Below are 72,089 nucleotides of genomic sequence, written 5' to 3' on the forward strand. Positions count from 1 at the left end.
CCAGATTTGAATTCAGGAAGAGGAGACAAAAGAGATATAGCAAGGACCTCACAACTTAGATGGGGTCTACATAAAACAACAGAAGAGAATTTTACTGAAGAGCATATGAGCATATAAAAATGAATGCTCAATACTACAGCAATACAATGAACAAATATTAGACCCCTGGGATAAAATTAATATATGAATGAGTATGGTGATGTTAATAGGCGACATTTGCATAGTGCTTTAAGGTTTGCAAAGGGAATTATCTCAATTGGATCTTCAGGCAGATGTTTTCATTAGTTCCATTTTGGAGGTAAGAGAAGTGAAGATTCAGTAGGACCCAAGGTCTTATGTCTTTTAAGTGTCTGAGGCAGAATTCAGATTCCGGTGTTCATGACTTTAAGCCCAATTCAGTATCCCTTACTGCCTCTAGAGATATTATAAAATATGAGCTATTTTGTGAATGCTAAAGGAGAGAAGCATACATAGAACACCCTAAGCACTGGAAGGGGAGGCATCACCTCTGTCCATAAGAAAGCCTCTAATTTTTTTATTTAAAATTTTTTATTTAATTAATTGATTTAGAATATTTTTCCATGGTTAACAAGATTCATATTCTTTCCCTCCCCTCCTCCCACCCCTACCATAGCCTTTGGACAATTCCACTGGGTTTTACATGTGTCATTGATCAAGATCTATTTCCATATTATTGATATTTGCACCAGGGTGATCATTTAGAGTCTACGTCCCCAATCATATCCCCATCAACTCATGTGATCAAGCAGTTGTTTTTCTTCTGTATTTCTGCTCCCACAATTCTTTCTCTGAATGTGGATAGTGTTCTTTCTCATTAGTCCCTCAGAATTGTCCTGGATCATTGAATTGCTGCTAGTAGAGAAGTCCATTACATTCTATTGTGCCACAGTGTTTCAGTCTCTGTGTATAATGTTCTCCTGGTTCTGCTTCTCTCACTCTGCATCATTCTCTAGAGGTCAAGGAAAGCCTCTAATGATCTCCTGATTTCCTGCAGACTTTTAAGTCAAAAATCTTTGTTTTAAGTTTGGTCTTTTCTTCAGGAATGCTTGGAAATCTATTTTATTAAATAACCATACATTTCCATGCAAGAATATAGTCAATTTTGCTGGATAATTGATTCTTGGTCATAGACCTAGTTCCTTTGTTTTCTGGAATTTTATATTCCATGCCTTCTGGTCCTTTAGTGTGGATACAGTCAGGTCCTGTGTAATCCTGACTGTGCTTCCATGATATCTGAATTGTTTCTTTTTAACAGTTTGTAATATCTTTTCCTTGGTCTGGAAGTTCTTGAACTTGGCTATAATATTTCTGGGTATTGTCAATTGGGGATTTAATGTAGGAGATGATCTGTGGATTCTTTTAATCTCTACTTTACCCTCTTGTTCAAGAATATCAGGGCAGTTTTCATGGATAATTTTCTATAGAAGAATATTCAGGCTTTTTCTTTGGTCATGATTTTCAGGAGTTCAATAATTCTTAAATTGTATCTCCTAGATCTATTTTCCAGGTCTGTTGTTTTTATCAATGAGGTGTTTCACATTTTCCTCAAAATTTTCATTCTTTTGATTTTGTTTTATAGATTCTTGCTTCCTTGTGAAGTCATTTTCTTCTAATTATTTCATTCTAATTTTAAAAAAACTGAATTTCATACCTAACTTTTTGATCCTCCTTTTTCTTTTGATCTATTTTTCTTTGTAGGCCATTGTTTTTATCTTTTACTTTCTTTGTCTCATTTTTGACCTGGTCAATTCTGACTTTTAGAAAACTATTTTCTTGTTTTAGTTCATATGCTTCTGTTTCCAGATGACCTATTTTTCTTTTTAAGTTCTTTTCCCAATTTTCTTCAATCACTCTTAATTGTTTTTTTTTTTTAATTTTTTTTTAGTTCTTCCAGAATCTAAGTCTAATTTGTTGGAGTTCCTGAGTTTTTGCTTGGTGTACCTCAGTCCTCCTCTGTTTTATTCTTTGTTCATTACCTGAATAGAAGCTGTTGATTGTAATTTCTTTTTTCTTTTTCTGTTGTTTACTCATACACCCTCCCCCCTCCCCATTGGCTGTATTCTTGCTCCTCTATTTGCTGGATCTGTGAATTTGGGCTTTCCTGCCCTGTAAGGTCTTCTTCTCTGCTCAGCTGATTAACTGGATTAGGTTAATGGAGCTGACCAGTTGTATTAATGTGCCCTGATCTTCTCCAGTTGCCAGCAAAGGCTGAAGGTAGTTACCCTCTGTCCTCCTTTCTACTCCTCTCTGCCAGCCACCTTGGCAGAACCCTGAGCTTCCCATGGTGGTACCAAATTACTCCATTGCAGATGCAGTCTTCTTCCTTGGGTCCTAAGTCAGCCATATTCCTATTGCTGGTCTCAGCACAGTAGGTGGGGGAGGGGTATTGAATCTTTCCCTTATACCTGAGAAAGGGACTTTATCTGTGCCCCTTTCAGGTTGGATCCAGCAGGAGAGACCCATGGCTCTGTCCCACTGCTAAGCCTGGCTCTCTGTCCACTTTGCACCCTTGCTCCTCTGGTTTTCTGTTAGCTCTGGGAAATTGAGCCCCTCCACCTTCTAGAGGCTTCTTCTCTGCACTATTGATAAACTGGATTAAACCAGTTGAGCTGATCTGCAGAGCTGGATGTGCCCTGAGGCCAAAATTCCAGAGGCAGAGGTCCAAGATGGAGGTGTGGTGACTGAAGGCTGCCACAAGCCTGCCCTCTTCTCCTCTTTTCTCCTCCATCTGCCTCCTTGCCATCTGTGGTCAGAGACCCAGGCTTCAGGTATTTGTAGTAGCAAGGTACTCTGGAGTTGGAGTGCTAGCCCTGAGATCCCACTTCCAGAGCCTCAGCACAGTGTGTATGTGTGTGTGTGGGGGGCATGGGACCTTCTTTCTTTTCCTTAAACCAGAGAATTCAACCTTCTCTGCATACCTTTTCAGATGAATCAAGCAGGAGGGTCCCGCAGCTCTTGTTTTCTTGAAGGATTTGGTTTTCTGTCCCCCTTGAAGCACTTTGTTTTTGATTGGTGTGGAAGGGTTTTCACAGAGGATTCAACTTTTGCTGCTTCTAAGCCACCATCTTGACTTAGCCTCCAAATAGAACATTAATTCAAGTGAAAAATCTTTGAATAGCAGCTTTGGTCATGCTTGGGAATCCTTCAGTTTTTCACCACATGTGTCTTCTCTGGGGATGTCATTGGACCAAGGATATTAAGGATCAGATAAGTAATTCTAGTTCCCATCTATGACATGCATCGTTATCACTCATGCCTCCCTTTGGTTGTATTCTCTCTGCTTCCTAGAGCACCACAGGGCCTAACTATGGACCCAGCTGAAGACACCTAGAAAATAGAACCACTCCACCTGAGTTCTTGGCTGCTCATCCTGGGCAGTTGGTTGTCAAAGCAAGAGCAGAGGAGAGATGATGGCATACCAAACTGCTCTTAGGAAGGGTCTGGTGCCCCTATTCCTCCCTGGAGCCTGACCTAGCCATCTCCTCTTACATTGCCACCCACTGAAGAATGACTGGTTTGTCATCCCTATGCCACTATGATTCCAACTAAATACTACCTTTTCTCTAATTGAGGTATAGACAGATAAGTCAGAATTAATCTTTAATGAGTGACCTCCAGCTAAATTCCTTCCCCTCAACTTATTACCAGCAACTCTTAGTCAAAAACTGATCTCAAGATAAAATAATTATGATTCTGTCCCAATGGTTTTAGCATCAGGTATATTTAACACAGTTATCCAAGGACTAATTATTCAAGAAACATCAACAACAACAATATTTTATGTAGCATCTGCAATGTGCCAAGTACCATGTTAAGTATGGGCAGCTTGGTGGCACAGTGGATAGAGTTCCAGGTCTAGAGTCAAGAAAACTTGAGTTAAAATCCAGCCTCAGACTCGTACAATGTGTGACCCTGGGCAAGTCACTTCACCAGTTTGCCTCAGTTTCCTCATCTAAAAAATGAGCTAGAGAAGGAAATGGCAAACTATTCCAGTATCTTGGCCAAGAAGACCCCAAAAGGAGTCATGAAAAGTTAATAACGACTCAAACTAAACAATGGAAACACTGTGCTAAGTGCTTTACAAAGTTTTATCTCATTTGATTCTCACAACAATTCTGGGAGGTAGGTATTATTATTATCCTCATTTTATAGATGAGGAAACTGAGACAAATGGGTTAAAAGACTTACCCAAGGTCACACATTAGCAAGTGGCTGAGGCTGGATGGAATTCAGATCATCCTGACTCCAGCCACAGTGCTTTATCTTCTGAGCCATTTAGCTACCTCCTAGGTAAATGGATGTTAAGCAAGACCACACAGCTGGTACGTGATTGAGGTCATATTTGTACCCAGGTCTTCCTGACTTCAGACCCAGTGCTCTAGCCTCTATGCTGTCTATCTACCTAGTAGAGATGCATCCACCAGCCTCTTGTTTCTCTTTCTCTTCTCCATTTTTACTGCCTCTCTTCACCAGATCTCTGATCTTCATAGGGACAATTAGCTTCTCTTCTACAGGGCCATGAGATGATCTCCTAGTTCTATTCCAAGGCATGCTCCCTATTCTTCATTAAAAGGAACATCCCTAGGAAGAGTGGCAAATAGGTCAGCACTCTAGAAGAAAACGTCTTCTCTAGAAACAACACTAGTTTGCTAGAAAGGATGCTAAAATTGAAGTGATAGTCATTCAAATCCCAGCTTTTGGTATTTATTAGCGGTGTCACCCTTGTAAAGCCATTTCATCTTTCTATGCCTCAATTTCCTCATCTGTAAGGTAGGGACAATAATATTTGTATTATCGTCTTACAAGCTTGGTCTTTGACAAGCCATTTCTTTCCCCTGGCCTCAATTTCCTCATCTATACAATAGTGGTGGTGTGCGTATGTGTATATGTGTACATATTTGGAGGTGATGGGGAATTAGCTGGTCTCCCTTCTTTTGATTTATGATGCCATGGCAAAATGACCATTAATGTTTTTTCTGTCAAATTTAATCTCTATTTTCAGGTTTAAAAGAAAAAGAGTAAATGGATAAAAATAAAGGATTTGGGGTGTCAGTGGATTTTGTTAATCTGGGCTGCTTTATTTCTTGAGACCACCAGATGATAGAAATGATTATAATTGGTTTTAAAACTGGCATCCTTCCACTGTAATTTCCACTCACATGTTGTAAACAGACCTAACTGGTCTGTTGTTGTTACTGTTGAGCCATTTCAGTCTTGTCTAACTCTTCTTGACCCCATTTAGGGTTTTTTTTTTGGCAAAGATACTGGAGTGGATTGCCATTTACTTCTCTGGATCATTTTCTAGATGAAGAACTGAGGCAAAGAGTTAGGTGACTTGTCCAGGGTCAACCAACTTCTAAGAGTCTAAGGCTGGATTTTATTGGACTAAAGGCTGAGTGTTCTATCCATTGCACTATGTAGCTGTCAAAAATAATCCCCAAGTGCACAGCTCTGTCCATGCCACTAATCTGCTCAAAATCTTCCGACATGAATGGTACCTTAGTGAATTATCTTTGTCCCTTTTTGTATAACACAATGCCTGAATGCACAGTAGACATTTAATGAAGGCTTGTTGACTTCTCTCTATTGGATTCTACATGCGGAATGTGAAGACTTTTCCCCTGTGGAAGGATGCATGAGAACAATTTGTTCCAATGGCCATGAAGGTGGCTAAAGGAGGCCCCATGGAGCACTTAGAGCTCGATTGTACATCCAAAAACCTAGGTCATCATCCACTGTATCCTGAGCCATCACAAGTTGTCTTGACTTTTGCCTTTGCCGTTGGATTTGGAGAATTCTGGAATTTTTAAAAAACATTTTCCCATGTTTCCATGATTCATTTTCTTTTCCTCCCCTCTCCCAGAGCCAAGAAGCCCTACATTGGGTTATACAAATGTTATCACTTATACCTATTTCCATATTATTAATTTTTTCAATAAAGCAATCTCAGACTCGGACTATTCTGAAAGAGAGAGTGAGGCTGATGATTTTGTACAACTGCCTCACTTTAATCCAGTTTATGAATGAGTCAAAAGACATCACCAGTGATACCATTTGGTTCTCTTCAAGTACAAAAGACAAAAGCCATCACCACCACTGTGGGATGAACTACACCAGTTCAATTGAATAAGCATTCATTAAAAGCCTCCTGTATAAGAGGCACTGTGTGAGGTTCTGAGCATAAAAAGACAAAACACAAAAATGTCTTCCTGTGCTCAGGGATCTTATCCTCCACTCCTTAGCCTGACCCACTTATTCTTTGAAAAATTTAAGTGTCAAACTGAACTATTAGCGGTTAACCTTTCTTATTCTGTATTCTCCCATTTCTGGTGCTTGTAGAGCCTGGCTCCCCCCAACCCCAGGCTTGGAATAGACACTCTAGCAGGTTGGAGATGAGAGGGAGTGCTTACCAGTTGGGAGGAGATCACTTGTGTGTGAATTCATGGAGGCAGGAAGTCGATTGTTGCATTTGGAGAACAGCAGTCCAGTTTGGCCAAAGTGTAGCATGTGCGAAGGGGGGTGATGCAAAATAAGGCTGGGAAGGCTGTTTGGAGCCAGATTGTGGAGGGCGGTCAATACCAAGCTGATGAGTTTGCATTCTCTTCTCGAGGCAATGGGGAACCACTAATGGGAGATGACGTGGTCAGATATATGCTTTGGGAAGATTATTTTGACAACTTGCTCAAGGATGGATCAGAGACAAAAGAGACCCAAAAGAGGGGGACCAATTACGAAGCTACTACCATATTTCAGGTGAAAATGCTGAGGGTTTCAGATGGCCCTGTGAGTGGAAACCAGAGGACGAAGTAAGAAATGTGAAGGTAGAATCAGTAGGATTTGGCACTTGGATTTATATGTGGTGGGGCACATTGGCTAAGCTATGACTTTCTATTGCATACTAAATTCTAGAAAGCTTGAGGCTGTCTTTCCTCATAGGATCCCTGTAGCTCTTGGTTTGTTCTTCTTTTATTCTGCGTTGGCATCTGGAATTTTTAACCCTTACCTTCCATTTTAGAATCAATAGTATTGATTGGTTCTCAGATAGAAGAGTGGTAAAATTTAGGCAATGGGGGTTAAGTGATTTGCCTAGGGTCATACAGCTAGGAAGTGTCTGAGGCCAGGTTTGGCTCCAAGACCTTCTGCTTCTGGGGCTGGCTCTTTGTCCACTGAGACACCTAGCTTGGATTCATAGTTACTCTCTGAACTCATGTCATCATTTTTTAATCTGGGAGAATTAGATCCTGGTGTTGAAGCTCCTTTAGGTTCATGTGGGACAGTTCACCATTATTTTTTACCATGTTTTAGTTTGCTTTGGCCAAAAAGAGCAGAAGGAGAGGGAATATGTTTGAAATGTTAGAAATAAACATGCCTTATATGTCTTTAAGTTTAAATTATCACATTTTACAGATGAGGAAATTTAAGTTCAGAGAGGTTTGTAGATTTGGAGGTGGTAAGGACCTTAGAGGTAATTTAGTCCAACTCCCTCATTTTACACATGAGGAAACTGAGTCTTGGATGAGTTAGGTGACTTGTAAAAACTCACACATGTAATAAGAAGCAGAATCAAGATTTGAACCCAGGATCTGACTCCAAATCTAATCTTTCTAACTCTCCCTAAGTGTGGTTCACTGATTGGTTGTAGACAATCCTATGGCAGCTGATCCAATAGGATCTCAGAAAACTTCTTCTAATACAGAGTAATTAGCTCAAGCCTAGAAGGAATGAATTCTTCCCATCTGATCAAACTGTATAATTGATCACATTTTTGAGTTTATTACATTCTCTTCTCTGACACTAACTGCTTTGAAAAAACTGCAGCCAATGTGAGTGTTGGTATGGCAGACCCCATATCTCCAAATTCATGTAGCTTCGTTCTCTTCCTTTCCCTCATTGTTGTGATTGGACTTATCTCAGATTGATTCCTCTTTCTTATTTTTTGATCCAGTGATTTGTCAACATGCCATTTGCTGTGTATAAATCTCTCCGTCTTAGTGCCAGGGATGCACTGGCAGAAAATGAAATCCAGATTTAATTTTGTCATTTAAAAGAAAAAAAATGTGTGGAGGAGAATTTTTTTCAAGTGTCAGAAAGAAGCCAAACACAGAATGTGAAATGAATTTTATCAAATTGGTAACTAATCACAAATATCAACAGAAAAGTTCTTGATGGAGCAATGATGATACTGCTCTCTTAGTAAGTAATATTTCCCCTTTAGCTTCAACACCTTGTGAACCTCAGAAGGTTGTTGATGAATGGTTCTGAGATCCAAAAAAAGTTTGAATTGTGTGTTTTTTTAAATCAGGGAGTAGGATTATGGCTCAGACTGAGGTCAGTCTTCTTTCTTGACATCACTTGAGGAATGAGTATAGTGTCGAGGAAATAGCATATAGAATAGTCACCAAAAGACCTGGGTTCAAATCCAGATTCTACTTTTTCTTTCCTATATGACCTTGATCAAGTTACTTTCCCTCTATGGACCTTAGTTTCCTCCACTGTCCAATGAGGGATTTAGGTGAGGTCTCCTCCAATGTCCCTCCCAACTGTTTATTCCCTGATGGATACTAGGCTTAGCATAGTGACTGGCACATAGTCATAATAATATAATATATATATATATATACATATATAACTAAAATGTAGATCTATAAATAAAAGTATATAATTAAATACATAACTAATTAATAAATGTTTATCGATTGATTATTGATTGGTTGATCAGAGAAGGGTTCAGATGCTCTGCATTATTGCAAGCAACTTTACAGTTTTTGCATACTGCCTTCTCTTGAGACTTGTGTTTGATAATCAAATCTTCTATCCAGTTCTGATCTTTCATTAAAGATCACTTTTTTCCCCCTGAAGAATTATTCTTAATTTTTCTGAGTAGGTTATTCTGTTTTTTAAACCCTTACCTTCCATCTTAGAATCAATAATGTGCATTGATTCCAAGGCAGAAGAGTGGTAAGGGCTAGGCAAAGGGTGTGTTAAGTGACTTGCTCAGGGTCACACAGCTAGGAAGTGTCTGAGGCCAGATTTACCCAGGACCTCCTATCTCTGGGCCTGGCTCTCAATCTACTGAGCCTCCTACCTCCCCCTGAATGGGTTATCCTTGATTATGAACCTAATTCATTTACCTTCTGGAATATTGTATTCTCTAAGCCCTCCACTCCTTCAACATGGAAGCTAATAAATTTCGAGTGATCCTGATTGTAGCTTTGTTATATTTGAGTTATTTCTGCCTGCTTGAAGTATTTTCCCTTTAACCTTTAGCTCTGGAATTTGGCTATAGTATTTTTGAGAGTTTTCATTTGGGGATCTCTTTTAGGAGGTGATTCTTTCCATTTCTATTTTATCCAAGATATTAGGGCAGTTTTCCTTGAGAATTACTTGAAATATTATGTTGACTCTTTAATCATGGCTTTTAGGTAGTTCAATAATTCTGAAATTAACTCTCCTTTGTTTCCAGGTAGGATGGTTTTCATATGAAATATTTCAAACTTTCTTCTAATTTTTTATTTTTTTTTGACTGTTTTATTGCTTCTTAATGTCTCATGTAGTCAAAAGCATCCACCGGCCCAATTTTAATTTTTGAGAAATCATTTTATTCAGTGAACTTTTGCACCTCTGTTTTCATTTGACCAATTCTATTTTTAAAAAGAAATTTCTCTTTTTCAGTGAATTTTTGCACCTCTTTTACCATTAGACCAATTCTTTTTTTTTAAGGCAACATTTTCTTTGGTATTTTTCAGTACTCTTTTACCAATATTTGCTTATTTTTCTTGCATTACTCTCATTTCTTTCCCTAATTTTACCCCTACCATTTTAATCTCTTTCTTTAATTCTTCCAGGAATCCCTGTTGGGCTTGGGTCCCATTAGCATTTTTCTTTGAGGTTTTGCTTGTAGGTCTTTTCACATTGTTCTTATCTTCTGAGTTTGTGTATTGGTCTTTCATGACACCATAATAACTTTTTATGGTCAGAATTTTGTTATCTGCTCATTTTTCCAATCTGTGCTTGAATTTGAACTTTATATTAAAATTGGCCTCTGTTCAACTGTGAATGGGGAGATATTGTGCTAAGCTTCAGGATTTTTCATGCTGTTGTTTTCAGAAGTGGTTCTGAGTGTCTGAAAGCTTTTGATGCTTCCAAGGAGGTGTGATCTGGGGAAAGGTGTAGTTAATTCTCTCCTCATTTGTGCTCGTATCTTAATCTTTATCCAGGAAGAATCCCTAGTCCCCTATAGCCACAAACATTAGTGCTTCTCTTTGCCTTGGAACTATAGCCAGCATCCCTGCTCCCTTGTGATCAACCACCAGAACTCCTCTCTGCTCTGGAACTGGGACCCAGGACTATATAAGAACAATAGGGTTGCCAAACAAGGTCAGCAAAGTATCCCCTGTAATCTCTTTTTTGACCAATTGTCTAACTCACTTGTCATCTCTAGTCTGAACGCTCCTAAAGTTGCTGTTGCTGCTGTGGCCTCTTTTGCTGCTACTCTGTGTGTGGGTCCTCTTTAGACCCCTAACCCAGTGTCACACATTTCTCTTGTCAACCTCTTAAGTTTTCTTAAGCTGGAAAAATATCTCACCCTGACCTTCTGTTGGCTCTTCTGCTTCAACATTTTATTTGAGGCATTATTTTAAAGTTGTTTAGAGAGGAATGTTGAGAGAGTTCAGCTGGGTTGCCTCTAATCCATCATCTTCTCTTTGAGTATTTTAATCATACACATAAGTCCACAATAAATAATGTGAATAACTTGACAATAAATAATATGTGCACTAAAGTCATTTTTAGAGGAGTGTGAATTTTTACAGTGTGTACAAATGCATGGCTTGACCTGGAAAGCCACTTGTAAAGAATAGCCAAGGCAAATTCTGCTCTTCTATCCCCTGTGACACTCTTCTTGTGGTTGAGACAAGGACTATGGCACTAAATGTAGTTCTTTTTTGGACACTGGTGAATTCCATAGTTTAAGCCCAGACTTCGAGACTGATCATAAGAGCATAAATTTGGAGCTGGAAGGAACCTTAAAAACTCTCGTTTTTATGTATGATAAAAACTGTCTCAAAGAGGTTAAATGATTTGCACCAGTAAGTGTCTGAAGTGTGGGATTTGAAACCAAGTCTTCCTGCCTCCAAGCCCAGTGAAGAGCCATATCACTGAGCTGGCTCCCAGCTGTGATGGAGGATGAGAGATGAGATGATACTTTCATCTTGAAGGGCAAAGATTACCACGTCATACTTCCCCACTGCATTTATATATCAAAATGATCGGATTTTGTTTCCTGACTTCATGCTTTAAGAACCTTGAGAGTAGGGACTGTGTCTTACCTGAGGATGCTAGCATAGTGTTCTGCACATAGTAGGTCTTTAGTAAATGTGTATTGAGTGAATAATATTGAGGAGGGCAATCCCTGGACTCCTTTCCAGACTTCAACTCATCAAGAATGATGTTTGATCATCAAAAGATTGCATTCGGTCTCTGGGAAAGAACCTAGACTTCCTTCAGCAACCACTCATTTGATCCCCTTTTATTGGGGGCCAGAGATAGTGGGCACAACCCTACGAGTCCCCAAGACCCTTTCAAGGGGTGTGTGAGTTCAAAATTGTTCATAATAACACTAAGATGTTCTTTGCCTTTTAAGACTGCCTTTCCTGTCCCTATTTCATATCTGTGTGAGGCTGAGTCTTCTTTATACACTTCAACTAAAACAACCTATCATAATAGATTAAATGCAGAAGCAGATACGAGAACCCAGCTGCCTTTTAATAAGCCAAACATGAAAGAGATTCGTAAAAACATGGAAAATAATTCCATTCATCTGGCTAAATTTTTTTTTGTTATGGAAAATACAGTTTTTTATAAAAATATGTATTTATGTTCACATGTACTGGGTTTATTATTGTTATTTTAAATTAATTACTACTTCTACTACTACTACTATTATTACTAGTTAATGTTTATATAGTGCTTACTGTCGAATATATACTATTCATTGTTTGGTTGTTTCATTCGTGTCAGACTCTTTGTGATGCCATTAGAAGTTTTTTTTTTTTGACAGAGATACTTTTTCCTCCCCAACTCACTTTACCAATGAGGAAACTGAGTCCAAAAGGGTTAAGTGACTTCCCTAGAGTCACACAGCTAGTATATCTCTGAGGCCAGATTTGAACTCAGATGTACCTGATTCTAGGACTGGTATAATATTCACTGTGCTACCTAGCTGCTTACAGCTACATACATATATACTATACTATAGATAGATAGATAGATAGATAGATAGATAGATAGATAGATAGATAGACAGACACACAAATAGATGGATAGATGGATGGATGGATAGATAGTATATTATGCCAAATATATATTCAATAATAGTAATAATATTTATTCAACAATAATATTAATATTTATTTGATAACATAAGTAATATTAATATTTATTCAACAACAATAATATTAATATTATTTACTCAATAATATTAATAATACTATTAATACTATTCAACAATAATAATACTAATAATATTTATTCAATAGTAATATTTATTCAATAATATTTATATAGTACTCTACTTTGTGCCATGTACTATGCTAAGCACTTGACAATTAATATCTCATACTCACAATAACTCTGAGAGGCAGGTGCTATTATTATCCCTATTTTACAGATGAAGGAACTGAGGCAAAGAGTTTAAGTGACTTGCCCAGAATCACACAGTTAGCAAATATCTGAGACAAGATTTGAACTCAGGTCTTCCTGACTTCAGATCTTACTCTGTACTGTGCCTCGTATTTGTCTCAATTTTACTCAACATTTTTAATATTTGCCTCAGCATTACTAAATATTAAAATGATCAGTTTTAGTATCTAATGTGGTTGTTATTTACAGCTAAAATCAAATAAACAAAAACTCTTTGGAATCCTCAATAAATTTTAAAATTATAAAGATATCCTGAGACCAAAATTTTAGAACAAGTTTTACTGTATAATAGGGTAATTCTTGATGGATATAACCTACATAAATGAAAACTTTTTCAAATCCTTAATAATTTTAAGATTATAAAGGGGCCTTGGGCCCCAAAGGTTTGAGAATTCTTAATGTAGTGAATAGACAACTAGATTCATAGATAGATAGATAGATTCATGGATTGAGATGTGTGTTCAAGTCCCATCTCTGACACAGAATCTAGGAAAGTCATTTACCCTTTCTTTGCTTCTAGACAACCCTCTAAGAGTATAAAGTATGAAGGAACAATTGTCTTCTGGAAGGCCTAAGTTGAGGCAAATGATTGTAATGAAACTTATTGTACTTTAAGAAATGATTATGATGAAGAATTCAAGAAGTATTAGAAGACTTCAATGACTGTTGCAGAATAAAGTAAGCAGGTACCAAGACAATCACTTACCCAAAAGCTGCAACAATTTAAAATTCAAAGAAACCAGTGAAACTGACTATTGCATGTGATCACGCTCTAATTCTATTGTCCAAATTTGTCCCCAAAGAAGAAATAGGAAAAATGTACCTCCTTTCCTTTTCAGGAGTAGACCATGGGAACAGAACATTGTCTGTACTATTTGATTCAGTTGTTATTCCGGTTAGTTTGAACTAACTTCTTTTCCACCCCCTTTTACTTCTTTTTTCTTTTGCATTACGTGGGGTTGCTTACTGAATATGGGAAGGGTATATTTGGAAATAAAGGCAAAAGATAGCAATAATATTTTTTTTCATAAAAAAGAATGGTTGTCCTGCATTGATTGAACAAGTTTCCTCACTGGGAATTCCCTACTTCAATTTTATAATACATCTAGATCCTAAAATAAAGTGCAGAGCACTGGGAGGTCAGGGGAGCCCAAGGAAGATAAGGAGTTTAGATGAGATATAGTCTTTCTCCCCATGGACTTATACTATAAAAGTCCAGTTCCAGGTCAGAAGAAACATTCTGGAAATTTTGAGGAGGAAGATATCATTCAAAGTTGGAGTTAGAGTGAATGGAAGGAAGAAATAGGTACCCCCTGAGTGCTAGGATGCTTTGTCATATCACTGAGACATAAATAAATTAACCCACTTAAAATGGGAAAAATGTTTGATAACCAAGAATAATTGTTTTGTTGCTTCTGAAATTGAGCTATTAAATTGTGCAAATGCTAAAGTGATCTCATCCATGGTGAGTTTGGAAAGATGGAGAGAATTCAGAGGAGAACAGCAGGGATGATTTAAAAAACTGGAAGATATGTCCTATGAGGAATGATGAAAATGATAGGATTTATTTTGTTTGCCCAGAGAAGATTCAAGAACTCGCTAAAGGCAGAAAGTCTAGTGGACAAGGTCTACTGGTAATTGTTATGGAACTATAAAGAGGAAAAGACTGCCTGATGCTGCCTAGAAAGGAGAATTAAGGATTTATGAGGACCACAGATATAAGGCTAATTTGTTACTTTCAATGAATCTAAGTAAAATCTGCCTAATATTTGAATTTTTTCCTCCTACAATCCTTACCTTCTGTCTCAGTATCAGTTCTAAGACAGAAGGGCAGCAAGGGCTTGACAACTGGGACTTGCCCAGGGTCACACAGCTGGGAAGTGTCTGAGGTCAGATTTGAACCCAGGACCTCCCAATTCCAGGCGTGGTACTCTATCCACTGTACTACCTAGCCTCTTCTCTGATATTTGATGTCAATCATGTATTGACTTGGATGCTTGTAGAAGAGCTGATGACCCTTTATGTGAAAGCAAAATGATCCAGACAGGACATTGCCAGAGTTTTTCTGAGTGGAGGTGTGAGTCAGAAAGGTTTTATGACAGACCCTTCCAAAATTGAACAAAGATCTGGCATATCAAGGACTAGCACTTGGTTCAGGATGCAGATAACACAAAGGCAAGAATCTCTGTTTTACACATGAGGAAACTGAGGCCCTGCAAGGTGCAGAAATTTGCCCATGGCCCCATAGAGCATGTCAGTACCAAGATTTATTTCTAAATCTTTCCTTAGTCCAAATCCAGTGCACTTTCTATTACATCATGCTGCTCTTTTAATTTCCCAAATGATGTGCAAATAATCCTAGGTTAGCCAGAACCAATTCAAAGTCATCAACCCATTGCCTTCTGCATACTGGACATTGCTCTAGGGGCTAGTTATACCAAAACCAAGAATGGAATAATCTCTACTGTCAAAAGACTTCCATTCTTATGTGAGTCACAGAAAGTTTGACTCTAAGTATATACCAAAGACATGCAAAAATATTAAAATACCAATAAATCCAAAGAACTTAAATATAAGGGGACAAGAAAAGCTTCATGCAGATGGTCACAGCTTGTGTTTGAGTGACATCTTAAAGGAAGAGAGGAGAAGTAGAAGCGAGGAGAGAGGGCATTCCAGGCAGGGGGGAAAACCAGCACAAAGGCAAAAGTAGGGACCCAGTTTAAGGCCCTAACTCTTTTCCCTTTGAGAGATCTAGGTTCAAACCTTGCCTCTGATACTTATAAATCATCAGACTTTGATTATACCTCCTCAGTTTCCTCATTAATAAGAGGGTTTTACAATAAATAACCTCTGAGGTCCCTTCAAGTTCTAAATCTTTGATACTAAGGGAAGAATGTGGTAGGTTGAGACTTCTTTAATTCTCTTTCTACCAATCAAAGCAGCTAGGTGGTACAGTGAATAGATTACCAGGTCTGAAGTCAGGAAGATTCATCTTCTAGAGTTCAAATCTGACCTCAGAAACTTACTAGTTATGTGATCCAGAGCAAATCACTTAGTCCTTTTTGCCTCCGTTTCCTCATCTGTAAAATGAACTGGAGAAGGAAATGGCAAACCTGCCCAGTATCTTTGACAAAAAAAATCCCAAAAGGAGTGATGAAGAGTCAGACAAGACCAAAAATTGACTAAACAATAACAAAGGACAAGATTATAACTCTCTATCCGTCTCTGCTGATTTCCAAGGATGGTGCTGCCTCCTAGTGTTTTCTCTACTATTTGTGTTGGTCAAGTTTAGGAGAGAAATGGGTCTAGCCAAGGGGTTGGGTCAAGAGACTTGTTCTTGGTTTGCTCAATTTAGGGTTGGAGAGGACCATTGGCACTTGAAGAAGATGAATGGTCCCCTGCCTAATTTCCACAGCTTTGGCTCAAAATCTCCCCTAAAAGTAAAGACTCAAATTTCCATCTCAGTTTCATCTGGTTCTAGATTTCAGACCACAGTGGGGGGAAATTGCACTGAATTTCTCTGATTTTCCAAAGGCAGTCTGTCAACAGTTTTGTACTGGTATGTGCCTGGTAGTTATACAGACAGTCTGCCTGTGGGAGAATAACAAAAGATGTGTGCTCAAATAGCTGCTCTTATGCCCTCATGGTTTAATTTTTTCCCCTAAAGCCATCTATTCTAGACCTATCTCCCAGCCCCTGGCTGGGCACTGGCAGGTTCAGAAACCCCTGTGGCTTAGTTGGTCTGGGAAAGAACAGATAGGCAAAGGCAAAAATCAGTAGAGGTCGGGTATGCTATGGCTGCCAATTGCTCCATGAATGTGGGTGTCCCCTAATGGCTTTTCCCCCAGATTTCTGGCATCTGGTGGATCCAGGATAAAGGGAATAAGTTAGAGCAAACACTGGAGCTTGCCAGAGAAAGAAGATACCGTTTAATTATAAAGGGAGCATTTTCAGGGAGAAGAAACTGATTAGCAGAGCCTTCCCTGATCCCCTCAACAACTGGGGTCCTCCCTTTCTCTAACCACTTGCATTTGTCATTATCATCAGTATCATCAAAAAACAAAATTAAGTGACTACCACATGCCAGCATTGTGCAAAGTTCTGAGCAAAGAAAGGCAAATGTGGAGTATTTATTCTGTATATCTTTTGTGTGTACTGATATATATGGGGGGGTGTATATATACATGTATTTATAGTCATGTGTCTACACACATCAATCCCTATACACATACACACACATTGGCATATAATTTCTCCCAATAATATGTAAACTCCTTGAGGACAGAAACTATTTCTTCCTTTTCCCTTCCCTTCCCTTCCCTTCGCTTCCCTTCGCTTCCCTTCCCTTCCCTTCGCTTCCCTTCCCTTCCCTTCGCTTCCCTTCCCTTCCCTTCGCTTCCCTTCGCTTCCCTTCCCTTCCCTTCGCTTCCCTTCGCTTCCCTTCCCTTCCCTTCTCTTCCCTTCCCTTCCCTTCCCTTCCCTTCCCTTCCGTTCTCTCTTTGTATCAACCTCTCCAGCACCTCGTAGAGTGCCTAGAACACAGCAGACACTTAAATGCATTCTTCTAAATTAATTGATAGAGGTTATAACTCTATAAGCAGCCTGGTATAGATTAGAGCCCAGCAGATACATTTCTGAAATAGACTCCATTTTCTCTTTCTGAGAAGGAGAGAAGGCAGGTGGAGGGGGAGATGCACAATGATGTTTGAAAATATTTACATTGAATTTCAGACTTCACAAGGCTGGCTGAAGCCTATGGACATTTGGTATGATCTCCCAGTCCTCTAGGCTTCTGTCACTTGGCCAAAGTTGTATTTATACATTACTCTCAGCGACTGTTCCACTTCTTCCCTTTGGAATAGCTGGCCAGACCACCCATGCATTTTCACCCAGAATTTGACAAAATAACGACAAATTTCAGGGTAGGAAAATCCAAGAAAAGGCAATCTGGTGTTGGTGTAGCTGTGAAAGGGGATTGTGGTCTAGACCTTCCAAAAAGGCAGGACGGCTAGAATGAGCTCAGGGGATCCAGCGGACATACTTGACAAACTATGCCACTGATAATGTTTCTTGAATTTCCCTTGCTTTGCTCTTTAGGGAAAGCTGATAAGTGGGGGGAATCAGACCCTGAAGAAAACCAGTTTCTATCTCAGAAGCTGGAAGGGGTTGCTGGTTTAATTTGTAGCTTGGCAAGAGTCCCCTTTATAGTCATCCTAAAAGTAGTCATTTAGCACTCAATAAAGACCTCACATGAGGGTCTCATGACTGCCCAAGGCAGTCCAATCTCAGAGTCATTGTTGGGCCATTTTCAGTCATGTCTGATTCTTCATGACTTCATTTGGGGTTTTCTTGGCAAAGATACTGGAGTGCTTTGCCATCTCCTTCTCCAGCTCATTTGACAGATGAGGAAACTGAGGCAAACAGAATTAAACCACTTGCTCAGGGTCACACAACTAGTGTCTGAAGTCAGATTTGAACTCAAGAGGAGTCTTCCTTATTCCTCCTAGTCTGGCACTTTATCCACTGTCCCATCTGGTTGCCCTAATCTTAGAACTGGGGAATGCTAAATATTAGGAGCTTTTTCCTCCTTAAGCTTCAAGTAGCCGCTTGTCACTTCCATCCACTGGTCTTAATTTTAGCCTCTCAGGCTAAGCAGAGTATGCCCAGTACCTGGATGCAGCCTTCATGTCCCTATTGATTGTTCTTTTCTTTAAAATATTGACTCTCACACAACATGTCCTCAAACCACAATGAGTAGATGCCCTTTTCTGGGTGATCTCCAGAACACTTAAGCATTTCCTAAAATAATGGTACCCAGAAGCATATGCAGAACTCCAGTTATGGTCCCTTAAACATCTTTGATTCAACATGTCCAAAGCAGAATTCATTATGTTTCTCCCTAAACCCATTCTGCTTCCAAACTTTTGTACTGCTGGTGAGGGCACCATCATCCTCCCAGTCCCTCAGGTTCACAACCTTGGACTCACCTTGGATTCCTCACTACCTCTCATTCCTGATATCCAATCTGTGACCAGGACCTTTCAATCTCACCTTTGAAACATCTCTTGAATACAACCACCCCCTTTTCTTCTCTGACACTGCCACCCCTCTGGGGTAGACCTCAGCAACCCACACCCAGACTATTGCAATAACTGCTAGTGGGTCAGTCTGCCTCAAGACTCTCCTGCTCCAATCCATCCTCCATTTGGCCACTAAAGTGACTCCTAAAGTCCAGGTTTGACTACTTAACAAACTCCAGTGGCACCCGATTGCCTGCAGGATCAAGTATAAGATCCTTGACTGTTCAAAGCCATTATAATTGACTTCCTGCCCCCCTCTTTCCAGGATTCTTCACCTTTGCTTTTTGCCACATACTCCTTGATCCAGTGGCAAGGGCCATCTGTGCTGTTCTTTAATGAGACATGATATCTCTTGGCTCTGGCCATTTTCTCTTGCTATTCTTCATGGCCAGAATGTTCTCATCTCTCATTTCTGCCTCCTGGCTTCCCTGGTTTCTTTTAAATATGAATTAAAGTCCCATATTTCACAGGAAGCCTTCCCCGATCCTTCTTCATTTTAGGACTTTCCCTCTGTTGATTGTTCCTGAGCAATCTTGAATATAGTTTATTTGTACATATCTGTTTGCTTGTTGTCAAATTGTGAGCTCCTCATAGGCAGGGACCCTCTTTTGCCTTCGTATCCCTGCACACTTAATAAGGTCTTGTTGGCCAGGACTCTAGGCTTTTTTGTAAGGCACTCTAAGATTGCATGAACTTCCTGGGTAACCCCACTGGCCTGAGATTGAGCTTGCAGTCCTCTATAACAAACGCCAACAAAGAAGAGTCGATAGATTCTCCCGCTTTTGAACAGATCAGCAAAGAGCTAAGAATATATTTTTTTTTAGTTTTAAGATTGTTTTATTATATTTAAAATATATAGATTGTACAAAAATAGGCAGCAGCAGGACATGGACCTTGGGCCATAATTTGCAGACGCTGGCTCTAGAATTCCCAGTTAAGTTTTGCTTTTTTTTTTAATTTTCTAAAAAACAAACTTTGAGGGGCAACTGGGTAGCTCAGTGGATTGAGAGCCAGGTCTAGAGACATCAGGTCCTAAGTTCAAATCTGGTCTCAGATACCTCCTCACTGTGTGATCCTGGGCAAGTCACTTAAAACCTAATTGCCTCACCTTACCACTCTTTGACCTGGGAACTAATACACAGCATTGATTCTAAGATGGAAGAAAAGGGTTAAAAATAAAAGATAAACTTTGTTTAGATGTGCTTTCCCCATCTTGAAGATCATAGGATTCTTGCCAGGATCAAATGAGATAATAGATTTAAAGTGCTTTGCAAACACTATATAAATGCTAACTATTAGTGAAATTGATTTCTTAAATTTAAATATTAGACTTTATATTCATCATTATTAAATTTAATTTTTTTTCAATTTGGCTCAATGTTCTAACTTGTCAAGATATCTCAATGGTATCGTTGTCCAACTTTTTTCAGTTGTGTCTGACTCCTCATGACCCATTTGGGGTTTTCTCAGTGAAGACACTGGACTGTTTTGTCATTTCTTTCTCCAGCTCATTTTTAAGTTGAGAAAACAGAGGCAAACCAGGTTAAGTGACTTGTCCAGGGTCACACAGCTAGTGAGTATTTGAGGACACATTTGAACTTGGGAAGATGAGTCTTCTTGACTTCAGACCCAGCACTCTATCCTGTGTACCATCTTGCTTTGAGTCGATGAGACCAGCTCTTGACCATAGTCATGGGTAAATTGTATGTAGCAGGCACCCATATGGCCAGGGATCACTTTGGAGGACCCAGCCACAGGGGACTTGTATGGTCACAGAAAATACGTATCCATACTCTGATGCAAAGGGCCAGCTAGGCATGTATCCAGGCAGCTCTTTGCTGAGTTCACTGCTTATCTTCTTTGGGGCATAGCTCCAATGATCTCAAGGTCAGTGGAAGGTTTCTTTCCATCTTAGAATTAATATTAGTATTAAATATTTATATATATTAAATATATATCATATAAAATGTTAATATTGAATTATAAATGAAATATTAACTAAAGCAGAAGAGGATTAAGCTTTAAGCAATTGGAGTTAAGTGACTTGCCCATGGCCACACAGCTAGGAAATGTCTGAATTTATATTTGAACTGAAGTCCTTCAATCTATAGACCTGATTCTCTATCTACGGTATGTATCCTTTAAAAAATTCTTTTAAGCCCTTACCTTTTGTCTTAGTATCAATTCTAAGACAGAAGAGCATCAAGGGCTAAGAAATTGGGGTTAAATGACTTGCCCAGGGTCACCCAGCTAGGAAGAATCCGAGTCCATGTTTGAACCATGTCCTCTCTGTTCATGGCTAGTACTTGATTTACTGAGCTACCTACCTGCCCCTTTTTAAATTTCTACATAGATATTTGAGGTTATGCATTTTGGATTGCTGGCTCCATTATTGGATTTTTGTCTCCCATGTGTCTGCTGCCATTTTTCTTCCTAAGCTCCCCCAATCTTCTAGTCCAGAGCTGAATTTGAAAACATTCATATGTAGTTTCCTCCCTTTCTATTTCTTTTTTGCAAAATGATTTTCAGATTAGATGTGCAAGAATCAAGGCAAATTGCATTTTTCATTATTCTCTGTTGGTGCATCCCACAAAGAGCCCCTGGACTTTGTTCTTTGAATTTGGAATTCTATGAGCAGCAACACTCATTCAGTAGAGCTTAGAATAAAGAATATTGAAGACCTGAATTCAAGACCTCCTGAACTCAGGAAAATTCATTGTCTTGAGTTTAAATGTACCCTTAGATAGTTTCTAGCTTTCTAACCCAGGAACAGTCACTTAACCCTGTTTGCCTCAGTTTCCTCCTATCTAAAATAAGCGGAAGGATAAAATGACAAACCAGTCCAGTATCTTTGCCAAAAAAACATCAAATGGGGTCAGGAAGAGTTGGACACTTGAGGAGGACTTGTAATCCAGTTCTCAACTCTGCTGTTAGCCAAATCTGTTTCCTGAACCCATTTTTCCTTCTCTATACCTCAGTTTACTCACCTAAAAAATGAACAGATTTATCAAAGGATCATTGGCTCAAAAGTTGAAAGGAGTTGTAGAGGCCATCTAGGCCAACTCTCCCATTTTAAAGTTGAAGAAGCTAAGGCCCAGAAGGTTGCAGTGGTCAACTAGATAGCACAGTGTTGGGGTCAGTTTAAATCCTGCTTCAGACACTTACTAGCTATGTGATCCTGGACAAGTCACTTTACCTTGGTGGCCTTGGTTTCCTCATCTGTAAAATGAATTGGAGAAACAGAAGGCAAACCATCTTTGCTAAAGAAAACCCTAAGTTCTTAGAAGAATTCCATGTGAACTGGAACAACCTCCAGGAATTGATGCAGAGTGAAAGGAGCAGAACCAGGAAAACATTGTACACAGAGACGGATACACTGTGGCACAATCGAATGTAATGGACTTCTCTACTAGCAGCAATGCAATGACCCAGGACAATTCTGAGAGACTTACGAGAAAGAACACTATCCACATCCAGAGGAAGAACCGTGGGAGTAGAAACACAGAAGAAAAACAACTGCTTGATCACATGGGTCGATGGGAATATGACTGGGGACTCTAAACAATCACCCTAGTGCTGATATCAATAATATGGAAATAGGTTTTGATCAAGGACACATATAAAACCCAGTGGAATTGCATGTCAACTATGGGAGGGGGGTAGGGAGGGAAAGAACATGAATTATGTAACCATGGAAAAATATTCTAAATTTATTGAATAAAATTTTTCATTAAAAAAAAAGAAAAACCCATTTTTCTGGCACAAAGAGTCACAAAGATGATCAAATCATGACAAGAGAATTCTTGATTCCATGGTCCAATCTCTAGCTTAGATTTGTAGAAACTGAAAGGAAAGGAAGATGTGCTTACTTGTAGATTAAAGGTAACAAGCGATGGATAGACTAATGGGAGACAGAAGGATTTCTGACACTTAGCAAGTTTCCTAAGCAGAGAGAAGGGATTTGTGACTCACAGTTTTCCAGTACATAAGACCATGGGTTTTGTTGTTGAGGAGTTTTTGAGGGTGGGTAGCCCTACCTTTCCCAGGCTCGAAGTTTAGTGGCCTCCCATGGACTTGATTCCTTAGCTAATGAGCACAGAAGCTCCAGTTCCAACTTGGATCTTCAGGCAGCCTGGTGACTGGCTAGTCTTGGAGGCTTACTATCTTTACTAGTAGATTTAGTGAGAACCCCTGACATACTGATGCCCTATTGCATCTAAGAACTCTTGAATTTAAGCAATTTACTAGCCTCAGCATCCCCTAATAGCAGGAGAGGTATGTATTACCATACCTGGCTTGACACTTTTTTGTATTCTGAGCCTCATCTTATCCAGCAATCAAATGGACGTAACTTCACGGATTAATGGGCTCATTTATTTATAAAATGTTCACAAGTGCTTGGATTGGAATTGATGCATGAGTATAAAGATTTACTATGGAATTATTACTGGAGGAAGTATCCAAAAGAAAACATCATATTTGGTTCTAAAGGAGTGGCTCTTGTTACTTTATGCTGGCACGAAGGCCTTGGCATCGAATAGCATATACTGTTGTTCAACACATTGTGTTGTTTAGGTAAGGACCGGGCATGGGCAACAGACTAACCCTTAATTTTTCTCAGCCTGCTCTCATCTTTAAAGCAGCGAAAGAGGAAGTATATAAAATGTGACGGTAGAGAAGAATTTGATCAAGTAAGATATATTTCCAGCTTTTCTAAGAGACATTAGAGGCTCTTAATAAAGTGTGTGAAAACAACTATAACTTCTTTATTGCCTTCTTGTGAAATCTACTCCATCCTTATTCTTGGAATCTAAATGTTGAATGCTGTCCCTGGTAGAAAACAATTTCCTGCCATTACAACCAACTGAGTAGTTGTTGTTTACACTTTTTCAGTCATATCTGACTCTTTGTCACCCCATTTGGGGTTTTCTTGGCAAAGATACTGAGTTGGTGGGCCATTTCCTTCTCCAGCTCATTTTACAGGCAAGGAAACTGAGGCAAGCAGAGGTTAAAGTGAGTAGAGGCTGCTTAAAAGCCAGATATATTGTTTTTGGAGTCACACTAACAGCATACAGGCACGACCCACTGGGGCCCTGTGCTGGGTGACTGAGGCTCAGAAAGATCCAGAGATTATAGGCTCTCACACATCCTCATTCCTCTTTGAGAACATCCTTTCTTGGGCCAGTATCCAGAAATAATTGACTTCACAATCAAGCTGGACCATGAAAAGACTGTGATGATGATGGAGAAACAAAAAGCATAGAATGATGGCTACTCAACTCAGTTTCCTTCCCTGTAAACTGAAGGTGTTGGCCTGAGTTTTCCAGCATGGATATTTGTGAATTCTTTCATTTGAAATTTTCTTTTGAATTATTCCAATATTCTTAATACACAATAGGTCATAAGGTATGATTTTCTTCCTTTTTTTCTATCCCTCAGTACCCTCCTGAATACTGTTTCTTAACCATGGCTCCCTATTCAACTGCTTCACATTAAATGCTTTGTTTGACATTTAAAAAACAAACCCCCAAACTCCCACTTTCTCTCTTAGACTCAATACTAAGTATTTTCAAAACAACAGAGTAGTAAAAGCTGGGCAATGGAGTTAAGTGACTTGCTCAGGGTCACATGGTAGAAAGCATCTAAGGTCAGATTTGAACCCAGAACCTCTTGTTTTGGGGCTTGGCTCTCTATCCAATGAGCCGCCTGCCTGCCCCTAGTTTGGTATTTAAAACCCTTTACATATCCCTTTCCTACCTTTCCATTTCCTTACAACATACTTCCCTCCTTGTATTCTACAATGCAGAAACTTTGAGCTTCTTGCTGTTTCTTTATTGCATCTTCTGACTCAGGGCATCCTCACTGATTGGCCTCGGTACCTGGAATGCTCTCCCTCTTCACAGTCACCTCCTGGTCTCCCTGGGCTTCCTTCAAACTCAGTTTAAATCCTACTTTCTACACGAGGTCTTTCCCAGTTTCTTCTTTCTGCCTTCCAGCCTTCCCTCTCCCTATAGTGCCTTCCCTTTGAGATCAACTTTCTTTTATACTGGATGCATCTTGTATATACAATCTTTTGCACATTGTCTTTTCTGTTAGAATGGGAAGTTCTTGTCGTCTTCTGGACAGGAACCATGCTTTTGTCTTTCTTTGCAACCCCCAAACTTAGCACAATTCCTGGAACATAATAAGCTCTTTATAAAATATTCAACTGATTGACTATAGTCCATCTAATGAAGTTCTATCTTTGGTCATTAGAACATTTAAGCCAGGGAAGCTGGGTGGAACACCAGGGCACCAGGTCTGGAGTTGGAAGGACCTGGGTTCAAATCTGGCCTCACTTCCTGGCTACCCGACCCTGTTGCCTATCCCTTACTCTTCTGTCTTAGAGTTGTTACTAAGACATGAAGTGAGGGTTTAAAAAAAGATATAAGTCCCCCCAAAAAGGAAAGTAACTTGTACAAAGTCACCCAAAGAGGAAGCGAAATATCCAGGATTCTCTGACTATCTAATTATTGATCAGCAAGTCAACAGACATTTAATACATAGCTGCTATGTACTAGCTACAAAACCCAAATGTAATTTTTTGTGTGGATTATTTTAATATCTGGGCAGCAGATATTGAGCTCTGGGGCTATCTGTTATGACATCTAATTATTAATCACTAATTTGTTGAATCCTTAAGGATATTATATATACATTATATAAAGGATACTGATTTCTGATATATGATTCTAGCTGCCTGATCCTGTCTTTCTTGGCATCTGATGTTAGATTTTTGCAAACTGTTTTGTTATAATTATTGTTCAGTTGTGTTTGGGATTTTCTTTGCAAAGACACTGGAGTGCTTTGCCATTTCTTTCTCCAACTCATTTTACAGATAAGGAAGTTGAGGCCATCAGAGTTAAGTGACTCGCCTAGGGTCATACAGCTAATGTCTGAGGTTAGATTTGAATTCCAGAAGATGAGTTTTCCTCGTTCGAGGACCTCACTCTATCTACTGTACCACCTGGTTGCAAACTACATTGACATGCCTCACAATTTTCATCACTTCATCGCATAATCTATATTAGTCAAGCCAGTCTGTGCTTTTTCAAGATAACTTTTGTTTATATAAACAAATATGTATGCCTATGTCATTTATTGCTAGAACAGGTAGGTAGAACAGTTAATAGAATGCCAGATTTGGAGTCTAGGAAACCTGAGATCAAGCCATCTTCACATATTTACTAGCTCTAAGACCCTGAACAAGTCACTTAACTTTTGAATGCCTCAGTTTCCTCATCTGCAAAATGAGGACATCTATATCTCAGGAATGCTATTATGTTATCATTCATTTTCAGGGATTCTTAACCACTTTTTGTCTTGAAGCCAGGGTATTATGGGGAAGCCATGGGACCCTCTGAAAAAATTTTTTAATTGTATAAAAAATAGGATTACAGAAAAACCCAATTATATTGAAATTCAGTCATCTGAATATTTTTCAAAGCAAGTTCACGGAGCTCATACTTATGCTCATTATCAGACATTTGAAATGAAGACTGATTTTTATGAGTCCATCAAATAGTCCAGTGTTCTTCTAAGCTTGCATGGACTTGATTATTATTGTTTTTATGAAGTCTAGACCTAGAATTTCACTGAGAGGAGGTAGCATTCTATGTGGAAAGTGCCTCCACCAATGCAAGTGCCATTCTTTTCATAAATTAGAGCCTTAGAGAGTTTCCTGGGGCATCGAGGGGTTAAGTGACTCCTCAGGCTTCCATTGCTGCTATGTGTCTGAGATGGGACTTGAACACCGACTTTCCTAACTCCAAGGCCATCTCTGTAGCTTTTATTTCCTGCTGCCGTGCTATGTTGTCTTCTATGGTGTTACCCAACTCTCAACGAGTGGCCACATATTGCAAGGCGCCATAGCTTGGGTTGATAGCACTCCTTCCTAAAAACACATTCTCGGTGCAAACATCAGGAGCCATTCTCCTCCCTGCCGCTACTCCACAGTTCCATAAACCCCGTCTGTGGGCAGATGGCTGCCTCACCATTCTCTTTACAGTAGCATTCTTCTCTCACCCTCAGCCCTAGCTGACCCAAAGCCACCAGCAGATGTTTTCTTTTGGTGGAGTGGGAAAAAAGAAAGCCTTTCTTCCAGGTTCTTCATGTTGTGTTTTAGAGTTTGCAGATTTTATGGGGATAATGGGCTTTGTGGTTGGGAAGAACTAGTCGTTTGGAAAATCTGAATGTCTTAACCTTGCCGTTTCCTAGAGCCTTCCATCACATGGCCTTGAATAGAGGTGTTTCATCCAACATCTCTGCCTTCATCCTCCCCTCCCTATCCTAAACATGGAACATTCACCTTTTGGGGATGGGAAGACCGCAGAGGATGAAAGATGGGACTTTGAAGGACCCTGTGTATGGACATGTCCGTGGCAATAGTAGTTGTGACTTCCATATTTACTGGCCACTTCCCAACTGCGGTAAAGTGCATTGCCCACATGGGCTTCATATTTATTCAGTGGCACTGATGTAAAGAGGGAAAGGATGGCTCATGTTTATTTTATGACCTCTGGGTTACAGCTGGAGTGCATGGGCAACAAAGGTTCTTTCTAGACCCTCAGCAGAGGCCATCACAAAGATCTTGGCAGGCAAGGAAAGGGTGATACTGGAAAAGCTCAATGGCTTTCTTATGAGGTTGCCTGGGTTGATAGGCTCCCCTTCCTTCCAGGAAGACAAACTCCAGGCCAGTTGGGTGAGACTAGTCCTCTTCACCCTTCCATCACGCAACCGTCTCGGAATTAGCACCATCTTTTCTGGACCAGTAGGACGTCTATCCAATGGTACAGCCTGACATTTGTGCAGCAGTGATGGTTGTTGTTATTTAAGGTTGCTTAGCAGCCAAATACCACCAGAAGGAAGCAGGTGCTTGGGAGATTAGAAGGAAGGATAATGAGACTTACACATAATTGGAAATAATGATGCTTGAGAAGAGGAAAATGCCAGGTGGTAGCTTTTAAAAGCAGCTGCATGTGCTGCCAACATACCAGCAATTTTCTAGTTGCTCTCTATCAATCCTGAGCCACTCAAGTATAACATGAAGTCATTGTGTTTTTTTTCCCTTAAAACCTTACCTTCTATCTTAGAATCAATACTGTGTATTGGTTCCAAGGCAGAAGAGTGGTAAGGACTAGGCAATGGAGATTAAGTGATTTGCCCAGAGTCATACAGTTAGGAAGTATCTGAGAGGAGATTTGAACTCAAGACCTCCCCTCTTTAGTCCTGGCTCTCATCCACAGAAGCCATTGTATTTTAACAATAGAGAAATGTATTTTTCTTTAAAAAAAAAAAAAAGGAACTCCCAGGATGGAAACTTTCCATTGAAACAAATCTGTAACTCATAGTCTCATTGAGAATTTCTCAAGGTCCTCAGAGTGGAAGTGACTTTCCATGGCCACAAAATTAGTATGTATAAATGCAGGATTAAAACCCAGGTCTTCCTGACTCCAAGGCTGTTACATCATGCTATCCCATGTGTCTTACATAGGATGTTGGCACAAGCTTCTGGAGGGCAGAGAACCTTTTATATTTCTTTGGATTCTCCACAGTGCGTAGCAAAGGGAATTTGTCAATCAGTCCATCTTGGTATTCCCATAGAATATAACATGTTTTTAAAAATAGCAATAAATTCATTCTAGTACCAGGGAGGGACGATTAAATGTCAGCCTGTAACTGTCAAAGACTAGGCTTGAACCCAAATCCCACTGACTCCAAGATGAAGCTTTCTGACTACTGCACCAGGCTGATACTCCCATTTGATTTAAGAGAATGATATAAGGGTTCTGGGGGAGCTTATACTTCTAAATGCTAAAAAACATTGCCAAAGATTATTAGGTATTGGACAAGACGTTAAAGTCCTTAGAAACAAAGGTTTTGTTTTTGTTTTGTCTTCAGCACTGTTGTCCACTAAAGGCAAGAGATGCAGAAGAAAAAAAATATTTAGGAAGCAAATAGCTAGCTAGGGAGGTAGTGTCTGAGAATGGAATTTGAACTCTTGGACCATATTATAAAACTCCAGATTTCCAATCAGACTGAGTACTCTTATCAAAGGCTGGTATATTTGTTGGCTCTTTTAGAAATCTAATCAAAAGAGATTTCAACCAAAGAGAACTGGAGAGAGAGAGAGAGAGAGAGAGAGAGAGAGAGAGAGAGAGAGAGAGAGAGAGAGAGAGAGAGAGAGAGAGAGAGAGAAGAGCCAATATATCCCCCAATGTAGATACCATTCAAAGTTGCTACCATAAAAGGGAAATCTAATGCCCCCTTTCTTAACCCTCTAATCCTTAATTCTTCTTGACCTCTCTTCAGCCTTTGCTTCTGTTGATCAGCCTCTTCTCCTGGATGGTCCCTTCTCTCTAGGTTTTTAGGACACAGCTCTCTCCTGGTTCTCTTCCTACCTGTCTGATCCCTGCTTCTCAGCCTCCTTTACTGGATCTTCATCAAGATCATGACCACTATGTTCTAGGTCTGCTTCTCAATTCCTCTAAAGGATTTCACTAATTCATCTTAATCAGTTCCCATGAATGCAATTATAATCTCTAATGCTGGAGATTCTCAGATTACTTTTCTAGCCCCCATCCTCTCTGTTAATCACTAATCTCAAAGCCTTTTAGATGTTTTGAAATGGATATCCTATAGACATCTCAAACCCAACATATCCAAAATGAATCTGAGTATTCCTTTTCTCTATGCCCTCAAGATCTCCTCCTTTCTGAACTTTCTTATTACTGCAAAGGGAACCACTATCCTCAGAGTCATCCAGCTTACATTCTTGACTCCTCACTCACAGCCCCCACCCATGTCCAATCTGTTGCCAAGTCCCATCAGTCAGTACCTTTTTTAAGATCTCTGTTATACCCCTTCCTCTCCTCTGACACTGCCATCACTCTGGTACAGCCCCTCGTTTCCTCAAGCTTGGACTATTGCAAAAGTCTACTGCCTGGTCTTCTTGCTTCAAATCTTATCCAACTATTGCCCATCTAGTGGAGCTTTCAATTGATCTTCAAAAAGTTTCCGTGCAGGTCATTCCTCATCCCCAATCAGGAAATTTCAGAAGGGTTGTGGTTAGGCAGCAGTTATTCTGGAAAAAGATATTTGGAGGTAGAGAAATATTAAATACAAGGTCAATATAGTTCAATAATGTAATGTAGAAATCAAAATAGCAAATGTGATCTTGGGCTGCATTAGAAAAGGAATAGGTTTTAGAAATAAGGAGATGATATAAATTATGATCAGGAATCCCTGATTAGGCCTCATCTGTTGATTTTTGTTTGTTTTTGTCATTCAGAGTGTTGTAGCTCAAGTTCTTTGATGAACTGGAAAGCACCCATAGGAACCAAGATGCTGAAGGACTTTAAGTGTATATCAAACGAGGATTGGTTAAGGGAAATGGGATGTTGGTGCAGTATTTAACTTGGAAAAGAGAAAACTCAGGGGACACCCAATGACTGTATCCAAGTATTTGAAGGACTGTCAAATGGAAGACAGATTAGACTTGTTCTGTTTGGCCCCAGAAGAACCAGGAGTAATGGGTGGAAGTTGTAAAGGAAAAAATTTGGGCTCGATGTCAGGAAAAAAACTGAATTTCCCAACAATTAGATCTGTCCAAGAGTGCAGTTGGCTGTCTGAAGGTGTGGTAGGTTCTTGCTCACTGAAGGCCTTCAGGCAGCTTCTAGATAACCAAATGGTTTAGTATGTGGAAATGTGGATTCCTGTTGGGATCCAGACTAGAACAGATAGTCACTGAAGATCTTTCCAACTCAAAAAGGTCCATGAATCCAATTCTCTTTGTAGGTCTGGGAATCTGATTCAAGTCTTTGGGAGTAGGGGAGCCATTCCAACCCCAATTCCCAGACAGACTGGACCTTGGAATTCAAGATTCTTTATGAATACTGAAACATTTCAGGAGAGGGAGAGTGTTTTGTTGTTGTTTTGCTTTGAAAAATCTCTCGTTTTTCAGAATCCCTCCATAAGTGCAGCAGGACATAGAACAGAAGATTTTGCCTATAAAAGTGAGTTGAAATTCTAGTTTTGGTGCTGGCAGCCCAGAGTCCAAGTGTCTAGGAACTTGGAGAGGACGATGAGATCAACGTCCAAAGGAAACTGAAGAAGATGCCAGTTCTTTTATTTATAATGTAAAAATAAGTTGAGTACATTAAAAGGTATTATTGAGGGAGCAAAGACCTACCATATATTATTTTAATGTTATGAGTCCTTCCTAAGTGAGGTGTCCTTACCAAATGTGGACAACCGCTCCACCACCCAGATTACATGCTCCAAGTTACTGGAAGCCCTTTGCCACAAGAATCCAAGGGAACTGATTATTTTTAAGAAAATAAATGGTGATAGAGGAACATCCTATCAAAATACATAACCTCAAACCACAATGGAGAAGTTTCCTGAAAGAAATTCAGCATCTCATGACCACCTGGTTATTTTCCTGCTTACTTTAAGGGTTTCAAGGGGCCCCCTGGGGACTTGGCAGGATTTTTTTAGCAAGGGAGAATGAAATGGAATAAAGCTACAGAGGAGGTGAGCAGTACTGTGTACCCTGAAATGTGATTCTAGGCACAGAGTTCCTCATCTCTAGTATATTTGGAAAAAATGTTTTTTTTAACCTTCTACAGACTTTGTTTTTTTTAAAAAAAAAGAACAACCCAGGAACCCAGAATATCCAACTTATAACTATCTCCTTGACCTTCTCTTTAATGGACTGGGTCCTGACATGACAATCCTGAAGTCTGGAATCAAGGACCTTGGAATGATGATTCTAAAATTCTCTATAAAAATAATGCTGATGCAAAGAAAACACCAAGAGCCAGCCCCAAAAATAATATGAGCAAAATAGAAGGTACATGTGATTAACCTGCCACCAGAACTGGAGAGCCTTGAGGTTACATTCAGTGTAAATTAAGTGCTAGAGGCTTTGGGGAAAATAATCCCCTTCAGTCCTTTTGTATTAAGAGAAACAAGATGGGAATTTGGTGCACTGACTCAAAATCAAGGTAGAGAAAGAAGAGCATAGTGGATCTTGGTTATAAATGAATCATGGGAAAGATGGACGATGGACAATGGCACTGGCTCGAATAAGGTGAAAACCAAATCATATTGGTCTAGGGGCCCCAAGAAATGGGCAGCATCTAGAGGGAGAAAGAAGCAGGGGAGTTTGATGATCTGGAGAAGGAAAGAGGAACCTAGAAGAAAAAGTATAATTCTATAATAGAGAATGAGCATTGAATGAATGTTGTACATATAATTCATTGTACCAGAGCTTACCTTAGATAATATAACTGATAGCCTTTAAACTTATATAGAAATTGGAGATTTCAGGCTAAAACTGTATCTGATTTTCACTCCCCAATAATTTTGTGTGTGGGCATGTGACCTTTATCATATCTTTCTGGGCAAAGGGGATAGAAAAATCAGAGGTGGGTAGACTATTAATCTATACAATTGAGCCCAAATTTCTTAAGAATACATTCTTTTGAGTTGAAAAAATTTATTTAATTAATTTAGAAGATTTTCCCATGGTTACATGGTTCATGTTCTTTCCCTCTCCTCCATCCCTCTCCCCCATAGCCGACACCTAATTCCATTGGGTTTTACATGTATCAAGACCTATTTCCATATTATTCATATTTGCACCAGGGTGATCACTTAGTCTGCATCTCTAGTCATATCCCCATTGACCCATGTGATCAAGCAGTTGGTTTTTTGTGTGTGTGTTTCTGCTCCCACAGTTCTTCCTTTGAATGAAGAACATATTCTTTTGAGCAAGTCCTGGGATTGGAACATGGGTTAGCAGGAATAGGTTAGTAGTAACAGGAACCCAGGCTTAGAGTGAGAGGACCTAGATCTGATTTTTAGTTTGTATCTTTCTTGGTGTGTCATACATCTCCTCTAATGGCCTCACTTTTATCAGGCATAAAATTAAAAGGTGGAATGATAAATCCAAAGGCAGCTAGGTGGTACAATAGATGGAATGTTGGATCTGGAGTTGTGAAGACATCTTCCTGAGTTCAAATCTGGTCTCAGACACTTAGTAGCTTGTGTAACCCTAGAGAAGTCACTTAATCCTGTTTACCTCAATTTCCCCATCTGTAAACAACTAAGATGGAGAAGGAAATGGCAAACAATTCCAGTATCTTTTCCAAGAAAATCCCAAATGGAGACACAAAGAGTCAGTCATGACTGAAAGAACTAGAAAACAACATGATAAATCTTAAGGTTCCTTCGATTTCTAATTCCTATTATCCCATCAGTTGCAGAATTTGTATCCTGAATTATTCAGTTAGTTCCGTTTAAGTCTCAGAAGTCCAGACAAGTTTAAGAAAAAAATTTAGAAAAATAGATTAGTCAATATTATATTTAGGTAGACTCAGAATTAGAATTGAATTTCTAGGCCTTGAATATGGTAAGCATTATTTATTATCTCACCTAGGATCAGAGGTTTGGAGATAGAAGGAATGGCAGAAACCATCTCATCCAAAAGCCTCATTTTACACCTGAAGAAACTAAGGTCCTTAGAGGTCTTAATCTTGTACATTAAGCATCCTAGTTGGCATTTGAATCCAGGTCCTTAGATTCCAAATCTAAAGGACTTTCCACTAAAATGTGATGCAGTGATTTTTTAAAAAAAAATTATTCCTTTTCTTTTTTTCTTCAATTACATGTAGAAACAATTTTTGACAATTGTTTTCTGATATTTTGTGATGCAAATTCTCTCCCTCCCTCTCTTTTCTCCTTCCAGAAATGGTAAATAGCCCAAATTAGGTCCTGTGCTGTCATGTAATAGATATTTCCATATTCCTCATGTTATAAAAGAAGAAACATATTGCACATACAAGGGGAAAAAAAAAACCTCAAGAGGGAAATAAAGTGAAAAGTGGTACATGCAATGGTTTATTTTTTTAATGGTTCTAAGCCTGGCTCTACATCCCACTTTCTACTGAGATTTTCCCACTTTTCCCTATGTATTTGGAATGCTTTCTCCTTCATTCAATAGTAAGATTCTTGAAATCAGAGATTTTTTTCCTCTTTTTTGTATACCAAATGTTTAGCATAGTGCTTGGCCTATAGTAAACACTTAATGGAGGTTTGTTGAATGGGAAAAAATGGTTCTATTCTTAAGATCATAGAAAAACTTGTACATTTTCAATTTTTCACTGAAATTAAGGAGAATCCTTTCCTCTTCTTTTCACTTAATGTTAGGAAATTGACCTGGACTTGGGAATAGGTGGGAGTTTGATGCTTTATTTTGAACTGCCAGGACTTCTCAGGTTAGCCTTTTGAAGATTGTTTGTTCACCTGAGACCATAAAGAATCCTGTGAGTATTTTGTCTTGAGACACCAGCAGTTAACAGCTGTCTTTGGAAGTAGCTCCTAGTGATGAAGGGAGAATAAAGCAAGCCAGAAAAAATTATAATAACTGATATTTAAGGAGCACTTTCAGTTGGGCAAAGCACTCTACCTAGTACATGATCTCATTTAATTTTTACATTAACCCAGTGAGGTAAGTGTTATGAGGGTTGGTATCCCCATTTTACACTTTGGCTCAGGGAGGCTACATGATTCTCAGAAGATCAAACAGCAAGGAAGTTTTGGATGCTGGCTTTGATAAAGGCAGCACTTCATAAATATTCCTTGTCTTCTTGATTACAAATCCGACACACTCTATCCATTAAAGGGAGAGAATGAGAGAGGGAAGGAGGAAATGGGCAAAGGAAGGAGAGAGAAAGAATGGGAATAAGATCACTTTTGTTTCTGTAGACTACAGAGCAGGGCAGCTCTTTGAATAGCAATTTATCCTGTTGAGGCTCAGGGGGATATCATCTTGAATTCCTTGTGTCCTATCAGTAAAATGCCAATGGGCATGCCTACCCCTAGCCCTTTCCAAGCTAGGGTCTGTATTCTATCATTTCATCCTGCTGACCAGGGAATTCATCAAATGGATCAGGGATGTTAATGGTCCACCCCACCCCCTTAAACATTCCATTAGAAGAATTTCCTTTCTCTTGATAAAAGGGAGTCAGTTCACAGATCTGACTTAGGTCAAGGGGAGTTAGTTTACATAATTACAGACTCTCAGAAGAGAGCTAACCCAGAGACTGTCCAACCCAACTTGTATCTAAATAAGAATCCCTAATTCCTAAATCCCTAAGGATCCCTACAAAAATCTAATGCTCGCACCCAATAAATGATCAGCCAGCCAAATGATCCAGTAATGGGAGTAGAACTAGACTGTAGTTTGGATTCCCTCCGTCCTCATTCCAGGTATTAAAATATCTACTATATTGTTCTTCTATACTCCAGTTTACAGAGATGATCACAGCACTCTATGGGGTGTCCCAAAAGTCCTAGTGCAATTTTAAGCTTTAATACCTTAAAATTGTACTAAGGCTTTTAGATTGTTCAGTATTGAATGCATTGAGATATACACTCACATACATATAATCCACTACTTAATGGATGCACGTATGCCATGATGGATATGGATATATACAAACACGAATCTATGGACATATATAAAAATGGATATGGATATATACAAACACGAATATATAGTTCAAGACTTAATGAATATACCTATATATACCTATGTGTATATATGTATAAACATGTTCATGTATATGTGTACTCCATGACCAAAAATTTCATTACTTGGCTGTCAACCTCTTGGTTATAACTTAGTGTCAGGGAGCTAGGTAGTATGGTGGATAGAACATTAGATCTGGAATCAGAAAGTCATGAGTTCAAATGCTGCCTCAGACACTAACTGTGGGATTGTGGGCAAGATACCTCTGTCTGCCTCAATTTCATCATCTGCAAAATGAGGATGATTATAGCACCTAGATACCAGAGTTATTTTGAGATCAAATGAGAGTTTATAATTAAGTATAAATATATATTGATTATAATTATATATACAATATGTATAGGTGTATATGTGTGTATATAGACAGACAGATGGGTATGTACACGTGTATATAATATAGATAGCATTATGTAAGCTTTTAAATAAATGCTTTTAATTTATGCTTTCTTAGCTCAGTTAAAGAATTTGTACAATAGAAAATTAAGCACATTTTAATCTCTTATTGAAATATATTAACAAAATTTTAACTATCTCAGAAAAAAACTTTATATAAATTATAAGCACTTAAAGTATTATATAAGTGTAATGATTTTGGTTCACTGGCACACTGGGATCCCCCAGGTCGCTTGCTCCATGATGAGGCATCCGAGGAGACCCCCTTCTTGTCAACTACTCCAGCTTCTTTTAGATAAGGGAAAACAAGTTGGGACCTTGTTTAGGGATGGTGAGAACTCCTGTGTATACAAGAGATATGACTAAGGATATGGCACTACTCTGTATTCTGATCAGGCAGAAGCCTCCCTTCCAGGTCTCTAGCCCAGTGCCACATTTGCCCTCATGGGGCATTCCTTCTCGATTCTCTATGGGCAGTGATGGAGAAGCAATTCCTTTTATCTGAATTTATCTGATCAGTACAACTGTCTATGTGAGACTACAGGGATAATGAAATCAGAGTTGACTGATGAAGATAGAAACCCCAAATGGCACTAGAAAGACAAATGGAATTAAAAATATAAATGAGGTTTAGAGTTAGAATGCACATCACATACATTATCTCATTCAGTCGTCGCAACAGCTATGTGAGTCCTAGACCCACAAAACAGCAGTTTAAAGACAGCAATAAAAGCCCAAGTCACCCTATGCTTGAAGACTAGAATGACACCTATATCCAATTTGTTTCTAGGTCAAAGAAATCACTTCTTTTGTGCTCGTTGTCTATGCATACAAATCCACCCTCCCCAGAGCTGCCAAATTCATATTCTTAAAACAGATCTAACTGTACTCCTACTGTCACTCAGCAATCTTCATTGGTTCACATTGTGTCTAGGCTAAAAAACACATAAAGCCTCCTTCTACAATCTGGTTCTCTCCTACCTTTCTAGTCTCACACTCTTTGGTTCAAAGAAATTGGCCTTCCACCTAACTCCTCTCTCTAACATTCCATCTCTTACCTCCTTTGTCTTTGCTCAAGGGTCCCTCAGGGTTGGAATTCACTCCCTCCCTAACCCTGCTTCTCAGAATCCCAGCTTCCACCATAGCACATTTCCATTGCCACCTCCTCCTAGAGGGCCTCAAGTTCTACTGTATCCTCCACATTGAAATTGTGTTACTTTTTATAAACACTGTATTGACATGGTCCGCCATATTGTATCTCCCCAGGAGAAAGAGAGCTCTCTGAGGCAGAGAGGCTTTGGTTTCTGTTACTGTGTCTCAGTGTATAGGAATTAATAGTGCCTATTGTATTGATTTGCATTAATGAAAGGATATTAGGCAGCTAGAGGGCTCAGTGGATAAAGTGCTAGCCCTGGAGACCTGAATTTAAAACTGGCCTCAGAGGCTTCATAGCTGTGTGACCTTGGGCAAATCATGTTACCCTCTTTGCCTTGGTTTCTTCATCTATTAAACGAACTGGAGAAGGAAGCAGCAAACTGCTCTGGTATCCTTGCCAAGGAACCCCCCAACTGGGGTCACAAAGAGTCAAGCATGATCAAAAAAATGGCTGAACAATACTATGATTTAGTGACTTTTTTTTTACTTCTTCCTAACTTTTAGCTAGTTCAGGGTTCCCAAACTTGCTGGTCTCTCTGAACCCTTTCCTCTCTTAGAAATTGCCGAGACCTCTTCCCTATCTTCCGATTTATTAGAAAGTTTTTGTTTATGTGGGTTACTATATATTAATACTTACCATATTTGAAATTAAAAATCTTAATATCATTTTGAGAATTTGTTTTGAGCTCATAAACCTACCCCTTAAAGGTCTTGGAGACTGTAAGGGGTCCTCAGACCACACTTTGAGAACCACTGAGGCAGGCAACACATGTATGTTGTCTTCTCCATTAGAATATAAAGTCTATGAGAGCAGAGATTTTCTCTTGCTATCTCAAGTGCTTAACAGTGATTTGAATGTAGCAAGCATTTAATAAATACCTTTTTCATTTACTGATTCCTTCATTTATTCATCCATCCATCTTGGTTTAGCGACTTAATTAACAGAGTAACCTTGGTAAAAAAAAAATCCTTTTAGCCTAAGCCTTCATTTCCTCCTCTATAAAATGAGATTAATAATATTTTTTCTGCTTACCTCATGGGCTAATTGTAAGGCTCAAATGTCATCACCTAGGAAAAATATTTTATAAACTATAATATAGAAATAGAAACTGAGCATTAGATTTCATTTCTAGAAGACTCCTAGCTGAAGAAACTGTTACCATTGGTGTAGAAGGTTGGAATCTTCTATGTCTGTCTCAGAGAGTGGCCCAAAGCAGAGGCACCAAATACATAGACCGTACGTATATGGCCCAGAGCACTCCTAAAAGGGGACCAAACCAGATTAAAATGTAAATGGGAGATATTGAACTAAGTAAATAAGAATACATCAAAACATAGATAACATTACACTTTAAAACCAAGTCAATGCGTAGCCTACCGGGATCCTTACATATAGATTATTTCTATATGAGTTTGACCTCATCGGCTTAGAGCCCCTTTAGTTTTCATGACTTGCCCAGAGTCGCATGACCTTATGTGTCAGAGGCCAGATCACCATCATCATTCCAATCTTGAATCAGTTTACATTCTAACTGAGAAAAAGACAATGAATATTATAAGATAATAGTGGTTTCACTTAACTGAATCTTATTTTTCTCATCAGTAAAATGGGAATAATTTTGGTATCTATGCTCTAGGGAGTTTTGGAGGAAACATTTTCTAAAAAAATTAAGTCACAAAGCAGTATAAAAATGGGTACTACTACTAGTATTAAATGAGTAGTTCTATACTAAGTGCACAAGGAGTTCAAAGGAAGGAAAGATGAACTTTGCTGGACTGCTCAGGGGAGATTTCCTAGCAAAGGAAAAATTTGAGCTGGGCTTGAAGGTGAAGATTAGGCTTTGGATTGTTAGAAGGGAATTCTGCATTCTAGGGGAGGCAGGAACCCATATGTAAATATGCAGTGATGGGAGGGCACTGAGATGTACTGAGCAGCAGATGGTGTGTGAATCAGGAGGTTCATCTTGGGGGCAGAATTGGAGATAAGGTGGTAAAATTTGTCTAGGACCAGATTGTAGAATCTGTGAATACTGAGCTGAAGCATTTGGGCTTTAGCCTATAAGGGAAGTTTAAATTTATGACCAAATGCTTTGTTCCTTAAAGAGGGTAAGCCAGTATATCACACAGGACTTCCTCACATCAAACAGGCTGAGACATGTACTGGGGATTTGGGAGAATACCCTGGACTTCTTCCTAAAGAGCTTATTCTCTCTTGTATGTTTTAGTTTTCTTTTTATTCATGAAAAGTTACCGCTGAGGCATATTCCTAACTGAACTGATCGGCTCTCCCCCTAAACCTGCACTTCTTCCCTCTTATCTTCCTCCCCATCACTTTGGCTGGAAAATAACATTGTAGGGCATGGGCTGATTCATTTTTGTCTTTCTAACCCCTGCATCATACATGGTGCCTGGCACATTTTATTGTTGTTCTCTCATTTCAGTTGAGTCTAACACTTTGGGACTCCATTTAGGGGTTTCTTGGCAAAGATCCTGGGATGATTTGCCATTTCATTCTCCAGCTTGTTTTATAGGTAAGGAAACTGAGGCAAATGGGGGTTAAGTGACTTACCCAAAGTCTCACAGCTATTAAATGGCTGAGGCCAGATTTGAACTTGGGAAGATGAATCTTCTTGGTCTCGGACTCTATCTACTATGCCACCTAGCTGCCCTTGCTCACCCATATTAAAAAAATACTCAGTGGACATGTGATTAAACCAGTGTAGACAGTCCCTTTAATATGCTGATGGAAAATCCAACTGAGCCTACCAGTCCTTTGAGGTTCCTGCCTATGGTCTTCCATAAGTTCAACAGAGAAGTGCCAATCAATATGTTAGGGGCATTCTGGGATTTTCCCTTAATGTAATGAAGATACTAGTGAAATGAAAGATACACACATTAGCCTCACTCTTGCCATATGACTAGCTCAGTGTCTTTTTTTCCACTTTAATCATACTTTTCTGTGCTTTTACTCTATAAATTGTGTCCAGCTCCTCCTGACTCCATTGAGGTTTTCTTGGCAAAGATACAGGGATGGTTTACCATTTTCTTCTCCAGTTCTCCTCATTTGAAATGAGGAAAATGAGGCAAACAGGGTTAAGTGACTTGTCTAGGGTCACACAGCTAGTATGTGTCTAAGGTTGAATTTTAATTCAGGTCTTCTGGACTCTAAGTCTGGTGCTATGTCTATTGCTTAACCTACCTGCCTCAAATCTTCTATAGTTACCTATTTATCAAGTGCTACAACTTGCTCGTGTACCCATTCCTTGTCTTTTTTTTTTAACCCTTACCTTCTGTCTTTGGTTCCAAGGCAGAGAGATGTAAGAACTAGGCAATGGGGGTTAAGCGACTTACCCAGGGCCACACAGCTGGGAAGTGTCTTGAGGTCAAATTTGAACCAAGGAGCTCCTGTCTCTCCACCTAGCTATCAATCCAGTGAACCACCTAGTTATTTGTAACTAAGTATATGACACGCACACACATACATATACACACACATATATATGTAATATTATATAATATAATAAATAATATGAAAAAATATATTTAAAGTATTTGAAATAAAGCTTTGGAAGCGACAGTATTCTTAATCACATAGCATTGGTAGAATGCTGATATCAAAGCCCTTGCTTCAGAGAAAAATTTAGGGTGAGAAAAGAGGCTTTGCAATTGCTTCCTCTTTATCCTATTTAATTCTTGTCATGGGGGTGCTAATGTGCAGTGGAAATTTAAGATGATTAGATGGTGACTTTTGCAGAACTTTACCTTTTCATCCTATCTTTTTGGGCTTTATTTTCATTTCTTTTCTCCCTTTTCTTCCCACCCTCACCTCTACCTACCCGCTTCACCCAATAATCTTAAAAATGTAAATTGCCAAGTAATCAGGATTTTAAAACAACAATCATGCTGCAGGGTTGCAAGTTTAAATTCTAGACCCCCTAGCAAAACTTTTCAAAGAATCTCCAGTATCCACCAACCCCAGTGCCCAGAGTGCCAAGAAACACACTGTCCTGGACCCTAGAGACCATTCCTTCCTTCCAGTCCATAAACAGTCCAGAAAACTTATCTTCTCTCTCCAATGAGTCTCTTCCCTGGGGGCCTGTATAGACCTCCAGACTGATAGTAGTGCTTCCAGACTATGCACTGCCCTAGAGTACTACCCCTGAAGGTCAAGCAGCCCACCCATCTTGTGAGCCTTCACCTTCTTCAAAAACCTCTAAAGGCCTCCAGGCTTATAATATTACAATGAATGAAATTCCTCCTTCCCATCATCCCCAAACAAAGGGAGAGATCAAGTTCCTAAAGAAGCCAATGCTTCCTCAGACCTGCACAATCCACATGACTCACAGTACGGGATAATGGCAAGGTATTGGTAGTTCTATATCCTGACTCTGTGACTCACACATTCTCAGTTTAGGTTAGGACTTCTCTGTTATTTAGGGACGAGAAATATCCACTTAGTTCACAGTTTCTGCCTCCTGTCATCTCCTTCCTTAACCTTGGGTGAACTGATATGGTTCCCTGGAGGCATCTCCCAGATGGGTAGACCTCCCTTCCTGGAATCTGATCCATGCCTCTGTGACATTCCCACCTCAATGCATTTTCACCCTACTTTGTATAAGAGTTAAGGGTGTTATGTATTATATCACTGTTTTGATTGGAGCTCTGAAATCTTGTTAAATTTATTTAATGATATTTTACAGTTCCGGATTGCCTCCAGGATAAAAATATGAGCACCTCAGCCTAGCATTTAAAGGGCACTATAATCTCCCTTTCCAGCCTTATTTCATATTTTTCCCCTTCACATAGGTCATGCTATCCCAGTTTGGACTATTAGGTATTCCCTAAACTCAAGATATGTATATATCCCACCTCTGTATATGTGTGTATATATATATATATATATATATATATATATATATATATATATATATGTGTGTGTGTGTGTGTGTGTGTATTTGTGTAGTGAAGAAAGCACCAGTAAGGAAGTCAGGAAGATTCATCTCCCTGAATTCACATGTGGCCTCAGATACTTACTAGTTGTTGCCTCAGTTTGCTCATCTGCTAAATGAACTGGTGAAGGAAATGGGCAAACTAGCTGTGTGACCCTGCCCAGTCACTAAATCCTGTTTGCCTCAGTTTCTTCATCTGCAAAATTATCTGGAGAAGGAAATGGGCAAACTAGCTGTGTGACCTGGGCAAGTCACTATATCCTGTTTGCCTCAGTTTCCTTATCTGTTAAATGAGCTGGAGAAGGAAATGGCCAGTCACTCCAGTATCTTTGCCAAGAAAATCTCAAATGGGGTCCTGAAGAGTGGAACATGACTGAAAAATGACTGAACCACAGCAACCCTCATCCCTGGAATGCACTCATTGTCTTCCAAATTATTATCTTCCTTCAAGGATCAATTTTGTTGGAAGTGACTCAACAACAACTGTAAGCACTTATGTAGCAAATTAAGGTTTACAAAATGATATGCACACCTATATTTATATGTATATATGTGTGTATGCATGTATTAATATGCATATATCTTCACAGCAACCCTGGGAGGTAAGTGCTCTTCTTATCCCCATTTTACAGATGAGGAAACTGATGTTGAGAGGTCATAGCCCAGGGTCACATAGCTAAGCAGTGACTGAGGCAGAATTCAAAGTCCAGGGCTCTAGTTTAATGACTTACCCCAAGTCTCAGAGGTGGAAGTAAAGTGAAAAGTCTGGACTAGATAATCTCTGAACTCCAGAGCTCTTTCCTTAGAATCCTTCTTGGAGTCCCATCGTGACATAATTCTTGGGAAGTACATTTATTCAATATCCATTCATTCACTCCTTCATTCATTTATTTAACAAACAGGGATTAATAGCTGTAGTATGGGGGATGTATTATTGTATGGGCTATATGTTATTAGTGCCTGTTGTCTAGGGGGTTCCATGCTGCATGCCAGGGAATATAAAAAGCTGAAATAAAACATGAGACGTGGCCTCTTAAAGCTTAATTCTGTGAGTACCCAAGGTGAGAAATTGAACTTTGCTCGGGTCCAAGAATTGAGGCTGACATTTCATGGCCATTTCTACAAGGTCTTTGACTCTTTATAAGAAATCTGACCCCAAATGGCTTTTCAAAATGGAGGGGAGCCACAGAAGCTAGGCATGGAGAGGTCTATGTAGATGACTTCTCTCATTTCCAAGCTTCCCTAAAAAAGGAAGAAAAAAAAAGAAAAGGAATCCTGGAAAAAACTCACCAAAGAGATTCTACTGTTGGTTTCTACTAAATATGTTTGTATTGAATTCTCCAGCATTATTGAAGAACAACATCCTGGCAGATGTTAGGAATAAATCATATTTGGAACAAATGAACCTTTGATCTGGAGAGTTTCAGCAGGAACTCGCCTGCTTCCATGGAATGTCTGAGATAGAGCTGCTTAGAAAGGGCTAAGGACTTGAAAAAGGAGGAATCTGGGTTAAAAGATATCCAGCTCTGCGGTTCAAGGCATTTTATGTTAAATGAAACTGATGTCCAGTTGAGAGGAAAGAGATTTCAGGTTCAGCACAGCTGAGCCACATTTCAAGCTCATCATCACACTATATAAAACAATATAGTCAGTCACCACACAATGGCCTTACCATTACTTTTTTTTTTTCCTGAACCCTTACCGTGTACCTTTGAATCATATTGTGTATTGGTTCCAAGGAAGAAGAACGGCAAGGACTGGGCAATGGAGGTCAAGTGACTCACTCAGGGTTATACAGTAGGAAGTGTCTGAGACCAGGTTTGAACCCAGGTCCTCTTGACACCAGGCCTCCTCCTCTACCCACTGAGCCACCTTGCTACTCCCCTTAACATCACTCTAACTTTTTGTATTTCTCTCATCTATGACTATCCTGTGCTCATTTGGCAAATGAAAAAAAGGACTGGCATAGACGGTCTCTAAGATCCTTTCTTATTGTGACATTCCATGTTCTAAAATTCTAACCCTTATTTTCTGGTCCCTTTGTCTAAAGGCCCCCTTCTAGCTGTGTTGTCCTTTGTTCTAAGGTCCTCTCAGTTCAGACACTCATTGAGATAAGGTCCTGCCATCTTTCTATGGCTCTAATGATCATTTCCAAATTTGAAGAGTCATTTAAAATTATTTTTAAAATTGCCAAAACATCAGCACCTTTCAGAAGAGGACCAGGGAGACAGTATAATATAGTGGAGAGAACCTATATCTGAGATTGGAGGTCTTGAGTTCAGATCTCACCACTGATATTTGCTACTTTTACCTTGGACTATTCACTTAATTTCCCTGGATATCAGTTCCCTTGAGTGTACAATAAGGGAGTTAAACTAGGTAACCTTCATGTAAAACTCAGTTGAATTACTCATTGGCTACAGGAGGGGGGAGTGTGCCAAGGGGACCTTATCCCATTCTCCTCCTGAGTAGTTTGTCCTGCCATCAGGAGGAGGGAGGGAAAGAATATGAATCATATAACAATGGAAAAATATTCTAAATTACTTAACTAAATAAATACATTTAAAATTTTACCCCCCAAATGAAAACAAACAAACAAACAAAAAACCCTAGGTGACCTCTAGGTTCCTCTCAGCTTTAGATTTATAATTTTATAATCCTGACAGTTAAGCAACTTCCAGATCTCCTTTTATCTGATCTAAGTGGCATTCACTCTCACTCCTCCTGTCCTTCTCCTCCCTTTTCCCCAGTGCCTCTGCCTCTGCCACCAAATTAAAGGTACTAGTGAGAAATACAAGTTTCAAGACCTTTCTAATATGATGACTTTAAGGTTGGGTATACTATGATTAATTTCCACAAATACAACCTGGGAATTGTCTATCACTACCCAACAAAGTTAACCATTATCCCCTTAAGAGATTTATTACTGTAACTATTGAATTAATATTATATACCATTTACTGTAGCATAATCCTTAAATAATAAAAATATGAGGTGTCTTAAGTCTTAGAGCAATGCCAAGCTTTTGAAAGAAATACACAAAGACTTCTGGGATATAGAATATGCTGAACATTTTTAACTACTTAAAAATGTTTTACTTCTGCTTTTAAAGAATATCATTTTTCATTTCACAATAACTTTGTCTCCTGCCACTGGACCCTTTCTTATAACAAAGAAATAGAGTTAAACAAAAACAAAACAAAATAAAAAACTCAACACTTTGATCATGTCTGAAGGCACATTCCTCATTCCAATCTACCCTCCACTGGTCCTGTAGTTCTTGCCCTGGGATGGTGCTCCCTGTTTAATAAAGCCCCATCAGGCTTTAGTCTGGCTGAGGCAGCTAGATTGCCCAGTGGGTAGAGTACAATGTCTATAGTTGGGAAGATCTGTATTCAAATGTGACACTTCCTAGATGTGTGACCCTGGGTAAGTCACTTAATGTCCATTGTTTAGCCCTTGCTGCTTTCCTGTCTTTGAATTGATACTAAGATAGAAGATAAGGGTTAAAAACAAAAACAAAAACAAAAAAAACAACCAAACACTTCATTCTGGCTGTCTTCCTACTTTGTATGATTCCTTTTCCTTCCCAGCTTCTATCTCTTGCTCTCAGAATAGTGATCAAATCAACACTATCATTCTTGGAAAACTTACATCAGTCAATCACCCTGACTTTACTCACTGTGATTTCCCAGAACAAAACACTCTTTCATGGCTGCCAGTCTCCAATATGTGATGTTTCCCCCATTAGAATATAATCTTCTTGAGGCCAGGGACTGTCTTACTTTTTAAATTTTATACATAGTACTTAGCCCAGTACCTGGCACATAGTAAGCCCTTACTTTATGCTTTTACATTCATCCCATAACTCTACTCAAAGGAAGAAGGTATCCAGAGATCATTAGATCTCAGAAGTCAATATCTCACTCTCTGTATCGATGCTTTGATGCTTTTCAGCATTGTTTTCCTCTGCATTGTAGGAGTCATCTTATTTTACTATGCACAATTCATGTCTTCCCAAGTTTCTGCGAATTCTTCATTGTGATCATTTTTTGTGATGCAACAATATAATAATAATAATAGCTATATGCCAGGCACTGTGCTAAGCACTTTACAAATATTATCTCATTTGATCCTCCCAGAGACCCTGGGATGTAGGATGCTATTATTCCATCTTACAGAAGAGGAAACTAAAAGAAACAGTGATTAAATGACTTGCCCAGGAAGAAGTGATTAAAAAAAAAAGCATCCCAGGGAAAATATTTACGCTAGCATTTACTTCTCACCTTTGTCTTTGGGTAGTCCTTTAGAGCTTACCTTCTTAAATTTGGAAAGCATCTGCTACCTCTTCTCCCTTTCCCAACTCTCTGGTCTTGGTGGACCCCAATCTGCTTATAGCTTGGGCTTGACCTTGAAATCCATTGCCCAGAATTTTTAACTAACACACAGTTAGTAAATATATGAGCCTAGATTTGACCTTGTCTTCCTGATTCCAAATCCAATGCTCTATTCACTCAGCCACTTAGTTGCATGCAATATATTCCATTGTATTCACCTCTCCAATTTGTTTGGTCATTCTCCAGTTGATACACATCCACTCTTTTTCTCAGTTTCTTGATACTACAAAAAGTACCTCTGAAAATATTTTGGGGTATAAAGACCCTTTTCTTTGGCTTTGATCTCTGCAAGGTAAATGCCCATTCATAATGCTATATCAAAGGAGAGAATCATTTAAATCTCTTTTCTACAATAGTTCTAAATTATTTCCCAGAACAATTAGATCAATTCATAGATTGGCCAATGTATTCATTTCCTTGCCTCCCCACAGTCCCTCTAAAACTGACTATTAGATTCTTTTATGAAAATGATACTGACTGATCTATCATGAGTAGGATGTGTGCTTTTAAGTAGTTTTTTTTCTTTTCTGATAGTAGTAAAGGCTTTGCTTTCAGACATTTAGAAACTATTCTCCAGTCCTTTCTTGGATGAGTCGTCTGCATTCACATTGCTGCTTACTAGGTTTAGAGGGTACAGTTTATAATCATGGGGAGGTGATGCCAACTGACTCATTTAGGAATGGAACTGGTGACCTTAGCCTCCTTTTGCCATATTCCAATCAGCTGAGCTGATTGGAAAATGATGATCCTTTAAAAAGACACAGCATTTTCATCCTCTAATGGCCAGATGTTTCATGACATAGAATTGATTCCTGAAGCTAGGGGAATAATGAGTTCCATAAGACAACCCATTTCAACATCCTATGGATTATTTTCTCCCTTAAGGAAGGATATGAGGTAGGCTTATATTGTGTTTCTCCTTTTTTGCTTTCTCCTCTGTCAATAGGATGCTCACAAAAACAGCAGTTTTATCTCAAACCTCAGCACCCTAAACATTGATGGGACTTTGTATGGGCTAGTGGACTACCCTTTGTCTATGGAGAGTCCCTTGGAGCTTACCTTCTTGAGTTTAGAAAGCATCTACCACCTCTTCTTGCTTTCCTGATTCTCTGGTCTTGTTGGAGCCCAATTTGGCTCTTGCTTGGTCTTGACCTTCAGGTCCATTGTCCAGAATTTTAGCTACTGATACCTCAAGGAAGTATTAGGAAATGTACTCTCATATCATAAACGTGTTCCTCCATGTACAACTAGCTCTATTCATTTTGCGCTAAACAGTGGTATCCACCTCTTCCCCCAAGGGTCCCATATCCATTGTGGACCCTTACCCCCCATCATTATATTTTCACTATTGATTATAATCATGGTTGATTGCTATTAAATTATTAATTCTGGGGATGAGATGCTCAGAATCAACAGTAATGGTGACCTCTCCAGTAATGGTCTGGAGGTCTGTGTCCTTCCTCCCCAACAAGTGAATATGTTTTCTAGTAATGGTCCAATATTGAAGAAAGCATTAAAAAAAAACATCAAAGAACCAGAGAAATGCAAATAATCAGAGGAAGTAATGTTAACAACAATTAATTGGTTCACTGATTTCCTGGGTGCTTGGTGGTCTAAGCTGGACTGGAGAAGTAATACTCTGTTGGAGATTGTTGATTTAAGCGCAGCTGTTAAAATCCTTTCTCTAAAAAAGCAGCTGTTCAGTGACTGACAAGTTCCAGAACTTAGACTACTTACCCTTGAAGACATCAATCAGTCCCTCTGGTCTGGAGCCCCACACAACTATTTGACATCATGAAACTGTTTCTTACAGCTTTGGGGATGGCCATGAACCATCCTGTTCCTAGAACTCTGACAGCCAGGAGCATGAAGATGAATGGGGCTAAGGCTGTTGGCAGAACAAGAAGATCTTGACAGCTGCCTCCTAGTCAAGTGGAGCTTGCCTCTGACAACCCATTGCATTGTGTGTCCTAGACTCCATTCTCCTCCTGTGAGTGGAGACTCCAGCTCTCATTCCTTCTCACCCCACCATCCTGGGTGAGCCTCCAGCTCCAGCTTTTTCAACTTATCAGGACTCAGACTTTCTGAGTCACTAACCTCGACCCATGTCTGGACATCTTGTTACAGTCTCTCTTCTAGCCTTGGCTTCCCACAATTTGAAATGATTGATCAGCCAGCAGACTTCTTTTCACTGACCAAAAGGTGCTAGCTAGTATTGGACTAACTTGGACCCTGTGAGTGGGAAATCTCTGAAGCTCTAGAGACTCTCTACTAGAAAACTCAGATCCAGAAACCTGAGATCTTTGTTCTGGTTACCAGCTGAGTCTTTACTGGGAAACTTGGGTTTAGCGGTCCAAGACCATGATTCTGTTCAGTTTCTGCCTCTGCTTTCTTCACTGTGGTCCAAGACATGATACTTGAGCTCCTTAAACCTCCACTGCTCTAGAAAACTAAGTAGGAATGCTATTCTACTCTCATTCACTTATTCAATAAACATTTATTTAGTGACTACTGCATGCTAGTGACTGTGCTAGATCAAGTATGCAAAGACAGAAATGAAGCAAGGCTTGCCCTGAAGGAATTTACACAGGTAAGTAAATGCAAATAGTAAATAAAATAAATAGAAAATTATTGGAGAGAAGGGAATGGGAAAGGCTCTAACGCTTAGGGAACTCTAGGAAGGCTCCATAAAGTGGATGACATTTGAGCTGAGCCTTGAATGCATGGGATTCTAAAGAGGGAAAAAGGAAGAGGGAGAACTTTCTACACATTTGGAACAATCTCTATGGAAGTCCAGAGATAGGAGATGGATTGTCATGTATAAGGAAGAGCAAACAAGCTAGTTTGGCTTTTCTTCTCTATATCAGCTCCCCAATCCCAGAACTGAGTCATGGGAAAATTAGTCACTATTACAAATTTTATAAAATCCTGGGAGATCTTTGAGAATTTGCTGTAATGTCTTTGGAGCCCACTTTTTGGTATCATTTTGTAAAGTAAATCAGTTGAACACGATAACCTTTTGGTATTTTAGAAATATCTAGTAGAATGTAAGCTTCTTGAGGGCAGGAACTGGTTGGTTCCTTTATATCCCCTATACGACACTTAGTGCCTGGTACATAGTAGGTACTTCAATGGTTTTGAATCCTTTACTTGATTTGAATCAACGTTTCTTCCAGCCCCACCCTAGACCTGCCTCAGTTAGGTCCAAGGAATACCCTAATCTTAGAGGTTGTCTGATTTAGAGATTTATTGGCCTGAAGTCCATGAACATTTTTTAACCTTAATAATTATATTTCAATATATTTGGTTTCCTATGTGATCCCATTCATTTTATTTTTGTATTGAAAAAGCATTATTATGAGAAAGGGTCCATGTTCACCAGAGAGGTCCCTGGCATAAAAAAGTTTAAGAACCCTTTATCTAATGTGACCTTGCCCTTTTACATTTGGGGAAACTGAGGCCAAGGAAGGGAGAATGATTTCTCAAAGAACACTCAGGTGGTAAGTGGTAGAGAAGGTTTTCAAAGTGGTTATCCAACTTCAAAGCCACTTTTCTTTTCATTATAACATTCCAGTTGGAGTTATTTTATTGTAAAGAGGCTCCAACATGTAGGTTTGTGTACACCTGTGTGCAAGAGCATGGGGGATGGCTGAGTCATACAATCAAATTATTCCACCTCAAAGTAACCAAATTATTCTATCCCTGATGCCTTTATCAGACTAGGTATAAAAATATATAATTAACTCAGCAGTGTGTGTGTGTGTATATATATTACATATATGTACACATATACACACATATATGTATATATAATTATATAAAGGATTGATGAGTATAAATGACTAAAGGATTTTTGTTTTGATGAGAGAGTTTGATTAGCTTTACAAAATTCCATTTGGCTTAAGAATGAAATAGAAATCTTAGCCATTAGTTTCTATCCTCAACTATTTTCAGACCATTTGGGGGTGTCCCTCATGAGAGATCTGGGCTGGTGTGGCAGTACTGAGATCCAGCCACCGCTTCTCAAGAAGCAGATGTCTTTTAATTCAAACCAGAGAATACCTACAATGTTGGGAATTTGTACCCCCAGTGAAGATGTCAAACAAGAGACCCAGAAAGATCACACAGTCCTCTAATTTTTCTCTTGGATGCTTTTCTCTTTGGCCTCTGCCTCTATTCTCAGTGTCAGCAATCTGGAAACTTCTCTTAAAGATCCTTTGAAAACTATGACATTGGGAGAATCTAGGTGGCTCAATGGCCTGAGAGCCAGGACTTGAGATGGGAGGTCTTGGGTTCAAATTTGGGCTCAGACACTTCTTAGCCATATGACCCTGGACAAGTCACTTAATACCCACTACCTAGTCCTTACTGTTCTCCTGCCTTGGAATTAACACATAGTATTGATTATAAGATGGAAGGTAAAAGTTTTAAAAAGGGAAAAGAAAATTGTGACATAGGGGATTTGAGTTTGGAGATTTTTGCCCATTTGAAGGGAGACTTCTCAGACAAAGGTTTTGCAGAGACTTCTGCTATATAGGTGACTTTTATAAAATACCCTTATATAATTTAAGTCAGTTAGCATTTACTAAGCATCTATTATGTATAAAATACTACCCAAGACATTGGAGACATAAAAAAGGAAAGAAAACAGTCACATAGCTAGTAAGTGTCTGAGACCAGATTTGAACTGAACTGAGTCTTAAAGGAAGCTAGAAATTTTTAAAAGCATATGCTGGGGAGAGAATGTGTTCTTGGTCATCAGGGAAAACCTAGGCAAAAGTGTGGAGCCTAGAGATGTAATGCTATAATGTCTGGGGATTTTCAAGGAGGCTAGTTTGGCTGCAGGGTTAATAACAGAGTAGAAGAAGAAATGGAAGTAATGAGTATATACCACTTTTTGTTGGAGTTTGGCTCTGAAAGGGAAGAGAGCTATGGAGCTTGAGTCCATGGTAAAGTCAAGTAAATGTTTTTATGGATGGGGAAAACTTGGAGACTTTTGTGAACTGGAGGGAAGGAGCCAGGAGATCAGGGAAGATTAAAGATAAAAGGAAGTGGTGAGCATAGAATAATGCATCTAGAGCCAAAAGTGAGTTTAGAAGTCTCTTGGGCCAACCTCGTCATTTTACGAGGGTGAGGAATTCACAGAGACTAAGTAATTTGCCAAGAAGTCGCATAGGAATTAAAGAGGCCTTGAATCCAGGTCCTTTGACTCCAAAATTAGTGAGGATTCTAAAATCACTATATCTTGCTGCCTGCTAGAAGGGATGAGAAAGGATGAGATGGAGGATACCCGTAGAGGAGCTGATATTGGTGAGGATCAGGTCCACCTTTCCTCAGTGACTGGAGCAAAGGAGGAAAAAATGAAAGTTGACTTTGAGGAATTTGGAGGAGTAGAATAGAGAACAAGAGGGAATTCACAGTGATTGTCCTTTATTTTCTCAGTAAAGCATTAGGTGAGTTCCTCTGCTGAGAGGGAGAGGGAAGGGATAAATAGAAGCCTCCTAAAATAGCCACTTTGGGGAGTGCAATAGAGACGATTAATGAAGAATACGTGCATTGCCATAAAGTGACCATGTTGAGATCTGCCAACAAAAACTGGTAATCAACTCGGGCAGCTTACATGGAGGGAATGACTTCAGCCACTGTGCATTTAAATGAGGGAGGACATGGAAGATGGTTGGGATCACCCAACTTTGGACTTTGACAAGACAAGCAGAGATAGGATAAGGTAATGGGTTAGAGGTGAAAACGGTGCTGGAGAAGAAGGAGTCTAATTTATATACATACATGCACAAATTACACATACATGTTTATATAGAAATATGAGCATGCATATGCATATGTATACACAAATGTTTACTTATATATACGTGTGTGTGTGTGTTTATTTGTCCCTGGAAATAGCAGGAAATATGTCCTCCTATTAACTGACTGTGTGCCTCCTTGTACAGCTAGCGTCACCCATTCAACCCTAGTCTCTTCTACCTACCTCCTCCCTCAAGGGTCGCATATCCATTGTGACCCTGTCCTAAGACCAACATTTCTCTTCAAGGCATCCATCCATCCATCCATCCATCCATCCATCCATCCATCCATCATCCATCCATCCATCCATCCATCCATTTGCAGTATATACATGTGTATGTATATATACATAGTATATAGAGATAGAATAGATAGTATATAGAGGGATATTGCCTTTTATTCCTTTATTTCTAATGATCATTAATAAATATAATATTTTATATTTAAATTTTATAAATTTTATATATTATATATTTAATGTAACTTATATATATATTATATCTTAAAATAGATTTTAAATATTGTACATTAATTTTAAGTTTTATAATATATTCATATATATATTCTCTATATACTATAGTCTATCTATATTCTCTCTTTATACTGTATCTATTCTGTATATATAGTATACTTTATGTAGATTATATCTATTCTCTCTATATATGATATATATTCTCTCACTCTACCATATCTATTCTCTACACATACATTTATTTTCTCTATATACTATATGTATATTCTCTCTCTATACTATATCTATTCTCTACATATATTATATCTATTCCCTATGTATACTATATGTTCTATATCTATTCTCTTTCTATTATAGTTTATAGATATATTGTTTCTATTATCTATATGTACTATCTATATTCTCTCTATATACTACTTCTATCTACTCTCTGTGTAATTGGAAATCTGTTACCCTAAAAAGTGCATTTCCCAGCAGCCCACTGACTTCCTGTCCTTATGTGGTGATGTAGATAGAGAGATATATTGGGTGGGTTCCTGGTCTGGCTCTTTCTGCTTCCTGTCGGCAACTGTGCTGGAGTGGCTTTTTGAACGTATCCCAAGGAGAACTCACAATCTTTCCCCCTAAAGTCAGCCTTTAGTTGAATTGGATCAAAATTAGGAAGGTAGAAAAGGGAGGTGAGAGCAGAGAGACTTGGTCTTGGAGGTCACATAGGCTGAAGAGGAATGAGGCATGGGGATAAGGGGCAAGGATGGGCAGTCAAAGAGAAATGTCTGTGTCGATTATAGAGCTTAAGCATTTAGGGGAGGTCAAGGATCTAAACATTCCTGGGCACATGGGGCTGAGGAGGAATGAAGATAAAGGTCTTTGGATCTGAGGAAGCTGAAGGGCTGGGAGGCCAGGGTATTTGAGGAGGCATCAACATGTGAACTGCAGTTCTTCAATGGAAAGGCAAGGAGTTAGGGTGGAGAGAAAGAGCTGATGTACTGGGTTTGCTGTGTGTCCTATATCATTCTTCATCTGTAAAATGTGGAGTCTTGTGCTAAGTGAGATCTTTTGGTAGATTCAGACCATTTTCAGCTGTGGTCCATGAGCCCATTAGAAGAAATCTTGCCTGACACACTACCTCCCCACTGCCCCTCCACCCCTGCCCCCACTCGCCACACACATACCGCTGTATCTTACAACAAAGTTGTAATACATGGTTATCAGTCAAGCATAAACTTTCCTAATATATTCTGGATTTCTTCTGGAGAATTTTCCAATAAAACTATTGTAAACAGTCTAGAGTCCTGCCCACTCACGTTTACTATTTTGCTCTTAAGTAGCCTTATCCTGTGAACCAAATGGTCACCAGGTCTGATTTAAGGTCTGATAGTCTAAGTGAAATATGGGGCAGAGTTGATTTCATTAAGAAAAGGAAGTGTTTGTCTACAGGGTGCTATGTGGAGGGCATGGAGTGTTCTAGAACCCCCTCCCCATATTTACCCTTGTTGTCTTTCAGTGATTTCAGCCTTGTCTAACTCTGTGATCCCATTTGGGGTTTTCTTGGCAAAGATAATGGAGTGGTTTGCTCTTTCCTTCTCTCTCTCATTTTACAGATGAGGAAACTGAGGCAAATAGGGTTAAGTGACTTGCCTAAGATCACACAGCTATTTAGTATATGAGTCTAGATTTGAACTCAGTTCTTCCTGACTTCAGACCTGGAATTCTATCTATTGTGCCATCCAGCAGTCCTCCCGCTCTATCATAGGATCTGATATTCTATCACCAGAGAGACATTCCATATATTTTATCTTTTAGTGACCCATTAAGTGTAAGGATCACAATGTAGGCTATAAACCACTATAATCTGTAATCAGCTAATATTTTAATGGGTATTCATTCAGCCAAGTTGACTAACTCTGGCAACTAGTTAGAATGTACCACTTCTCAGAAACCTCATATGGCAGGGATTTTAGCTGGTGGTGATGGAAGGAGAAAGACTCAGAAAATGCTCTGAAAATAAGGGGAAAATGAATCGCCAAAAAAGAAATTCTCTGGGGCAAATTAGGTGAGAAGACAGATGAGCTCCAAGTGAGGTTTGAGTAGCTCAGTGATACTGTGGGAGGGAGTGCCAGTCCTGAAATCAGGAAAACTCAACTTTCCCAATTTCAAATATGACCCCAGGTTGTGTAGCCCTGGGCAAGTCACTTCACCCTGTTTGCCTCGGTTTCCTCATCTGTAAAATAAGATGGAGAAGGAAATGGCAAATCACTCCAATATGTTTGCCATGAAAATCCCCAATGGGGTCACCAAGAGTTGAACACAACTGAAAACAATAGTCACCACTACAAGTAAGGATTGGTCTAATCCTCTGATTTCAATGGTAGAGGAGGCTCAGTGAAGAAGTTCGGTCTACAAATGTGGATCAGTGACTGTTCTGGAATTTACAGTCTGATTGGAGGACTGCCTGGGGCCCTGAGGAAGACTGAGTCACTGACCTTGAGTCATGCACCTATTAGGTGTCAAGGAAGGACTTTAAATGAGGTCTTGCCTGGCTGGGGCTCTCTGTCCACTGTATCCTCACTTGCCTCCCACATATCCAGCCCAGGCAAGGGTTGAAACTTTCACCCATGGAGCATCTCAGTCCTCAGCTGACTGAACCTTCTTCATGACACATAGAACAGTACAAAGTGAAGCAAGGATTATTCACTTTTCCCCCTTGTATTCCCAAACTCATAGTCAATGATTAATTGATGCTCATTGAGTTGAATTGACCTTCCCTTCTGCCTACTCTCCGTCACTCCTTTGCCTATCCCAAGTCTATCCCATCAAGGCCAGATGTTAGAAGCACCAACAGACTTCCCAGTTTTACCTCTACCTGACCCTTGGGAAATGATTTTCATTTAGGAGGCTGAATTGGTACCAGCATAAAAGTCAGCAAAGATGGCAGACAGCTGGCAGAGGGGCTAAAAGCCCTTAGTAGGTTGCCTGAAGCATGGACACACCACCTGTCTCTCATACAGGAAGAGCTGTCTTAGGTGCTGAATTTTAGGGCCAAACCAGAGTCGGAGTGACTTCTATAGTATTGTTCCTTGTCAGAGTAGAAATAAAGGCTCTTCACCTGTTGGTTTGTTTTCAAGGAGTATTCGGTCCACTTTGGCTCCCTGGTATCATCTACACAGTTTCCAGTATGGGAACAGCAGCCTAGAGCATTCTTCCTCAACAAGAAACATGGAGACCAAAAATAATGGCCTCCCCACAGTTCTTTTTGGGGTCCCAGTGGTCCATTTCCTCACCTTCCTTTTTTCTGAGGCCCCTCTCTTCTCTCATCTAGGGCCTTTGTTCTCTGTGACATGGAACCTGTAGATCCTACATTACTTGTCCCTGAAGGCACCGGAAACCCCATAAAAATCTACATTTGATCTAGAAGGGATAATAGCTAATCCATTATCAGCCCTTTCCACTTCACATTACTTTATCAGTTTATGGCCACCTAACCCTAACAGAAAGGGGCTCAGGGCTTGGATTTGGGAAGGGGAGGAAGGAAGACTAAAAGAAGTGAAAGGAGTTAGACTAGAGGACATCTTCAACTTCCTTCATTTCTAAAAACAACAATCCTATGATCTATATTGCTGCAAAGGGAAGGAAGGCCAAAAGAGAGATACAGAAGCAGGCTCCCCTACTTTTCCAAGGGGTGACAATAACAAAAGCTAGTTTATTAAGTTCTCTTTTGGAAGCTAACAAGATTAAGGAGGACTCCCAACTGAGGGGCTGTTTGAGGGAGGGGAGGGCTTGGATGAAAGTGTTTCCTTTGCAGATGGTAATTGTTTAGTGGTTGTTATTCTCTGAGGAAGTGCAGCCCTCTCCTCAACAGAAAGTTGTGGCAATAATCAACACTGGTGTTTACATCTCACATGTACTGAAGCCATCACAAGCCCCTTAAGGCTGTAAGCAAATCTTTATTCCAATCAGATAAAGGCAGAAATGATTAGGATGGAGTGCAGATTTATGTTGGCTTGATAAACAAGGAAGGTATAAAAGCAGGAATTTATGCTGAAAAGTTGTAACACTTTTTTTTTCTAGGCAGTTCTTGGACCCAAGCCAAGCACATATAACCAATGGGGAGCTTGCAAAAACTCAAGATGCTCCTGTGAAATCTCTAGTTTTGAAACTGATTTTCCCCTTGGGCCATCCATCATTCACATACCCTCTTTCTTCTCAGTTAAACATGAAGTGTTTACCCTACTGTGTCTTCACAGGAGAAAATGTGGTGTGGTAGACAGAGTCTCTGACTTAGAGTAAGGAAGATCTGGGTCCCACTCCTGTGTGTCCCTGGCCAAATCACTTAGCCTGTTTCTTAAACTTTGAAATGAGGATATTAATTACACCTACATCCCAGGATTGTTGTAAGGATTAAAGGAGATATTATTTATAAAGTCCCTGGTATATAACAGACATTTAATAAGTCCTTTCCTTCCTTCCTTCCTTCCTTCCTTCCTTCCTTCCTTCCTTCCTTCCTTCCTTCCTTCCTTCCTTCCTTCCTTCCTTCCTTCCTTCTTTCCTTCCTTCCTTCCTTCCTTCCTTCCTTCCTTCCTTCTTTCTTTCTCTCTTTCTCTCTCTCTCCTTCCTTCCTTCCTTCCTTCCTTCCTTCCTTCCTTCCTTCCTTCCTTCCTTCCTTCCTTCCTTCCTTCCTTCCTTCCTTCCTTCCTTCCTTCCTTCCTTCCTTCCTTCTTTCTTTCTCTCTTTCTCTCTCTCTCCTCCCTCCCTTCCTTCCTTCCTTCCTTCCTTCCTTCCTTCCTTCCTTCCTTCCTTCCTTCCTTCCTTCCTTCCTTTCTTTGTAAGGAGACATGAGGCATTGAAAGGAAATGAATAGGCTCTCAAAACATAATTAAGAGGTCTGGGCCCAAGTACTGGCCACCAATTACTAATTGTCTGATCTGGGGTGAATATGCAATATAAAGATCATTTAGTTCGGGAGTTCTTATAATTTTGTGTATATGGACCCATTAGAATAATGTTTATAAATGCATGACATAAAACATATCAGATTACAAAGGAAGACAGTCATGTTGAAATGTTTGCTTGTTTTTTAAGTTTATCTCTGGGGACAACTAGGTGGCTCAGTGGATTGATAGCCAAGTGGGGGGGGGGGTTCAAATCTGATCTCAGCTACTTCCTAGCTGTGTGACCCTGGGCAAGCCATTTAACCCCTACTGCATAGTCCTTACAGCTCTTCTGCCTTGGAACCAGAACACAGAATTGATTCTAAGATGGAAGGTAAAGGTTAAAATATTTTTTAAAAAACTTTATTGCCCTAGTTTAAGAATTCTTAAAATTTTCATTTTCTAGATTAGGAAACAGAGGTCCATAGGGGTAAGGTGACTGCCCTAGACTCCCAAATAATTACTAGCTTAGCTAGGATTCCATGGCATTAAAAGGGGGCCTCAGAGATCATCTAGTCCATTTCTGTAGTTAAATAATTCACCTCTCACATAGGGTGTCCACAAGCTGTTATCTGATTTCTACCTGAAAACTTTTCCCTAGTAGGGAACCAAGTGCATAGGCGGTCCATTCCACTTTGGGCCAACTCCAATTGTTAGGAAGGCTTTCCTCACAATGAAGCTGAAATCTGCCTCTTTTCTAATTTCTCCCCTTCATCCTTGTTCTGCCCTTGGGGACTAAGCAGAACAAATTTAATCCCTTCTCCACTAACTGGCCCTTCACCTACTTGAAGAGAGCTACCCATGACTCTTTTTTGCCCCAAGCTTCCTTCCTCTTTGCCGGCAAAACATCCACTGTTACATAAGTTGATCAAAAGACGACTTCACCAATTTTCTCACCATCCTTGTTGCCCTTGTCTGGATTCATTCCAGCTTCTCAATTTAATTCCCCAAATGACTCACCCAAGACTGAACACAGTACTCTAGTTGCTGCATAAGCAGGTCAGATAATCATCTTCATTATAGACTCTGGGCCCCTCATAATACAACTTAAGAGAGTATTGGCTCTTTTTGACTCATTTTGAGTTGGCAAGTCTACTAAGAATCCCACATATTTTTCCTGAGGCCTCCAATGATGCTTAAAAGCTATGTGATTGAGGGCAGCTGGGTGGCTCAGTGGATTGAGAGGCAGGCCTAGAGAGATGGGAGATCCTGGGTTAAAATCTGGCCTCAGAAACTTCCTAGCTGAGTGAACTTCTGTTTTAGAATCAATGCCAAGTATCAGTTCCAAGCCAGAAGAGCAGTAAGAGCTGAGAGTTTAATGACTGGTCCAGGGTCACACAGCTAAGATGTGAACCCAGGAATTCCTATCTCCAGGCCTGATTCTCTATCACTGTGTCACCTAGCTGCCCCATCCTATCCTTGGGAAGTTACTTATTTAAACCTAAATTGCATTTAACCTATTCAGTGTCATCTTTCTAGTTTTGAATTTATATTATTGAACTCTCTCCTCGCTCTGTTGAAGTTTTCCTATTTAGAAGGAGCCCGAGTGGATTAATATGAGATAAGTTTGGAAAGATAAGGAGACTCATCAGCTGTGAAGGGCCTTGAGTGCCTGAAAAAGTCTGAACTTTTTGGGGGAGACAATAGGGAGCTCCTGAAAATTGCTCATCAAAGAAGACATGCAATGCGATCTGTATGTGATTGATGTTAGCCAGTTGACAGTACAAACTCTGGATTGCGGGTGAAGAGGCCATGGTTTCCTCATCTTTTAAAGGGCTGTAAAATTCTTCTCCAGGTGGTTGACAGGAAAGCCTGTTACAAAGCCCTCCTACCAATGAGAATGACAGTGGTTTTGCTTCTAGCTGGCTCACACTGTTACAACATCCAAAAGCATCCACTGAGCTGAATCTCCCATTTATTAAAACATTTGCTCTTAGATCCTAGGATTAAAGATGGGGAGGTTTCTGCAGCTCCAGGCTTTACATCTTCTAAACAGCACATACCTGAGAATAATAGTGCTAAAAGTGGAATGAAAAAAATTGGAGATGGTTAACTAGTAGCCATTTAAAACCATTTAGATAGCAATCTGGGAGCATTCATTCTACTATCTTAGTATGGAAGCTGGGAGGCGAGGAGATAAATTTCCAGTGCTGCTTGGATTTAAATTCCATCCACTTAGGGACCATTTTGCCTAACAACCCATTGTACTTTGCAAGGGGTACAGGACCTCTGGTTTGCCCTTTAACCCCTGTGCATATAGGAATGATTTTGGAAAAGGCAAATCCTGCCAATCCTGGCTTATCAGTACATTAGCTTTGTGAAAGATTTCTATGCCAGGCCAATACAATAGCACTGCCCTGGGAATAAGTAGACCTGGGTCCTTCCCTTGGCTTTGCCACCCATTGGCTTTTTGACCTTGGCCAAATCTCATCCCTGCTCTGAGCCTCAGTTTCCTTCTCAAATTGGGAAAAACACTACCCAGTGTGCCAGCTTCACCTGATTCTTAAAAAAACAGGCAAACATGGAGCATGATCTTCTCCACTAAGGTCCTCCTCTAAGGTCTCATTGTGAAAGTTCAAGAACCTGGATCTATAACCATTGGAGCGGCAAATCAGTTTAGTTCTGTTCAAGGGCTCAAATCTATTAGCAAGCATTAATTCAGCACCTGCTACATGCCAAGCACTGTGCTAGGTACTACAGGTGCAAAGAGAAGAGTTAAACAGTCCCTGCCCTCAAGGAACTTCCATGCTATTGGAAGAGACGTCATGGACCTACGAAGATAATCTGAAATGGATACACAATCAGCACAAAGTGATTTTATGGGGAGAGTACTCACAGCTAAGGCAATCAGGAATGTAGAACATGGTGGTGGAGTTAAGTCAACAGGAATCTGGTAGCCACTTACTATGGACCAAGCTATGTGCTGAGCTCTGGGGACACAAAGAATTTTGAAAACAATCCTTGTCCTCAAGGATGCCACATTCTAATGGGGGAGATAGCACGTAAATGACTAGGCAATATAAGATCTAGAGAGAGCAGATGGAAGGCAGTCTCAGAGAAGAAAAGGAGTTGTGACTTGAGTTAGGTTTTGAGGGAAGCCAGGAGGCAGAAGAGAGGAAGAAGGGGCATTCCAGGCATGGGGTACCATCAGTGCAAAATACACGGAGTTGGGAAATGGGGTACCTTTTATGAAGAACAGTAGGAAGGTGAATATCATTGAGTTGTAGGGAATGTGGAGGGGAGTTTGCCTTCCAAAGACTTGAGAGTATCATCACCAAGAACTGACTGGTAGGTTATCCTTATCTTTGGCCACAACTCCTGTCATTTCTATTCAGGCCTGCTGGGGTAGTAAGTTGTCTTGGGGCCCAGATGATATGCACTGGGGAAGGGAGTGTCTTCACTGATCTCTTAACTTTCTCCTTGAAGTATCAGATAGGCAGTATATATATTCTACATATATGCATATATGTGTGTGTATAACACATGTACATATATAAACATACATATATTCTATATATTATGTTGAAGGCACATATATATTGATGTAGAGATATATTAAAAGCATATGTGTGTGATTTCAACATAATATATGTATATATTGATATATGTGTGCACATATGTGAATATTTGTATATTATATTGAAAGCACATATGTATGCTTTTGATATAATATAGACATGTACATGCCTAAATGTGTGTGTGTACATATATATATATATATATATATATATATATATACATAATGGTTTTTCAGTCACCTCAATCATGTTGAACTCTTCATGACCCCTTGTGGGGTCTTGGCAAAGGTATTGGAGGGGTGTCATGTTCTTCTGACAGATGAGGAAACAGAGGGGAACTGAGTCAGATGGTCTCATTCTACAGACTTTGCAGCACTGTCTGTAGTTTCTGTCCTCAGCAGAGGACAGTTGGGGAAAACAGGGTTAAGTGATTTACATAGGGTCATAGAGCTAGGAGGTATCTAAGGTCATATCTGAACACAAATCATCCCGACTCTAAGCCAAGTGTTCAATACACTGTGAAATCTAGCTGCCCCATATAAACATATCTATCTATCTAATCATCTATCTATCCATCCACTCATCCATCCATCCATCCATTCATCCATCTATCTATCTATCTACCATCTATATATCTATGTAATCATCTTTCTATCCATCCACTCATCCATCCATCCATCCATCTATCCATCCTTCCATATATACATCTATCCATCTGTCTATCCATCTATCTATGTATCTATGTATTTTTCTATGTATGTATGTATGTATCTATCTACCTAATCATCTAATCATCTATCTATCTATCATCTAATCATATCCACCCACTCATCCATCTATACATATATACATATATCTATCCATCCACTTATTCATCCATCCATCCATCCATCCATCCATCCATCCATCCATCCATCTATCCATCCCTCTCCTTCTCCTTCCCTGTTTCTATCTCTGTCTCTCTCCTTGTTTATCAATTGATAGATAGTATTTTGTTACATGTATATGTGTTGGACATATGTATATGCACACTCATACATATTTATGTATGTATTGTGTATGTATCACCTGGACAACCATTGCCAGACTCTTTCTCAGTGGTGTAAGTGTGGAAGAATGTAGTATGGGCTATAAGCCAAATAGCTGTATTTGGGGAACTGAGTCAGGCTGACTCACACTACAGGCTTTGTAGCACTGCCTGAAGTTTCTGTCCTCAGCAGGGACATCTGCAGCCACACCCACAGCAGATGCTGCCTGGGATAATGTCAGGGTGCAGAGCATCCACCAGCCTTAGGTGATTAATATTCATCAAAAGAGCCATGGCTTGGGTTGAAAGAACTCTCATTTGTTTCACGAGGAAATTATTTATTTGGGCCATGTGATGGCCTGAAGTAATGGGACCCAGACTTTGTTTTCTTAAACCTCTGTCAGTGGGGCTGGGATGGGATGCTGATGAGCCTGGGTTCTCAAGAGGTAGCCAAGCAAGGCAGGGAGTTGGTGCTTCCTCCTTGGGTTGCTGTTAAGACAGTGGAAGGTGACTTAAGGGAATGATGGGTAAACAGCCCAGGACAAGAGGCAAAAAGATGCCTTATAAGAAGAAAGTTCTTTCAGTGTTTGGAATGTGAGTGGGGTAGCCTAGGAATGTCATTCTGGACTTTCTGGCTCCATACCAGTATGCAAGAGATTGAACAACCTGCAAGTGATTAGCAGTCTTGCAGCCTGGATTCCCAGGCTAAAGCTATTCCCATTCCCACCAGCGATGGTGCACCCCAGAGTTGATGTACCCCCGGAGCTGCTATGGCTGTTACCTACTGGGCTTGCAATCTTAACACCATCCCCAGGGTTTTAGAACTTGGAAGTCCCCACAAACAGAATTGAACAAAACCTATTCTTTTTTATACTTGTCACTGGTTGGACCCTTTTGAGGGACACTCAGTTCAATTTGGACACCTGGAGTGTAAAAGAGTCTAAGAACTTGGAGAAAAGTAATAATCCCACTGAAATGATATAATATTAAAAAGATTAGGAATATGACAAGGTGAGGTTAAGAAGCAACTGGGTTTGGGACAGGTAAGTGGCTCGGTGGATTGTGAGCCAGTTCTGGAGAGAGGAGGACCTGGGTTCCAATCTGGCCTCAGATGTGATCCTGGGCAAGTCTGCCCTTTCCACTTTTCTGCTTTGGAACCAGCACTAAGTACTGATGCCAAGATGGAAGGTAAGGGTTTTTATTTTTGTTTTTATTTTTAAAGTAACTGGGATCATTTAGGCCAGAGAAGAGAAGACTACAGGGTAGTTTGACCTTTTGTAAGTTTATAAGCCATTATTATGATATACAGAGGGGAAGGCCAGCTGTTTTCCATCTCTACTGTTGACAGGTCAAGAGGAAATAGGCTTAAGTTGCAGTGTGCAAGATTTATTTAGGTATGATGAAGAACTTTACAGGGCGGGTTATGTAATCTTTTCTGGGGGCCTTAAAAATAAGGGATGTTTTCTTCTGTCTTTGATGGTTTAGGTAGCTGTGCCCGAGGCAGATAATTGGACTAGATGACCTCCAGAACCTGGTCACTGCTCTGAAGTCATAATGCAGGCTCTGTAGACAATAAACAGATGGGTGGAACATGAAATGCGTTGGGGCCACAACCAACATGGGGAAAGAGATGTTGGAATCCAACGTAGCTGACGTTTTCACTAATGGGCTGATTGGAAGGACTAGTTGTTAACTAAGCCATAGAACTGGGCACTCTCTGCATCTTTCACCCCATTCCACTCCCAGCCCCGGCACTGGGTTTCTACAGGCTGCCATGTTCAAGGATAAATTTGTCCCATTTTAAGGGAAAGACCCAAGCTAGCCGTGTCTCCATCCTCTCCAGGTTTTACTCCTGAATCTCTTGACAATCTCTTCTTTTCCTTCAACCCCCCCCCTTAAATATATATTATATATAATTTATATATATATATAAATATAATATAATCTGTGTACATGTACATGCGTGTGTATGTCTCTCTCTGTGTGGGAACATGCATGTAGGTCTGAACCTAATGAGATAGGCAGCATGGGACTAAAGACAGCAAGGAGGAAGAGATACGGAACTGTGGGAAGGCGAATAGGGGACATTTCCTGGACTGAGTGAGTCTAAACAACTCTGATTTTCAGTGTAACATCCAGGGTAATGTGGAAAGGTGACTAGAGACCATGGCATTGGCTGTAAGAACTTGGCTTAAAGAAAAGAAGACTTGGGCCTGGGGAGGCCGCCATTTTTAAGTATTTGAAGTTACAGAATATGAAAGAGGAATTGGATCCATTCTTTCTGGCCATAGAGGGCAGAACCAGGAGCAAAGGGGCTAGAGGCATTGTAAAAGTAGATAGAGCAATGAGGTTGGGACAACCTTCCTGGCCATTAAAACTGCAACGATAGGGAATGAGCTATCTCTAGAGGGTGGAATGAACTACATCAAGAGGTAATGGGCTCCCCTGGTGAGCAGAGCCCAGAGGACCAGAGATGGATGAGTATCAACTTCCTGCCATATAGATCAATTCATCATCCTTATACCTGCTTAGATATTCCCCTTTTTGGCAAACACTCCTCTATCTGTAGTAATAGTAGGAAGAGTAATAGTAGAGAGGAGGATGAAAGAGGAGGAAGAGGAGGATCTTGTATTTCTATGGCACTTTAAAGTTTGCAAAGTGCTGTATAAATGTCATCTCATTTTTTTCTCACAATAATATTAGGAGGTAAATACTATTATTAGTAGTATTGCTATTATTATTTAAAACCCTTACCTTCTCTCTTAAATCAGTACTATCTATTGATTCCAAGGCAGAAGCATGGCAAGAGTTGGGCAATGAGGATTAAGTGACTTGCCCAAGGTCACATGGCTAGGAAGTGTCTGAGGTCAAATTTGAACCCCGGACCTCCCATCTAAAGGCCTGCTTCTCTATTATACCGAAACACCTCGCTACTCCCAGTGCTATTATTATTCCCATTGGACAGCTGAGAAATTTGAGACAGTCAGAGATTATGTAACTAGCACTGGATCACACAGTTAATAATATCTGAAGCTGGATTGAACTCAAGACTCCCTGATTCTAGTTATCAACTGAACCACCTCACTGCCTCTACAGTTGTCTTTTCCTATTAGAATGTAAACCCCTTGAGGACTGTTCATTTTTTGTCTTTCTATCCTCCAGTCTTGGCACATAGTAGGCACTTTTCATTCATTCATGTTGTGAAGGGAGTTTAGTCACAGGCTCTAAAGTTCCTTCTTTCTGAGACTCTAGGACTCCATCAAGCCAGCAGTTCTGCTATAGGCAATCTCAGCTCTGCTTTAGGATTACCAATAACAGAAATTCCTACTGGGCTGAGAAGAGTGAAGATCTATTCTCTCCTTTTTGTGCTTCTCTGTCAACTCCAATTGGCTACTTCATTAAGCTGCCCTTTTTATAACCAATTATTGACCTCCAAGCAGGTCTGACCTTGGGCAAAATTAGTAAGATTTATTCACCGCTCCATAACCTCTCTTTGCTCCACATGGCCATGCCTTTCCCCAGCTGCTTTGCAGGCCTCCATCTTTTGAACTAATTCTTGGAGTCCCTATAAATCTGAAAGGGAGACAAAGGTATTAAGTGATAATGACTTAAGGTTGGATCCTTGCCAAGGTTATTTATTTATTATTAATAGGAACTTCTTAAACATGGAGGCAACTTCCAGACTTAAAAGAATTTGAGTTGGGGGCAGCTGGGTGGCTCAGTGGATTGAGAGCCAGGCCCAGAGATGGGAGGTCCTGGGTTCAAATTTGACCTCAGACACTTCCCAACTCTGTGACCATGGACAAGTCACTTAAACCCTCATTGCTTACTCCTTACCACTCTTCTGTCTTAGAACCAATACACAGTATTGATTCTAGGATGGAAGGTAAGGGTTTTATTGAAAAAAAAAAAGAATATGAGTCAACCAAATGCATTTTTTAAGTACCCACTATGGACCAGTCATTAACTAGGCATTGGGAACAAGTGGGCAAGACTGAAACAGTCTCTGCCCTCAAGGAAACTTGAATTCTGTCAGGGAAAATGATAGGTGAAAATATAAATACACATCAAATATTTACAAACTAAATATAAGGTAATTATGGAATTAGAAGAAGCTCTAGCAAGATCATAATGGTAGGATGATAGTCAGATGTTTGAGTCAGGGGCTTTATTTTGTGCTTTACCCATTCATATCACCAATATATTGTTGTTCAGTCATTCTGTTGGGTCCAACTCTTCATGACCCATGGACTATGCCATCCATGAGGTTTTCTTAGCAAAGATATGGGAGCAGTGTGCCATTTCCTTCTCCAGTGGATTAAGGTAAACAGAAGTTAAGTAATTTGACTCAATAAGCTAATAAATGTCTGAGATCTAATTTAAACTCGGGTCTTCCTGACTCCAGTTCCAATGCTGGCCCCATCAAGTCACATGGCTGTCTACCATTGAGGTAACCTTGTCATATTCCAGAGATAAGAATACGCTTTGTTCATAGGCTTAAAAAAGTACAGTAATACCTCGGTTTTCATTGACATTGGTTATTGTCCATTTGTTCCACAAAAAATTTGTCTTAGTTTTGTTGGTTGCTTTGGATTTTGAGGGCATGCCCACTTGACCTTGATGCTAATTTTGTGAAAACAAAGGGCAACCTATGCTTTCTTCTGCTCAGTGTGAGCAATACATTTATTGAAAAGGAAATAAATCCATTTATTCATACAAATAGCAAAAGAAAATCAGATAAAGCATATATAGGAGAATATATACATGACTATACAAAATGAATGAGCTCTCATCTCAGTCAAGCAGGAATTCTCCCATAGTATCTCAGCTGAGAAGAAGGCCATAATCAAGGGAACAACTCTTCCACATGTCAGCTTCTTTCCAAAATCTTTCCAGATAATGCTTTGATACCTAAAGTCCTTATGGAGGGACATTCCCTTCCAAACAATGACCTCTCTCTCCTTTCCTTGTCATCTGCCATACACCAAGAAGAGTCTTCAGAAATGTAAATGCATGTTAAATGTTCATTTATTCTTTACATTAGTCTTTTACATTCATTTCATATTGATTTCTTATTATTTTTAGTATTAAACACCATATTTATTCTCTATAAAGTGTGTTTGGGGTATATATTTTAGAGTGTCTAGAACAAATTAATTGGATTTACCTTGATTCATGTGGAACCAATTGCCTCGGTTTTCATTGGTTTCAGATTTTGCCAGTTGGTTTCATATGAATTATCCATCCAAAACTGAGGTATCACTGTATATTATTTTAGTTCCTTCTGAAAAATGAGTATAATAATAATGTGCATGATAAGAAATTTCCATCAATAGGAGAATAGCTGAACAAACTGTAGGATATGAGTATATAGAACTTTATTGCACCATAAAAAGGTGTGCAATGTTTGTGGGGGTACTAGTATTTATTAAGTACCTACTATGTGCCAGTTATTGTATTATCTCATTTGATCTTCCCAACAACTGAGTAAAAGAGGTCTGGTTTTTATCTCCATTTTAGAGTTGAAGCAACTGAGGCAGACAGAGATTAAGTAACTTCCCAGGGTCACACAACCAATAGATATCTTAGGCAACTTGAACAATTTGAACTAAGGCCTTTCTGACTTCAGGTCCAGCAACTTGTCCATCAAACTTCTACAAAATATAACAAATATGAAGAATTTGAAGAAAACTTGTATGAACTGATGCAGAGGAAATTAAGTAGAACTAGAATGACTTACACAATAACTATAATAACATAAAACAACAAGAGTGATTATAACACTAATCAACAGTGTAACCAACTGTGACTTCAGAAGACTGGTAGTGAATGATACTTTATACCTCTTAGAAGAAAGGAGGTACGCTTTTGGCATGGAATGAGGCATACACTGTCACATATGGCTGCTGTGTCAATTGGTTTCACTTAATTCTTTGTTTCAAGGGAGGAAATTGTGGGAGAGGAGATGGAAATAAGTCATTGAGAAGTTACAGTACTATTAAAAAATCAAAGATCTTCCTGTAAATAGGTTACATGAGCCAAAGAAACCCTTGGGATTTTTACATGTACTAGAACCTGTTACAAAATAAACTGATAAATAGAATTAAGTAAGGCATAGTTTTATATACTCATGTCATTTTGTTAAATGGCGCTTTCTCTAACGGAGAGAGAAGGGAAGGAGGGAGTTAATTGAGTATTTTAATTAATCATTTTTTTAAAAAGTGAAATACTTTGTAAGTACAAAGTATGATATAATACTATTTTATGTAAATAAATATGCTTTATATAGTAAAATATAACTTATTTTTATATAATATAAAATATATTTTATAATTTCTATAACAAAATAAAATATAACACGTAATATTTTTCTGATGCAGTCTAACTCTCTAGGACCTAGCCTACTCTATGTTATTCCTCTCTGTTGTCCCCTTTACTAGTCGGCTGCACTGGCATAGTTTTTCCTCTAAACTTTACTGCTAGTGTAACCCCAAGGACAAGGGGTCGGGAAACAGGATTGTTCTGGAACAGTTTGGATGTTATTCCATAGAGCATGTGATAGCACTTAATGTCCCCATGATCCCAATGACTCTTGTTTACCATGGCTGATATTCCTTGTAGTTCAGAAAACAGGGAAACCGAGCTGTTCTCCCCTAGACTCTTTGCCAGTGGGCATGGTGTGGGGCTTTGGCCACACTTTCTTTTGGCCTGGATTGAACACAGCTGTAAGGTTTAACCCTACTGGAGCGACTAATGCTCTGTCAGAACTTTGGAGGATGAAAGAATCACATTCAGAGTCTCTGTACTGATTAAGAAGTTTGAACTTTGTGAGTCAGCCCATTTTCCCTTCTCTCATTTGTGCATCCTTGTGTATCGGCCCATGATGACCTTTTTTTTTTAAACCCTAACTTTTGGTTTTAGAATGGATACTAAGTATTGGTCCCAAGGTAGAAGAGTGGTAAGAGCTAGACAATGGGGATTCAGTGAGTGGTCCAGGGTCACACAGCTAGGAAGTGTCTGAGGCAAGATTTGGAGCCAGGACCTCCATCTCTAGCCTGGCACTCTATCCACTGTGCAACCTAGCTGCCCTTCAATAAACATTTATTAATTGCCTACTATGTGCTAGACACTAGACATTGTGAATACAAAAAGAGGCAAAAAGCAGTCCCTGTATTTAAGGAGTTCAAAGTTTAATGGGCCATAAAAAGTGCAAACAAATAAATATATACAAACTATAGATAGATAGATAGATAGATAGATAGATAGATAGATAGAGATGATAAATAGGAAATAATGAACAGAGGAAAGGCTCTGGAATCAAGAGAGAGGAGGAAAAGCTTCCTAGAAGATGGGACTTTGGTTGGAACTTAAAGGAAGCCAAGGAGGTCAGTAATCAGAACAAAAGAGCATGGATAACCAGAGAAAATGTCCAGATCTAAGAGATGGAGTGATGGAATAGCTATGAGGCCAGTGTCACTGGATGCAAGAGTATGTGTCATAGAGTAAGGTGTAAGAAGAATGGAGAAGTGGGGAGTGGTTATGCAGGGATTTGAATGACAAACAAGAGGATTTCATCATTGATCCTGGAGGTGATAGGAGGTCCCTGGAGCTTTATGACTAGGGAAGAGACATGGTATATGAATTTAATATAAATATAATCTATATAATTATGTACATAATTATATATAATTTAATATATAATTATATGCAATTTTATATAAATCTGTACCCCTATTTCCTCTCTAAAAGGAAGGTATTAAAAATCCATTTTGGTCTCATCCCCACCTTTGATTAGGTTGGGAACTTGAGGCCTGAGGCCTCTCTGTATTAAAAGGATGCCTCATCATTGCCTGGCCTTTTGGAAGACACTTACCTCTTGTCCCATGTGACTCCTCCTCGTATCTGGAAGACTGGCTAAGATTAAGGTCAAGTCTGTCCAACTAGAGAGACCCAGAAAAAGTGTTATCACCCAAGTTATAAGTTATAGCTAAAGGAAGTTTGTGCTCTCTTGGTTAAAAAGCTGCACAGGTTCTTTTTTTGACCTTCCTATTAGGGTAGCACACAAGGTCTCTTTGCTAGCAAACATAGACACAAGATGAGTGGGAAACCAACATTAGCTAGGTCACCAGTCATGTGATTTATGTGCCTTTATTCTCTCCTCCCTGCTTTCACTATCTAATAAATAATTATAAATTAATATGTAGCCTCCACAGAATTTTAATTCTAACAGTGGTCAAATCTGTGCTTTAGGAAAATCATTTTGGCAACTGAATGGAAGGTAGATTGGAGTAGATTGGAGTGGAGAGAAATATGAGCCAAACAGACCCATCCTCTCCCCCAGCAGACTATTGCAAAAATCCAGGCCTAAGGTGATGAGGACCTATACCAGAGGGGTGACAGTGTCAAAGGAGAGAAGGAGGCATATTGAAGAGATGATGCAAAGGTGAGATCAATAAGCCTTTGCAAGAGGTTGAATATGGAGGGGGAGAGATAGTGAGGAATCAATGATGACACCTGGGTTTTGATCCTGGGGGACTAGGAAGACAGTGGTAACTTTGAAGTTTGAAGATGGGGAGCTTAAGATGTCTACTGGATATTTAATTCTGGATTCTTAAAGGCATTTGGATTTGTGACACTAAAAACCAGTAGAGAGGTTCAGACTTCATGAATAGATTTGAAAATTTGCCTCCAGAGATGATAACTAAATGCATGGGAGATGATGAGATCACTAGTGAAATAGTATAGAAGGAAATAGAAGAAGGCTCAGGACAGCCCTACAATTAGAGGGTGTTGGATTTGGAGAAGAAGCAGTCTTATAAGAAGAAGAGAACCAAGAGAGAAGGGTGTTCTGAAAATCTAGAGAGAAGAAAGAATCAAGAAGAATAAAGGGATCAACAGTGGCTGAGGCTGTAGAGAGGGCAAGGAGAATGAGGACTGAGAAAAGATCATTGATCTAATTGATTGCACTAATACCTCATCAATAATTTTGGAAAGAGAGTGAGAGAAAATGCTATGTGTTGGAGGGGATGTGAAAAATTGGGACCCTAATACACTGTTGATGGATCTATGAACTAAGATGACCATTCTGGAGAACAATCTGGAAGCACATCCAAAGGATCATAAAACTATGCATACCCTTTGGCCCAACAATACCACTTCTAGGTCCATATGCCAAAAAGATCAAAGAAAAACAAAAAAGACACATATGCACAAAAATATTTCTACCAATTCTTTTTGTAGTGGTAAAGAATTGGAAATTGAAGGGACATCTATCAATTGAGGAATGACTGAATAGGTTTTGGTACATGGTTTTAATGGAATACTATTGTGCCATAAGAAATTATGAGCCGGATGATTTCAGAAAACCCAGGAAGAGTTATATGAGGTTGTACAAAGTGAAGTAAGAAGGACCAGGAGAACATTGTACATGGTAACAACAATATTGTTATCAACTCGGAATGATAGCTATTATCAACAATGCAAGCAAGGATCCAGAACAACTCCAATGGACTCATATGACCCTGGACAAGTTACTTAACCTGTATTACTTACCCTTACTGCTCTTCTGCCTTGGAATCAATATACAATATTGATTCTAAGATAGAAGGTAAGTATTTTATTTTTTAAAAAGAGCATGGTGATATCATTCTATGAGACAGGGATGGATGAAGAAAGAGATAGTGACTAAAAATCAAAGGCATATGAGTTATAGGAGATGAGGAAGAAGAAGAAGATTTTTCAAATAATTAACAATTCTGCTAGCATTAATTTCCTTTGCCCCTCAGTCCTATACAAACAACAACTATCAATGGGTCTTCTTTGCCTATAAAATTAAAGTGAGCATCTTTTGGTGTTCAAGGATTTCCATGGAGTTTCCAATTTATTTAATTCGCTTGTCCTATGAAATTCAGAGGATCAGAGGTTGAGAGTTGGAAAGGGCCCTAGAAGTCAAAAGATCATAGATTTAGAGGCAGAAGGTGTCTTTGAGGCCATTTAGTCCAATTCTTCT

Source organism: Monodelphis domestica, chromosome 1, assembly GCF_027887165.1.
Source record: "Monodelphis domestica isolate mMonDom1 chromosome 1, mMonDom1.pri, whole genome shotgun sequence".
Classification (NCBI taxonomy): Eukaryota; Metazoa; Chordata; class Mammalia; order Didelphimorphia; family Didelphidae; genus Monodelphis; species Monodelphis domestica.